Source organism: Ceratotherium simum, chromosome 14, assembly GCF_057802395.1.
Source record: "Ceratotherium simum simum isolate JZ-2026a chromosome 14, ASM5780239v1, whole genome shotgun sequence".
Taxonomy (NCBI): Eukaryota; Metazoa; Chordata; class Mammalia; order Perissodactyla; family Rhinocerotidae; genus Ceratotherium; species Ceratotherium simum.
The window spans coordinates 34928742-35000830 of record NC_141913.1 but is presented as its reverse complement, the minus strand read 5'-3'; the positions used below and the strand labels follow the sequence as shown (position 1 = coordinate 35000830).

At 42.5% G+C, this 72089-nt stretch overlaps 1 long non-coding RNA gene across 1 annotated transcript; it reads left to right on the top strand.

Moving 5' to 3' along the window:
• The first annotated feature begins 48824 nt into the window (after window positions 1-48824).
• LOC147915300 (uncharacterized) lies at window positions 48825-66616 on the top strand. The gene is made up of 3 exons (XR_015554222.1): window positions 48825-48900; window positions 60621-60833; window positions 65355-66616. It is a non-coding gene; the product is annotated as an uncharacterized LOC147915300 (long non-coding RNA).
• Window positions 66617-72089: the final 5473 nt, after the last annotated feature.

The following is a 72089-nucleotide window of genomic DNA, read 5'->3' as shown; positions in this document are numbered from 1 at the left end:
GTCAGGGGAGGAAATGCTGCAGGATGAGACAGACTAGGAGGGGATTAGAGGCAAGAAGTGTGGGGTATGGGGCATTTCAGGGACACAAAGTCAGGCTTTAAGTATCCCGAGAAAATTCTCCCTGAGAGTACATGATACAGGTGGAGGATCTGGCCCTCTAAGGATCAAAGCAATGGGTCTGTAAACATGATGAACATCAGAAAGAAACTCTTCATGCTTTTTAAGCCAAAATCAATAACGGTTTTTCTTTTTCCTCTTGCTTAGCTCACATGGCAATACTCTTGGCTTTGTATCTATAAGAACTTGTTGCTCTGGTAGCTGCCTCTACCCAGGACAAGGAGCCCTGGACCTCCAGGCCTGTGTCCTAATCAGAAAGGGATTAGAAAGCACCTCCTGCTCAGGTTGCCTCAAAAGGGTCCTGACACCATGATAGGAAATCGATTTGTTCCTGGGTTGAGAGGGCTGGGCAAGGTCTGGTGTGTCTTCCCTGTGTATTTGACCAAGAACAAGAAGAGTCAGCCTGTAGAAAGGAATGGAAATCCAGGTGGATCTTGCTTTAAGGACATCCAAAAGAACAAATAAAATTAATGGCCATCATTGAGAGCTTATTATGTGTCAGGCACTGTGCAAAGTGTTTACATAGATTATCTCATTTTTATCCTCATCACGACTCATGAGCGAGGTTCTATTATTATTCCCAGTATACAGATGAGGAAACTGAGTCACAGAAGTTTAAGTAATGTGCCCAAAGTCAACACTAGTCAGTGGTGGATTTGAAATCAGTCTGGCTTCAAAGCCAGACTTAACTATTAAGCTCTTTGGCCTTTCAGGGCTCAGAGAGGTTCTTTTGTAAAAGAACCTGTCACAGGCTTCTTTTCCATAGCAAGAACTCTCCTGTTCCAGTGATGCTGACTGCTCCTTCCAGAGCCTGTGTCAGAGGTGGAGGCAACTTCAGGCAAAGAAAAACAAGAGCATAGCCCAGTGCTTTTAGAGATTCAACTTGATTTGGTTCGTTTCGATGTGATCTGATTCAATTCAACTCAGTTCCCACGTATTCAGCACTACTTGTGTGTCAGGCAGTTTTCTCTGTCTTGGGGATTTTCAAATGAAGCTGAGTCAATCCAAAATAATTTTTGAAAGCCTTAAAAGCTTGGTTAATCTAACTCAGCAATTCCTCTTCTAGGAGCTTATTCTAAGAACATAATCTTAATGTATGGGAATATTAGCTATGAAGATGCTCTTCTTTATTAAATGATAAAAAGCAATATAAATGTCTCAAGGACAGGGGACAGGCATTAGGTGTATCTAATACAGGCGTTATAAACTCAAGTGACATAGTGGCCACGTGGTTTGAGACCACTCAGGCAGGAGTGAAACCAGTCAGTGCAGTATCTCTAGTTCCAAAGGAATATGCAAAGGTCCCCAAACTTTGTTTCAATAAAATTTTTTATAGCACCCCTAGGCCAAATATATGCCTTATAGTTAGGTTTAAGTATGTAGGTCCAAATAAACTAACAAGTCCTAACAACTTAGTGGCTGTCTGAAAAAATATTACAGATAAATTGAAAGAAAAAATAGTATTCATAGTTCATTCTTGAATAATCATAATTATTTACTAATGGGATGTGTGCACGTCTTGAGCATTGTTCAATTAGTCGTATCTTGGAATTAGATTAGACGCTTCCACTCTCACTTCCTGTTTCATGTAGATTTTTATATGGTACTTTCTTTTTAACACAGCAACCAATGAAAACTCAGCTTTGCAAAGATACAACGATGTCATATGTAGTGTGATCTAATGTTGAAACTTGGAACTCCCTTAAGCTGACAGTTTTCACAGTATCTGACAGTATTGAGTTTCACAGTGAGTTTCTTGATAATTAAAAATATCCTGCAGTGCTCTTGTGGGTTCACTGTGGCACCCTGGAGTTCCTTGGCACATAGTTTGGGGACCACAGAAATATGTTCCCTTCCATTTTGTTGAAACAAGCTGACTTCTTTATTTGTCCCTTTTGGTCTAGCTTTTGATAGACATATGACTACAAGAAATATTTCACTTCTCTCCTGACTGTGGCAAAAGAAAATAAGCCCAAGAGCTCAATAAATAGCAGCTGACCCTCAGCCTCAGTTTCAGGGAGGCTGTAGGGCATGGTGGGGATTGAGGCAAACAGACAGCACGAGCTCTATGTAAAGAGGGCAGCTTCCACTCAGCTCCATCCATGTGGCCCAATAGGAATGTGGTGTTACCATTATTTTAAAGCAGAAAATATACACTTTCATGTGAAGTTTCCCAATATTCAGATACTGGCAACAAATTCTAATGTATTATTTATAAATATTGGGTAGGTCAATACTATGTTGCACAAAAAAACGAAACAAAACATGTCTATAGGTAGTATTTTGCTTGAGAGTCACCAGTATGAGACACATAATGAGTTATTATGTAACTATTTAAAATGCCATTATTAGTAAATATGTAATCACATGGACACAAGTTCACAATATATTAAGTAGAAAAAGGTAACTAATAAAAATCACGATACCTTTTTGAGCTAATATCTGTTGCCAATCTTCCTATTTTTGCTTGAGGAAGACTGGCCCTGAGCTAACATCTGTATCCATCGTCCTCTATTTTGTATGTGGGATGCTGTCACAGCACGGCTTGATGAGTGGTGTGTAGGTTCGTGCCCAGGATCTGAACCTCTGAATCCTGGGCCACCTAAGTGGAGTGCAGGAACTTAACCACTACACCACTGGCCTGGCCCCGTGATACCATTTTTATAAAAAGCTATTTACGGATAGTGAGAGAACTAAAAAGGATACGTAGCCAAATGGTTAAAATGGTTATTTCTGGGTAGGGAATCATGGATGATTTTAATTTTCTTCTTTTTTACTTCTCTGTATTTTCTAAGTCATTTTTACAATAACCATTATATATTGCATCCCAAACCTTTTTTTTGTTTTGCTTTGTGTTCTTTTTAAAAAAAGAAACTTAGAACAATTACTGTGAATAAGACATCATTAGGCATAAATACAAACACAAATCAAAGTCATACAAGAAATGGTCCCTGATTTTATAGACGCTCATTAATGAATGGGAGAGAGACACTAGATATTACTGGTGATATATTAATTGACAAAACAAGGGGGAGAGTTGCATAATTACATTTTTGTCTAAGTTACTTAAGGGTTTCAGAATAAGAAGAGAATTGGACGGTGGAATGGTCATGGAAGGAAGCTATATGTGGGGTCCTCAAGGCCACCCCCAGGTTCAGCGGTTCAGGACTCAATTGCACTCATGGCTAAGGTTTATTACAGTGAAAGGATACAAAACAAAATCAGCAAAGGGAAAAGGAGCATGGGGCAAATTCTGGAGGAAACCAGGAGCAAGCTTCCAAGAGTCCTCTCCCAGTGGAGTCAGAGAGGACGTATTTAATTCCTCCAACATTGAATTGTGACAACACACGTGAAGTGTCTTCTATCAGGGAAGCTCACTAGAGATGCAGTGCCCAGGGTTTTTACTGGAGGCTGGTCACATAGACGCTCTCTGCCTAGCACTTACCAAAATTCCATGCTCCCAGAAGGAAGCAGGTGTTCAGCATAAACCACATTGTTTGTACACACAGTTTAGGAGAGCCGTGTTTATCAGTTAGGGAGTGGTGAGAACATTCCTAAAATCCGAGTTCCCAGACACCAGCCAAAGGCCAACCTTGCAAGCAGGCCTTTCTAAAGATGGCAATCACAGGTCTGCTATGTTATTTCTTTTCTGCACAGAAGCCTTCATGGGGAGGTAAGATTTGAGCAGGGCCATGATTTAGGAAGGTGGAGAGAAAAAGGGAAAATGCTCCGGGTATGGCTAATACTCACAAAACCAAACCTCTTTTCAGAAATCAGAGAATCTTAAAACTGGAAGGGGTCATAAAAATCATCTAGTCTAGTACTTTCCAAAGGGCGAGCATATAGCACTATTGGTATTCAAGATGATTTTAGGCCATCTATGGATGAATATATATCATATTTTAATGTTTACATATTCATTTTGATGTGCAGTTATATATATGATATAAAATTAATAATATAATGATATTTCATAATATATTATAGATATTATGTATATATATGCATGTGTATGTATCTACATCTATCTATCTAGCTAGCTATCATCTTTGTAAAACCCTGATACTATAGGTATTATTAGGGCAAGGCTAATTTTTAAGAAAAAACGTGGGTCAATTTAAAGACAAATATTAAATAACAAATAAATATAAAATAGTTAAATATCAAACAACAAATACTAAATAAATAACAGCCAGGGGTTATGGGCCATGTCCAACCCTTAAGGGCAGTACGGTGAGCAAATGGCAGATGCTGGTCAGCCCACCCTCCCTCCCACTGCAGAAACCTCACTATCACGTTTTTACTTTTGTTATAGATGCTCCCAGTTTCATAAGCTTCATCTATAAAGTAAGAGATTTGATCTAACCCTCTGGAGTGCCTTCCAGATCTACTAGACAATACTTCACTGATTCTATGAGATTTAGTAATATAAATCAGTGGGAAGAGGGAATTCAATTTTTACTAAATATTTCAATAATTTTTCTTTCCTTGTATAAAACAAGAATCATCTTTATGCATACTATCATTGTTTATCCATTGCAGGAGGTTCATGGAGAAAAGAAAATACACAAATCACCCAGAATCTTCCTATTGCATATCACCTTCTGTGTCTTAAATCAAACTTCCCCATTCGCCATTCTTTCACCAAATTCCACTCTAATAACTTTTACACTTGGGACACTGGCATTCCTGAGTTAGCCTGATCCTTTCTTTTCCCCTTGCCCATCTTTCAGGAGAGGCAATCTTTGGTGACAATGTATTGACCTTGACCCTCCACTCTGGGTTCTACTGGGACTTCCAAAGCCACTAACTGCAGTTCTCAGCCATGCCCTCTGGGAATTCCGAGCCCAGAGATTAGAAAGTTATTATTAAGCAGGGAAATGTACCTCTGCAATTGTCCTGGAGGCTATTTCAGGCAAGAGAGCTGAAAACCTAAGCCAGGCTTTCAGATTGTTGATGCCTGGAGGACTCAAAAGCAAAAGGCCCTTTTCTCTTTCATCCTACAAGCCCCTAGGATAGACGCACTTCATAATGTCTGTCAAAGAAGTTAGCCTGCTGCAAGGAAGAGGTCTCTGCCTTTCAACATGATTAATTCATTCAACAAATAAGTGCCTATTTTGTGTAGACCCTGTTCTAAGCACTGGGAACACAGCAGTAAATGTGACGTCCATGATTCCTGTCCAGGTGGAGATTATGTTTCATCAAGAAGCCTCAGCCATAGGCAAAGTAAATAGCCCAATGACCTCATACGCTCATCTGCCTCTGTGCCCTCTGCCAATTCTCTCCCTTCTTTCAGATTTGAAAATGTAAATCTTATCCACAAGGCTTGCGTGTCTAATGGCCATTAGACGATGCTAATGCTGGCTCTTAGACGCTTTCAGGTCTAGAATTGCCTCTACCAACTTACCCACTTACATTGGACCAACTTTTAAGGCTCAAATCAAGTTAAACCTCTTCCGTGAACCGTTCTGTATTTGAAGCTCCAAGAAAGCCTGTCCTTCCTCAGCTCCCTGATGGACACAAGTTGGGTCCATTCCTTGACCTGAACAGCTAAACTGGTGTCTGTAAGCCTGTCCCTTACAGATGGATGATTGGACTAGGGTGGGCACCTCATCCAGGGGCAGCCTATCTCTAGGTTGGCCAGGTACCTATGAGGGGTTTGAGAGACTTGACTAAAGGGGCATCATGACTTCAGTGGGCCAATCTGATCTCAGAATTAGGCTCATCAGGTAGTGGGAGCAGATTGGGACACACACATACAGTGGGATCATGGAAGAGGCAAACACTGACAAGAAGACCAAAGACTCCACTACTGAGGGGCACAAAATATACCTGCTTTCAGAATGGCCTTGAATCCTAACAGTTTTCAACTCCCATTTGTATTGTTGCCCTGTGAGGAGGCCCTGCTATGCTTGAGGTATCCTGAGCTCATGCTCCTCCCAATCCAAAGGGCTGAGATGAGGCATTTCTCCTTCTCTTCCAGCCCCATCCCTTCCCTCTCAGCATGCTCTCTCACAGGCTATTTCTTGCCTCTCTGGACTGAAACCCAACTGAATTCCTGATTCTTAGCTTCTTTATTGCAGGAGCAAAGCTTTGTGGAGTTTCTGCTACCTCTAAGCCCTACACCAAGTGCCAAGACAGAAAAGAAAGGAAGGAAGATGCCCAGCCCCAAACCTCAGGGAGCCTCCACTCTGACAGGACAGATAAGGCCTATGAGCATCACTGGGCTTGGTAACTACCCAAGCCAGCATCTGACTGACCCCAAATGTGGTGTGTTTGGGGTAGGTGCTGCGTGAGGTCAGAGGAGGCCTCTGGGCATTGGGGGGAAGGTTGGAGGGAAGTCAGAAAGTGTGGTTGGAAGGAAAGAGTGGGGAGACAATCCCAGTTACAGAGCCCAACATGAGCAAAGGTCTGAGGGAGGGAACGAAGATGATCAAGGGGGCCATAAGGAGAGTCCGAATGGGGAGCTGGGGCTGGGGGTGGCTCCCCCCCGCAGTCCTGACCCGTCACTAAATCTGGGGATGCAAAACGGGTGTGCCAGCCAACCCGCCCTCTCAGTCACCTCATCAGGCATGAATTGCCCAGAATTAAAAAAGAAAAAAAAAAAAAGGAAAGTCCTCATTATGTGGTTGGAAATCCTCATACCAGAGATAAAATTTTACGAGTTGCCTATTGCTCAGCACCCCGTATTTTTGACATTCCCTGTTTCACATACAGTATTTTAAACACATGAGACACAGACATTAGTGTTTTTTTAATTTTTTTACCCTTTCTTTTTTTTTTCTTTCTGTCATGGCTTAGTGGGTAGCTCTGAAGTTTTTAATACTGAAGGGCCCATTTCATGTTATTTATTACCCTGCTTGCGTGAAAGCTGAGGCCTATAAATCGTCAACACAGGCCGTCTAATTCCAGCAACGGCAAGGCTTCGTCACATGTAATTAAAAGATCCCAAAGCCATTGGAATGTAATGGATTTGGAAATGACACCATGGGGGCACGGGGAGCAGGCCCGGGAAGAGGCAGTCATATTTCAAAGGCTCTCTTGCGTGGTCTGGGATCGATGGGGCTGCCTGGCTCGGCTCCAGCAGGGCTGGCTGATGTGGGGATAAAGGCAGGGTCTGGATTTGATCTGATCCTCAGCTCGGAGACCACATCATTGCAATCCCCACCTGCGTGGAGGGGCACCCAACTCTTGGCCTCACAAACTCCTTCAGCTGGGCCTGCCGAGGTGCCACCTCTGATGGCAGTGAGCATCCATGTCCTGGCAGGAGGGTTTCTAGAAGCAGGGAGTAACCCTGCTTCACAGACAGAGCCCAATACCAGGATGGGAGGGAAAGTCTTGGTTTCATCTTCCCTACAAGTACAACGATTCTCTTATTCTTGGTCCCTAGCTTTCTCCCTGAAGCTGTTTCCAGCTGTTCTAGAACCCCATAGTTGCCCTTCAGTGGCTCCATATTCTGCCATGAATTTTCCTTGAATCCCCGCATCCACCTGGAGTTCACTGCTCCTTCCTCTGGGCTCCCAGGGCACCCTGCCCTGGCCAACAGCTCGACTGCCATTTCACTAAGCTGCTCCCAGAATCGTGACCTCGAAAAATGTGTGAGTAAATGAATACTATTTTAGGTTGCTAAGCTAAGCTGTGGAATAATTAATATGTTACACAGCCGTAGATAATGAATGCAAACACCATCTATATGTTGGTGACACCAAATTTTTATTTCCAATTCAGACCTCTCTGCTGAACTCCAGAACTGTATATCCAACTGTGTCCTTTACCTCTCTGCTCTACATTCCAAACTGAACTCCTGATCATTCTCTCAACCTGCTTCCTGTGCAGTTTTCCCCATCTCAATTGGTGGAAACTCTCACCTGGATGGCTACTACAGCCTCCCACCTGCTTCCTGCCTCCTCCCGTGGCCATTCAGTCTATTCTCTACCCAGCAGCCAGTGAGCTCAACCAAATGTAAGTCAGATCATGACGCTCTGAACAAAAATTTGCAGCCCAACCTCCTGAACTCCCAGGCCTCATTGCTCTGCCCTTTCCGGCCCTTTACAAAGAGCTTAAAACCTTGAAAATTATTACCTGATTTATTTGTTATGCTTACTGCTTATTGTCAATCTCTGCTGGTATGTAAGCTGCACGAGAGCAGGGATTTGCTTTTTTGTTGTCTATTTTGTTCATTGTGCTATCTCCAGCACCTAGAACAGAACTATGTGCCTGGCACATAATGGTAATCAATAAATATTTGTTGAAGAAAGGAACAAAGGAAGGATGGAAGGAAGGGAGGGAGGCAGGCAGGGAGGGCTAGATGGCTGGAGGGCAGAATGTAGATAGAGGAGGGAGAGAGGAGGGACTACCCTAGGAGAACCATTTTGTGGTGAATTGTGATCTGAATTGTTGTTGAGCAGATGCAGTTCTTCTCTTTGTAAGGTCTAGACTGCAAGGTCTTTGAAGACACAAGAGGATGTCCCACCCACAGCATCCAGTAACAGGCCCTGCTGAGACCAGGGCTCAGGAAATGTATTTGATTGATCTGCCTTTGGCTGCCCAGGAATCCTTCCATTTCACTGCCCTCGTAATACAGCAAACCTGGATATTTTCACTTCTCTGGTCTTTTGTTGCTATTCACGTCCAGCCTTTCTGCTTTTCTCACTTTGTCCTGGGTTGGATTGTGTTCCGCAAAAAGATATGTTGAAGTCTCAACCTCTCGGTACCTTAGACTGTGACCTTATTTGGAAACAGGACTGTGGCAGATGTAATTAAGATGAGGTCATACTGGAGAAGGGTGGGCCCTTATCCCAATATGACTGATTGTCCCCTTAAGAAGAAGACAGAGACACACAGGAAGAAGCACCGTGTGAGGACAGAGGCAGAAGTTAAAGTGATGCATCTACAAGTCAAGGAATGCCAAGGATTGCTAGCCATTACCAGAAGCCAGGAGAGAGGCATGGAACGGATTATCTCTCAGAATCCTCTGGAAAAACCAACCCTGCCAACACCTTGATTTCAGATGTTTAGCTTCCCAAACTGTGAAAGAATAAATTTCTGTTGTTTTAAGCTACCTATTTTGTGGTGCTTTGTTATGGTAGCCCCAGGAAACGAACAAGCACTTCATGTCTTCTTCTTCAAGACCATCCCACTTTTGCCTCAGAGACTTCTCTTAGCATTAGAAGACTATTAGAACACATTGCCTTTGATTCTCTTCAGAGTGTTCTATCTCTCACACACAATACAATGAATCTTACTTCCTCCAAGAAGCTGTCCTTCTCGGACAGCTTAAGAAGAAGGAAGTCAATGCTCTTAGTATCCCTGTATTTGAAGGTTAAACTCTGGAATATCTGGCTTCTTTACTAACAGTCAATGTGCATTTTATTGGTTCGAGAAAATGGAGACAGTCCATCTTATCCATGTGTTCTTGACTTATTCATTGCCATGTTGTCTCTTTGATTAAGTGTCCTCAGATGACAAGAAACAGATCTATCTCCTTCATTACCTACAGTTCCAAGTCCAACTATGGTAAAGAAAAGACACTCATGGTGGTGGATAAGGACTGTTTAGTAAGTAGGTGCTTGCTTCACTTCTTTCCTATTTTATAAATGAGGAAACTGAGGCCCAGGCAGGAAATGTGACCCCCAAAATATAAAGAACCAACAAATATTTCCATTTTGCCTCCATATAGGATTGTTAACACTGTGGCTTTTGCTTAAAGCCAAACAGAAATATACCCCCAGTCCCTTGCACAGTCATTGCTAATCATGGACTCAGAGCTAGGTTCAAATTCCAGCCCCATCACTATTTGTACAATCTCAAGCAAGTTATTTAACTTCCCCAAGCCTCAGATTCCTCAACTGAAAAACAAGGATGGAAATACTGACCTCACAGAGTGGTGAGGGGGATTCAAAGAGACTGTCACTGACAACCTGAGACTGTGTACTGTGGGAACTCAATGAATCATAATTTCTTACCTTATATTCCCATCACATAAACTCCAGACTAGAAAAAGGTAGAAACAAATTACATTTTCAACAAAGTCTTTGTCTATTTGTCACATTCAGCTCGAGTTGGAAACGTTGTCAGAAATAATGGAAGTACGTAAAATAATCTATCCCAGGCTTGTCATTAATAGCAAGTGTTGTATAGTGCTAGCAAGATCCTTCATCAGCAAACAATGGCCCAGTGATGTTTACTAGACTTGGCTGAGTATAAAAAGAAAATGAGAATCTGACATTTTGGAAAGATTTCCAAAAACCAGAGCAGAAACAGGAAGAGCTTTCTGGTTGCCTCTTCATGAAGGATCAGATATCATAGCAGATGGGAAAGTGGGCAAGAATTACAGACATGGAACAGACCTCAGGTCTCATTAACCAGCTAATTCATTTAACCAGAATGCCTCATTTCCTGAGAATTCCAGTGAACTAAGATTTTACAATACACTAATGTTTGAAGGATGTATTTTTTCTTCCCATCAATGGCTGCAAGGATGCCCCGTGGTGCAGTGAACAGAATAAAGGTCTGAGAATAATGGTTCCAGGATTTAGGAGCCAGCTCCACCATTAACTGACAACGAACTAGCCAGTTCCGCTGTCTAATCTCAGGGTCAGCCTTCATCTAATGTGGGGTAGGACTAATGATCTCTTAGGTTCTTAAATCTGTAATTTTATTTATTTCTGCTCAATTTTCAACCCTTTGCCCAGGTTCCACATCCTCCATGAAGGCCCAACTTATCCCTTGCTTGACCTTGAACAACTATCTGTAAAATGTGAGAGTTGGATCAGATAAACTCTAAAGTTCTTTTGAGAACTCTATTGTTTTAAGGGTGCACTTATTATTATTATTATTAATGCAAGGATTAAATTTACAAGGCCTTCATCTTAGGTATTTGTGGTGAAACAAAATGAAAAATGTCATAAATCTGTACTGCATGGTGTTATAGACCGAATGTTTGTGCCCCACTCCCCAAATTCATATGTTGAAATCCTAACCCCCAATGTTATGGCATTAGGAAGTGGGGCCATTGGGAGGTATTAGGTCATGAGAGTGGAGCCCACATGAACGGGATTAGTGTCCTTATAAGAAGAGACACAAGAAAGATGATATTTCTCTCCATCATGTGAGGACACAATAAGAAGATGGCCATCTGTAAACCAGGAAGAGTGCCTTCACCAAGAACCCGGCCATGCTAGCATCCTAATGTCAGACTTCCAGCCTTCAGAACTATCAGAAATCAATGTTTGCTGTTTAAGCCACTCAGTCTACCGTATTATGTTAGAGCAACCCAAACTGACCAAGACACATGGTATGGTGGAAAAACCACTGTGCTAAAGTTTGAGATCTGACCCAGCCGCTAACCAGCTTTGCTGTTCTAGGTAAGTCAACACATCTCTCCAGACCTTTTTTTCCCATCTATAAATTTAGATGCTTGAACTAGTTAGTCTTTGGGCCCCTTCTAGCTCCCTATTTCTAATATTTGCCACTCTACTGTAGAATTGCTCCTCCAACTGTAGCAAGGTCTCATACAGAAATATTCTGCAGTAATGAGGAGCAGAGAGTGGAATTCGTAGAGGGAATGCACACAACATGAACTCTTCACATCTCTCCTAGATCCAAAGTTGCAGCTTTGCTTCCTCAAACTCTCAGTGCCTCCCTGAGCAAAGTCACAATTTCACCACACCTCTCTCTTCCCTTGATGGGGAACCCAAAAGCCCATGACAGCTCAAGACCCTAAACGAGGGTGTTTCTTTCTTTTCTACTTCTCCCTTATTTGAATTCTTGAGTCTGGCATGTTTGGCTTTATAAAACCGCTGAGCCAGATTTAGTCATTAGAAAAAGTGGGGCTTAAATGCAATCCCAGGGTGAGATTAGCTCACTGCTCCAGCTTACCAGTTGGCATCATTTGACCTCTCCAGAAACCTGTCTCTGATCTTGGCCTCTGGACTCTAAACAAAAGGAGGGTGATTTCTAATGAACCCTTCCTCACCAGGGAGGGGGTGCAACAATCAAATGCATGAATGAACACAGACTTTGAAATTGATCACATAAAATGAACAGAGCCATCAGTTTTCAAAGGACACATCTGAACTTGAAATGGTTCTGGTGTTGTAGAAACTTTCATGTAGCAGAATACTTGGTGCTCCTCTGGCTGCAGTTAACCTGAATGCTTTATCTTATCAAGAATAACACCAAAATGATATTTCAGCACCCTGTTTATTCAGAGGCCAGACTAGTAGTGACTCGAACCTTGGATCCCATGTGCAAGTACAAAACCTTCCAAACAGTTGAAATAGCTTCCCACAGAATTTTTGCAATAAGTGAAGCCCATGTACCTTTCTCTCTCCTTGGGCTCTCATGCAGAACTGTACTGCCTTTTGTCTGACACACAGTTCCAACACTTTTAATCATAGATGGTTGCCAAGGCTTATAGAAGATTAGATATGGAGAATCAGAACTGACGGTGGGTTATGAGAAGCACTGGCATTAGGAAGAAATAAAACTGATAGCATGGGATGAAAAAGAAAAACTGTCTAGACCCAACACAAAAACACAGCAATAGAGGGACATTTTTATATTAGGGTGGGTAGCGTCATGTAACTCAATAACTCATGAGATTTTTGCACTGATTATGGAGAAGAAACTACATTCAATTTCAGCATTTGCTCTATAAGAAAGTAGGGAGGAAATAATCTTTATTAGGAAGACTGCCAACAAAAATTGTCCCCCCCCAAAAAAGGTTATTACTGATGAGATTCATTTGAGCTCAGGAAATTTGATTTGTATCTCTGTGTCCACAGTACTGGAGCACATTGCCCAGTACACAGCAGATGCTCAATAAACACTTGATAAATGAAAAGAAGCTATGTTTTAAAGGGTTGTATTTTTTAATTTCTGGAAAATTCACTTATGTACAATATCATGTTTTCCAATGACTCAGTGAACAAAAATCTGTATGGAACCTACCAACTAGGCAGGGTCTTCCTTCTCAGAGAATGGTGCTGGATCAATGACAGCTCTGTGCAAAAGCAAGTGTGAACCATCTTGATGCCTGGCTCTGAAGGTTGGGTATACCTTGGGACCTGGCAAGGTTTTATGCCTATTTAGAGAAATTGAAGGCCATACAGAAGTCCATTCCAGACACTCTTTTATTTTAAACCCTCAGACACAAGACAGCCCCTCACCAAAGAGCTGTAGAGAGGGAATCCCATGCAGGATTGGTGTGCTGAAGAGGAAATGTGAGGTGTTTATTTTGCCCCGCCCTCCTACACCTTGGGATCTTTTGTTAAATCAAAACTATTTTTCTTTTGCTGGCTGATTAACTCCAATTCAACCTTAAGTGTTGGGCCTCAATGTGACACAGCTAAAGATTTCAGAGGGAGAGGGTGAAATGAGCTAGAGATTTACATTTGGGTTCAACTCTAGAAAATTAACCTATTCATATTTATTGGTGACCTGTTATTTGCCCAGCACAATATGTAGAGGTCTTTACTAGGAAGGGACCAAAGAAATCAAAGATCTAGACTTTTTCTTATGGAAAATCATCTAAGGGCTGAGAAAGTACTAGGCTAGGTTGTAACAATCACAACTTCCGTTTCTTGGATTTGCCCCAACTCCCATGGTTCCTCACAAAGGGTTATATATTCAATACTTGTGTCAGTATATGGCCAAACAACCAGGAGTAGTGGATCATAGTGAGATCTTTGCTTTTTTAAAAAATCCTTTACTGCACAAGGCTGAAGAGCTGTTTTGACTGTGTGTATCTTCCCACTTCTCATTTTGTTTCAGTTATCTATTGAGATCTAACAAAGAACATAAAACAAACACTCATTATTTCTCACGATTCTATGGGTCAGTAATTTGAGCAGGGCTTGGCTGGGCAGCTCTTTTGTTCCCTGATGTCAGCTGCAGTCACTCACTTAGCTGCATTCAGCTGATGGATGAATTGGAAGGTGCAAGAAGGCTTCATTCTCATGTTTGGTATCTTGGTTCTCCTTCATGCGGTCTCTTTTTCTCCAAGAGAGAATAATTAGTGATTAGTGGTACCTAATCATTCAGAAGTCTAGCCTAAAGTTCTATATAGCATGGTGACTGGCTTCCCCAGAAAGCAGAAAAGTGGAAGCTTCCAGTCTAGGTGTGGAATTGATACAAGGTCATGTTCACTTCAGTTTATTGGTCAAAGAAAGTCACCATACCAGCCCCAGAGGAGGTGAAATAGCCTTCACTTCTTGATGGGAGAAGCACATAGGGAAATAAAGAATTGATGGTGGCCATCCTTGGATGCTCTCTAGCACAGATTTGACTCTGTTTGTCTTCCAATTAATTGAATAGATTTGAGGCTCTGAGTAACTTGAGTGCCAGGGCCATGGCTTGGTCATCTTTGTGTCTTCAATATCTCCCATTGTTCTGGTTCAGACTGAACCAATCAGGTTTTGACAGAAACAAATGTGTGTTTGGGGTATGTGTGTATGTGAATTTTAATTGGGAGTGGAGGCATGTGGTTCCTATAGGCTGAATGATGAATTCATTAATGAAGTGACCTGAAATAGAATACAACTGTACGTGATTTATGACCCTGTGGGGTAAGTGTTCCTCGACAGTGTGGATGCTACATGTTCTCAGCTCAGGCGACTGGTATGATCCCAAGATGTCAGGATGCCAATGGGCCTTTTTCAGCAACGTGGATTTTGAAGTCAAATTTGAAACTACAGAGATAATACTGAAAGCTTGATGGCAGCTTCCAGTGACTACCTCCCTGCCTAAATCTAGAACAATCCTGTACTTTCAGATAAAAAATATGCCTTTTTGGAGGAATTCCCAAGATTCTTTTGAGATTAGAATGTCTTGAAATCAGAATGTCTTTGCATATAGACATAGAGACACTGAGGAAGTGTTTCTACATGCACGTGCGCATGCGTGCACACACACATACACACACACACACACACAGAGTTTTCTTCCTTAATTACAGGACAATGTTCCCTGGAGGTACTGTCAAGACTCTATCTCAATAAGCAAACTTTCTTTTCTTGGAAAGAGCTGTTGATATGGCCACAAGAATAGCTTTCTAGGAGAGAAGTTGTGGGTGGTGTAGAAGAGAGTCATGAACTGTAATCATTCACATTTGTACATCAATTCACAGTTTTTCAAAGCACTTTCAAATGTGTTATTGCACTTAATCCTCACAATCGTGTGATTCAGATATTGCTGTCTCCATTTTACAGTTGAAAAAATAGACTTAGAGAGAATAAGTGACTTCTGTGTTAGAACTGAACCTAGAGCTTTGGACTCTAAATGTCATGTCCTTTCCATATCTTGGGTGTGTAGAAAAGACTTAGATTTATATTTTTTCCCTAAATATATAATATAAATAAATGTCTTTCTTCTTGCAAAAAAGTTGAATAAGTTAAGGTATTAATTGGGTAATTTATGTAATTCTATTGCTATTGCTAATTTCAGGGGGAAACCTTGTCTTTTTGTTTTACTCTTACGCTATTTTTTTTGTTTGTTTGTTTTGTTTTTTTTTGTGAGGAAGATCGGCCCTGAGCTAACATCTGCCAATCGTCCTCTTTTTGCTAAGGAAGACTGGCCCTGGGCTAACCTCCATGCCCATCTTCCTCCACTTTATATGGGACGCTGCCACAGGATAGCTTGCCAAGCGGTGCGTCGGTGCGCACCCGGGATCCGAACCGGCGAACCCCGGGCCGCCGCAGCGGAGTGTGCGCACTTAACCGCTTGTGCCACCAGGCTAGCCCCTCTTACGCTATTTTTATACAACATCACCAATGTCAATAAATAAGACATCTAAGGGGGTGTGCTGTTAAGATTTTTGAGATGAAAAATGGGATCATATAGGTGACTTTACTCCTAATCATCTCAAGTCTTGGATATGCCAGTGTTTCATTAGCTGAGAGGTGCCATCCAAGGACTCAGGATCCTATTGCTCAACAAAACCTCGATAAATCTGTCACCCCAGGACAGATAGTCAATCTTTCTTTTCTTGGAAGATTTTTGGGAAAAGATACTGGAAGATCTCAGCTCTGTCATTCATCAGCTGTGTGACCTTGGGTAAGACATGCCCCTCTCTGAGTCTTAGTTTCCTGAGCTATAAAATGAAGGCTGTGGTATATTATCCTTGAGATCCTTGCAGCTCTTATTTTATGTTTATAACTTTCCATTATTATCTATCCAGTGTCTATTATTTTGATTTTGAAGAATCTTTTTCCTGTCCAATTCCTCCTTCTTTAATTACATTTCCTCTATTTGTGTTTAGTATGGGGTTATGGTGAATTTTATAGCAGCTCTCTGCTTGCCTATAAAGTCCCTGCTCCAGATTATCACAAAAGATTGAGAAAGTTAAAATCCATCCCCCTTAATTTGGCCGATAAGGCAGTTGCAATCTTGTTCCATTCTGCCTGTCCATGATGTACTTCTCTTTCTTCTTCTGCATGAACTTTCTCTTGCAGCTAAGTCAGATATTCAACACACCTCCCCCTCTTTATGGCTCAGTTCTCTAATATTATCCCTACTGTGACTCTTCACTTACCTCTCAGGTTCACTCTAATCTCACTTCTCATCTGAAGCTCTAGTTTGGCCCTACTGCTTTCCATTTACTAGATTTTCTTGTTAGTTTCTTTATCTTTCAAGTAGACTACAAACTACTTGACTCAGATATTGTGTGATTCTTTCCTCTGTGTCCCCACGGTGCCAAGCACAGTTAGTCTGGGTCTATTGATTGGTGGGGTTGTCTGACAGCATCAGCCTACTGGTCAGAGAGCCCGCCTCCCAGTTAGGTATCAGAATTAGGAATTAACATTTTGCTGCTGTATCAAAGCATCCTGACAATGACTGCTGGCCACGTCACACACGTTTCTCTCAGATTACACCAGCAAAGAGGATTTTTTATTCTCTTCAGCTGGACAGGGAATCCCAGTGACTATAAACCATGAGGGGTCACTGTTGGCAAGAGAATGGTCGTGCAGGCTAAGATGTGCCACACCAAAGACCCTACCTGCATAACCCAAATACTTATAGCCACAACATTAGTTCATTTTCTCTGACGCTGTCTCTCATATGAGAACATCTTGATAGCTTATGCCTTCTTTCTTCATTTAACCAAGTAAAATTATGTTTTTACTGATTTAGCATTTAGCATTTTTAATTTTCCTTTTTGCTTACAATATACTTTGAACTAGTCTATTGATCTTGATGAGACTTGTTGCAATACTAAAGATCCCCAAGATGCACCTTGAATTCCATCATGTCTCAGCGAACACCCAGAAACAAAATGGCCACCACCAACTATGTAAAAAACGGCACATCTTTCACCAATTTGAATTTGTACAGTTGTAAATTTGGAGTCGCTGTTGCATTTGGTGTGTTCATTGTCCACAGTCCATCTAGGACACTATCAGAAAATATACTCTTGGTCTTAGGAGTCTCATCTAAACTGTGAAATAATTATTGAGCAGATTTACAAAACGCTAATTGGAATGCACAGCAAATAGGTCAGTTAAGTTTGTGAGCATTTTGAAATTATCATGGGTGATATAAGCCTATTTTTATCAGTGGTGTTTAATAAAAGCCTTGGTCTGGGCCAAGAGCTTTGGTACACGTTCAGTGCAAGTCAAAGGAGTTAACAACCAGTAATAAAGGGAAATGGAGTCAAGGAATATCTAAGCTGCATATCCCTAGGGAGCTTGGAAGTGGCAGGAGAAGGGACATTCCTCAAGATACGCAGGGTGGACTGCACCTGTGGCACTATACTCCTTCATTCATTGCAAGCCCAATCCGTCCGACCCTTCCCAGAAGAGGGAGCTGGGGAGATGAGATGCCTCTGCTGATCCCATGAGGTCCTTGTTTTATTTGTTTATTTCTATGATTAACTGCAAGGTATTCTGTTTGCTTCATTACTAAGAGAAACCACATTTAAAGAACTCCTGTGTAGGTGGGAGGGAGAATTTACAGGATAGGAAGGGGCAGGAGGGAGGCTACTTTATATCATTTCACCTAATAATAAGGAAGCTTTTCTCTCTCGCTGTCTCTTTCTCTCTCTCACACACACATACACATACACACACACACACAGTCGTCTGCCTTGGGATTTCCAAATTATTCCATCTGTGGTGACCACATGTGGTCAGAAGATGGGTAGGATGCTGAAAACTCTCCTGAATTAGTCCTACCAGAAATCTCACTGAATTCTGAAGAAAGCTTTCCTTCAACCCCACGTGCCAAGGTCAGATAAAAGGGCAGAGATCTGTCATCTCAAGGTTGGGCTGGCGGGGTGGGGCAAGGCAATGTGTGGGGAAAAGACTTTCAGTTTCAGGAGGAGGAGAAGTGACATTAATCATACTACACAGACTCCTAGTATTTTATATGATTTAAGACATTTTACATATATCTTTTAATTAGATCATTGAAAACATCCTTTATGATAGGACTGGGTTCATTGCTCTCAGTTGAAAAACAGAAAATTCTGAAACTCAGACGAATGAATCAGGTGGTTTGCCTAAATACACTTCGTGAGTGGCAGTGCTTGTACCAGAAACTGCTTCTTTGATGCTGTGCACTGCTCCAAGCCAGACAGCATGACCCCATGGCATGTGCTACAGCTCTGGGAGCTTTTGGGAAACCAGATGGGGTAGCAGACAGAATCTGAGGCCACGTTCTCTTCCTGGTTCTACCACACATTTGGGCAAGACATTCACTGGCTCTCTCAGTTCAGGATTCTCCATCTGTTAATTGGTAGTTGTGATGCAGTGGGGCAATCGTTCCCACCCAGGGACTCCCAGGGAAGGTGTAGGGATCCATGGGCACTCATTTCTGGGACGGGCACTTTATTGCTTTCTCTCATTTGATCCTGACAACAGCCCCTTGAAGTAAATATTATCTCTGTTTTATATATAAAGGATTGGGATGCCAAGAGCTTAAGCAACTTGCTAGAGGTATGAGGTTTGGTAAGTGACAGAAGCTAGGATTCCAATCCAAGTCTTGTGCTATCTTCACTGTACACTGCACCTTCAAATGGGATAACGGCTGTGGTAGCTCTTTGGATGTATGAAAATATGTGGTAATGTAAGAGGAGCTGGTTGGTGTTTTGATATAAGTATGTGAAGTCTGGAGCAGGTGGGGAGGGGACCAGGGTGACACAGAGAGGACCAGAGCTCTCTAATAATTATGGCAAAGCTGGATATAGCACCTAACCTCCTCTGTCATCTGTCCCATCTATTTTGAAGGTTCTGGATTTATTTATTTATTTACTAAACAAATATTTACTGAGTCCCACCAACAGCCAGGCACTATGCTAAAACTGGGGTTGCAGTGGGGAGACAGAGGAGTAGCAGGCCACCACAGTAGATGTGACAGGGGCTCTCAAGGAAGAAAAACAGACTGGAGGGATTTGGTATCTAGAAGAAGCATAGAGTGCGAGGTGGGGGGGCCAGAGCTGCAAGACTAGGCAAGAAGCATCTGAGGAGGTGTCTGAGAGCAGGCAAATGATTGGAGCCAGGCATTTCCCATTGAATCTCAGGAACTAGCCTAGGCATTGCGAGGAACATTTCAGTAGGTGAGATTGAAGACAGACAGAATCCATGGACGTGGAAGCTAAGGGTCACCCAGCCTGTCCTTGAAATGGCCATCTAAGAAAATGAGCCTTCTTGATGACTCTGGGAAGGGAGTGCCATTGCCATCCTGAAGAACCAGCTAGAAAGCCAGTCAGATGGGCACCTTCCAACTTAGGAATGACTGGGAACCAGGCGAATGCCTTCGGAGAGAACCATGGGGAGTTGTTTGCCTCTCTTCGCCTATGAGCCATGCTGCGCTCACGTGTCATAACGCATCTCAAGTCTTAGCAGCCCCTTTGTGTGACCCTGGCTGGAGCCCCATCCTGCATGCCTCTCTCCAGCATCACTGCAGTAAAGGGCTCAGAGGGAGGTACAGCTGGGGGAGTCAGGGATTGCTAAACCTGGAGCCTGCAAATGAGCATTGAGTGCCCCCTGCCTTGCTCTTCCCCAGTGGTTGCAGGAATGTTCTTCTGGTTTCCATACTAGATGTAGATTTTTGAGGACAGGGTCTTTGTATATGGTGACTGACACCTATCTGGGCACAGAGCAGGTGTTATTTGCTAGTTGATGAAATGCTAATTGGTGCTGTTGCTGAGCAACTGTTGTGGAGAGTTGTAAGGAAAGATGCTCTGAGTTTTAAGCTTCACTTAAGAGTCACAGAATCATGGAATGCAGGAGCTAGGAGGGCCATACTGCCTACATCTCACTTTACAGTGAGGCCAGGTTCTCTTCCTGGTTTTGCCACATATTGAGAGACACTGAGACCAGAGAAGGTAGGTGAGTCATTTAAGGGCTTAGCAGAGTTAGGTCTACACCTGTGTGCTTTCATTTCTGGGCCTTTGTTTTCGCAACCAAGACATCACTCACCTACTCTCTAAATGAGCCCTAAATTAAGAAGAAGAGTGACAGGCCAGCATTTCATGTACATCTGCTCCCTGCTACCCTCCCGTGGGCTGGATGAGGAACTGAGGTCTGTGTGCATGCCTACCATGGGTGATCGGGCTGCTCTGAGCTTCCTTGAGGTCTTGTCCACCCTTTCCTCTCACGTCTGTTACAGTTAGGCTGTTCCCACACTGGGTCAAGTGCACGTCATTCTTAATGTCTTTGTCTTCTCTTCATCTCACCCTATTCAAACCCTGCTGGGTCTTCAAGGCCCAGTTAAGCTCAGAGCAATGCAATGTGATTCAACAGGCATTTATTGAGGACTTCATGAATACAAGGCATTGTGTAGCCAGACACTTACCGGGGGTGTGGAGGACACTAAGTGAATAAAACACACTCTCTGTTCAAGGCTCAGGGGAAAGACAGATCTGTAAACAATCAAGACCCACAGCCCAAGGCTGAGAGTACTGGTAATAAGGATCACTTATTGAACACCTATAAACTACCAGACTCCACCCCAGGCATTTGTTACTGCCAATCCTTCCAAGGCCAGGAAAGACACATGTCAGATGCAGCCCAGCGTACTCAAAAGAGCTCCAATTTTGTAATCAGTTCTGAGGCTAAATTCGACTCCGCCCCTTACAAAACGTGGCTTTGGGCAAGTTAATTAACTTCTCTGCATCTCTCATCTGCAAAATGAAGATAATAGAACTTTCTTCATAGGGTGGATGTGAGGATTGAATGGTAAAATGCACACAAAGGGCCTAGTGTTGGATAAGTGCTTGACGAATGTGACCAGAGACCCAGAAGCTCCAGGAAAAGTGGAACAACATCTGCAAGGGAAGCCCTCAGTGGAGGTCCAGGCAACCTGCCATGGCAGGATAGAGGCAGCCATGGGTTGGAGCACGTCTCAGGCAGGATGCATCAATTGAATTAGGTCTCTAAAGACAGGGAGGATTTGGTGGGGGAAGAGAAAAATGGCCACCGAGGGGCTCTGGTGGCTGCTTCCCTAAGTGACCTGCTTGCGTGATGTTTCCTTACACTGCAAGGTGTCTGGGCTGGGTTATCCGGACCCAGTGTACTGTTGGAGGCTAGAGGGACTGTCTGGGCATTTCCTCCCTTTGTTTATTTAATCCCTTCCTTAAACCGAATATCAGCTACAATCCACACCAGCTTGGAAAGTGGAGATCCCTGAGTTCCCATTATTTTAGCGACCTGTGTAGACCACAACCTACAGCAGACCATCTATGGGGTCCTGGTAAGACACTTGGACTGCTCCTGACTTGAACTCTAAATAGACCAGTTTTTTGGCTGCACATGTGCAAAGCCGCGGTACGCTCTGCATTGGAGTTTAGCAGCGATGGGAACCCAAGCAATCCAGATTGTCTAAACCAGGTGTCTTTAAAGATGTCCTCTGACTTCCGTTGCCCAAGGCAATGGGGTATAGCCGTTGGGTTATACAATTTTCCAATGACCCACATGTCAGTGAGAATTGGGAAATCAGATGAGACCCTGAGGAAAGCAAGCAAGGAAACAAAAATCCTCATGCAGCCAACCACAACGACAACAGCAGCAACAACAAGCACACTGAAAAAAATCAATAAATATTTGTGGTCTAGAATGAATGAATAAATACATGAATGGAATTTCCTGAAGAAAGTCCTATTACCAAAACCATCCGTTTCTTTTAGAGGACGATGGAGAACTAGGCTAGTTTCCCGGGAACTGTCAGTGCGAAATTAAGTATACTTGGTGGCATTTCCATTCCGGGTAGTGAGTTATGTAGGACTGTTCCCGCCCCGAGCTCCGGGCCATCTCAAGCAGAATGAGAGACAGGGACTGAGGGATGCTGCCGGGAAGCCGTGTCCCTAAGATGGCAGGGTTAAAACTCAGCCTGGGCTGAAATGCTAAAGGGCAGGCCTGCCAGGGCTACCTTCTCCAGTTTATCACTGCAAGACAGACATTTCCTCATGAGAGCCTGGTGTTTATGCCTCTAGGGTTTAGCTGCTTTGGAGAACAAGATGAATGGTAAGAGATGCTTCCTTTTCACAGCACGTCATACCCATAACACGATGCCAGCGTTCCTATGGCTCATTACATTTCTGAAGGTGCTTTAGCATTCATACTCCCATTTGAAATGCACAGTAACCCAGTGAAGGGAATTGTTATCTCTGGTTATAAGATGTGGAAACTGAGGGTCAGAAAAAGTAAATAACTGCTTTAACATTACTCAGGGGAAAAAGAGTCAAGGCAGGCTCAGAACCCATGTCTCCTGACTCCAGCCCAGCACTCTTTCCTCCATGACACACTGCCCGCCAAGGAGACACGTGCTCAATGAGTGCATGAGAGGCTTATAGCCAGTTCCCCCATAGGGCTCTGGGTGAATGCTCTTGCTGTCTGGTGATGCTCCTCCCCCTCAGTATCAGCATACTGAAACCCCCTCTCCTTCCTCCCTCAGCCTGAGTTCCCAGAATCACCTGGTTGTTTGGTGCAAATGCAGATTTGGGGGCCCAACCTCAGAGATTCTGATTCTGTAGGAATCTATATTTTTGACACACTCACCCACTGATTCTGATGCACATTAAACTTTGCAACTTGCTGGTTTAGGGAATACAATGAATTTTGAAGACCACTTGAGCCAGACATAATCTCACATGTAAATCTGTTCCCTTAAAAGGTAAGTTAAAACAAAAAAAAGAAAAAGGAAATGAAGAAAAGAAACAGGCTTCTTTCCAGTGGTCTTTTCTAAGGTTACTAGTCCTGCCTTAAATGTCCCCTCTCTTCTTTCCTGCTTCTTCCAATCTTCCAAGCTTTTCTGACCCTCTCCCTGTTCTAGTCTCTGGCCCCTGAGCTGTATCATACTTACCTCTCTACATCGTCACTGCAGGTCTGCCTTTATGATGATCTGTCCTAAACTCTGAACACTCTGTGAGGGTAAGTCGTTTGTATCCCCAAGAGCCCTTGGCACAATGCTGGAGACTAAAAAGATGCTTTAGCCATATTCTTGGAGAGAGCCATTTAACTTGGTTGGACTCTGTCTAGCGTTACTCCCTTCATTGGTGTGGATAATCTAAATGTGGTTGCTGCAGAAGCAAAGACCATCATTAAATAGGCATTGAGTCCCTACCAGGTGTAAAGCCCTGACTAAAATCTCAAAAACTCCCTTCAAAAACATGAGGACTTAAAAATAATGAGTGTTGCCAAGGATATGGAGAAAATGCAATCCTTGTGCACTGTTGGTGGGAATGTAAACTGGTAGAGTCACTATGGAAAACAGTCTGGAGGTTCCTTAAAAAATTAAAAATAGAACTACCTTACAATCCAGCAATTCCACTTCTGAATATCTATCCAAAGAAAACAAAACACTAGTTTGAAAAGATACATGCACCCCTATGTTCACTGTAGGCTTATTTATAATAGCTGAGGTATGGAAACAACTCAACCTAAGTGTCCATTGATGGATGAATGGATAAAGAAGATGTGATATATATATCTCTATCACATATGTGATAGAGATATATATATACACACACAATGGCATATTATTCGGCCATAAATAAGAATGAAATCTTGCCGTTTGTGACAACATTGATAGACCTTGGGGGCATTATGCTAAATGAAATAAGTCAGACAGAGAAAGACAAATACTGTATGTCTCATTTATACGTGGAGTCTAAACACACACACACATGCACACACACACACAAACACAAACCAAGCTCATAGATACAGAGAATATATTGGTGGTTGCCAGAGGTAGGGGGAGGGAGAAACAGGTGAAGGGGGTCAAAATGTACAAACTTTCAGTTATAAAATAAATAAGTCATGGGGATGTAATGTACCGCATTGTGACTATAGTTAATAAAACTGTATTGTATATTTGGAAGTTGCTAAGAGTAGATCTTAAAAGTCCTCATCACAAGAAAAAAAAATGTGTAACTATGTATGCAGACAGACAGACGTTAACAAGACTCACTGTGGTGATCAATTCACAATATATACAAATATCGAATTATTATGTTGTATACCTGAAACTAATATGATGTTATATGACAAAAAAATGTGGGGACTCAAAAATACAGGTGTACTAAACATGATTGTTGACTGGTCACATGATCAAGAACTGGGGTGATGGGAGGTGCAGGGTGTAGGTCCAATTCACAGATGGGCCTTTTGGTTGTGGACATCACTCTTGCCTGGGCCAGCTGTTCAGATCCCAGGGGATCTCAGAGGCGAGGAGGGAGAAGGTGTGCACACCATCACTGCTGCTGGAAGAAGCACTCAAACACGTAGGCCCTACACATTCGGAGCAGGAGAAAATCGCCTTTGTTATTCAAAGGAATGGAACAGGCCTCCTGAAATAGTCATAATCGTGATAACAACAGTTTGTATTTGCTGGGGCTTTATCATTTACTAAACATTTTCCCTAATCTTTTCACAATCACCTACAAATTAGAGAAGTTGTTACTTCTAAGTTTAGGGAGGAGGAAATGGATGTTCCCAGGGGTTAAGTGAATTGCCCTGGGTCACACAGCTAGATATGTTAGAATCCAAATTTCCCCGATGCTGAAATTTCATGCTCTCCCCAGGACACCAAGTTGCTTCCTACCAGCTGGGCCACACCTCTTTAGATGTATACTCCCAGAAAAACATTTTTCTATAAAGATCTAACTCATTTTACATGCAGAGTTTTTTTTTTTTTTTTTTTTGAGATATAATTGACATACAACATTATATTAGTTTCAGGTGTACTACATACTGATTTGATATTTGTATATCTTGTGAAATGATAACCACAAGTCTAGTTAACGTGTCACCATAAATAGTCACTGAATTTTTTTTCTTGTAACGAGAACTTTTGAGATCTACTCTCTTAGTAACTTTCAGATATGCAATACAGCATTATTCTAACTCCAGTTGCTATGCTGTACATTACATCCCAATGACATTTATTTTACAGCTGGAAGTTTATACCTTTTGACCTCCTTCACCCATTTCTCCCATGCAGAGTTTATTCCATAAATTTTAATCAAAAAGAAAAGAAAGAAATGCAATTTTAAATACATTTAATCAATCATTCAAAAGGTATTAACATAGTCTTTAGTACTATGTAAAAGCATCGTGCCAGGCACTGTGGGAGATACAGGGGGTATGTTCAAGGCATGCCCACTGACCCACTACCTGCACCCCCATCACTCTAGCTCTTTATCAGGTGATCTGTCAACAATGGCGTGTAGTACGCTCATATTTTTGATGAGAGTTTTTGAGATTTCAGTCGGGGCATTATAGCTGGTAGGGACTCAATGGCTATTTGATGATGGGCTTTGCTTCTACAACCACATCTCAATTATCCACAGTGATGGAGGGAGTAGTGCTAGGCAGAGTCCGGTAGGATTGAACGGCTCATTCCAAGAGTATGGTTAAAGCATCTTTTTAGTCACCATGGACATATCAAATGTAGTTCCCACCCTTTGGGAATTTAAACCAAGCGGTATGTACAGGGCATGCCCATTGGCCCAAAGAGCTCTAAGCAAGCCACAGGTGTGGTTTCCAGTGTGTGAAGGTGGCAGCAGCTGCCAGCTCCTATCCATGTATGCAAAGGTTTGCTAAAGCCCAGAGGAGCTGGGTGAGTAGCTTGATGCCACTGCCAAGTGTTTGGTGGCACCCGTCTGTTAGTTCTTAGCTCAGGATTCCACCTGACTCTGGCTTCATTCAGAGACCTCACCTTACGTAGAATCCAAAGCATTCTCACAGCTGTAGGGCTTCCAGACCACAGGCCACTGAGGGACAGCAGGTCCTGGAGCAAATCCCAGTGCAGTGGGGTTTCTCTGAGTCTTTAGCTTAATTTCTTAGAGTCATTAGCCAGAAGATACTTGGTTTGGCACCTTTTTGATTGCCAATTGCTCAGGTTGTGGTTTATAAGCTCTCTTCTCCTTCGTTGTCTTCATTTCTGCCCCCTTACCCCAATTAGTTCTCTGCCAGGGACTCTTCCCCAGCTAACAACTAACGGTGAATTATGTGTCTTGGATTCCCCCTGGGGGGCTAGCGAGTGAGGTGTGTGTGTGTGCACATGCTCATGTGTGGGCATGGGGTGTGGAAGTGGGAGAGGATGATCCAAGTTCAGAACTAACACTGGGGACTCTGTGAATGGGCAGATAATTTCCCCTGAGTGTCATGCCCAGCCTCGGAACGTTCTATCTCCCACAAGAAGCAACCAAATGGAACTACGCCTGGTTCAGGGGTAGCTAATCTGCAAGGGAGATTTTTTCAGTCTGCACCCCACCTCCCCTTTCCTCGCCTTCGTGGATTTCAGTTCATTTATACATGGATTCAGTTGCTTGTTAGTGTTCTCTGCAGTGCCTCCCTAAGGATATAACTCTGTAGATGGACGACATTTTTTATTTTCTTAATATTATTCTTGGCTTTTTGGAGAAGAGTTTTTAATGATTATTCCTCCTGGTATTATTTTAGTTTCCAATTACAATGTCGGTATACTCTAGCACACTGCTATTTTGTAAATGGATGTATACGCTTATTGTTAATTGATTCCCCAAACAGGCCCCAAACGTTTGCATTTAGATTGTGTATTATATTACTTGCATGCCACTGGGCTGGCCCCCTGCCAGCTGGGGCTCTCAGCTTGCCAGAAGCACGGTGGACGTATCTCGTTTTCCCTGACACCTGTGCAAACCAGCTTGCCTGCCCTTGGCTTTGCTCTCTGGAGAGAAGGAGCTAAGGTGGCACTCTATTGAAGAGGTGTCCAAAAACCTAAGATCCACCCATCTGTTCTTTTTTCTTAAGAAAAGGACTCAAAAAAAAATTGAACTCTAGTTCCCTAGACTGTCCATCTTTTTGTGAAAGCACAAAGGAAAGTGAGCTCTGGTCACAAGGTCTCAATATCTGACCATCAGTGGCTGAGTTCAGACAGCATCAACTTGAACCACTCCTCTGGGAAGCTTTTCCTGGGGCTCTAGGAAGTTAATATGGAGTCCCTTCCTCTGGGTTCTCTCTGTCACTACTCAATCCCAACAGTTATAGGGCTGTTTTACTTACTAATATGTCTATTTCATCTCCACACTACAAACACGGGCTGAGATTTTTTTCTTTCCACCAATAATCCTGGTGTCTAGAACTGTACTTGACAGTTGTTAAATATATTGAATGAATGACAAATTACTGAATACAAATGCCATCATAGAAGAGTTATATTGGAGTTTAACACTGGGTACATGCAAATAACGGATGTATAATTTTTTTAAAGGATTATCATCTTTTTTTTAAATTACAGTATTTAATAAAATATACAAGCTAAAGTTTGTAGCACATGGTGAACAGGGATCCAATCCTTATCAGCTGTGAACTGAGTAGGAGTCTCTCAAAGATGTCTTAGAAATGCTGTAGTCACCCAGAGTGGTGATCTACGCTTTGGTAGGTAACAGCTCTTTTAAAGTATGGCGCTGCAATTGGGAAAATATGTTATACATCTTATTCCTTATTCTATATGATAGAACAGAAAACACATTAAATCTAGATATTGTGTTCATTATTATTATTATTATTATTATTTTAGAATTAAAATATCTAATTGAAGATGTCCAAGTTAAGATACGCTATTAATTTGGATATGCAGTTCAACAATCTTCTACAATGATTACAGTAAAGCACATTACTCTTATAGCAGCTGCCCTGTTGAGCAAGTGGCTTGTTCTCTAACTGTTCTCAGTTACTAGTGAACTTCTATTTTTTGCACCCCTATGAACCTAACTAATAATCCCTTCCAGGGAAAAGAGGGATTAAAGTCTTCAGTAGAATGCCCCATATCCCAAAGGTAGAATTTCCTCCCAAAGCCATCAAAAGATGAGAAAGCTGTGGGAGGGAAAGTCAGGGTATGGAGTTCCTCGAATTCCAGGATTTACAACTCCTAGCCAAGAACTGGTGGCCGCCTTCACCTCTGGGCGAGACTGGTATTGGCCATGATAAAGCCCGTCAAAAGAAGCTAATTTGGCAAGTTGGAGAGCAGCACGAATGTTTATGTAATACTAGCCTGAGGTTTAATGCCACAATTAAAAGAATAACAAACCCTCCTGCTGCGAAGCCTTTTGGCTACTCTAGACCCTTTAATTCCCATCAAAAAACAGCATGTCACTTCCAAGGGTTACCCACAACGGGGCTTGCTTTGGAGACTTAAAGGCGTAATTATCTATTGGGAGAGGCAAGGCTGAGGTCAATCTGGCTGGGGTGAGGGCCTGCCCTTTGTGTTGATATTGGAATGTCTCGGAAACCCAGCCAACCCAAATCAGCCGGGGCCGTGTCTCATGAGAAGTTACTTTGGGAGGTCATTTTGTCTGACCTGCTGCTGACTCAGGCGGCCTTCCCCAAGCTAGCTGGAGTCAGACGAATTCATGGGAAAAGCTCTGCTGTCACAGTCAAGCGCACCAAATGGAGCTGGGCCCCAAGTCTACTGTGTCCTTTGGTGAGTTATCCACATCTCCCCAAATGGTAAGTTCCAGGAGAGTGGGGACCCTGCCTGTGTAGTTCACCTCTCTGTCCCTGGGCCAGCTCATAGATGGCATGCAGTGAGGACCGTAGAGGGAAGAGACAGCCCTCCCTGTCTGCAATGTGCTCTTCCCTCTCTTCTAGACATGCTCATCTTTCAAGATTTGACTCAAGTTCCATCCCTCTGCTCACAACAGCCCTCGCTGATCTCCTTCTCAGAGCACGGTATCCTTTGGCACCCCCAACACTCATTCAACCTTCATGGTTAATCTCAGAGCTGTGTGAGCTCCTCAGAGCCACAGAATCTGCCTTATACTTCCCCTGTTTTTACTTTGCAGCATCGAGCACAAGGTTTTTTACATGACAGAAACTCAATAAACAGTAGAAACCTACAGCCCTGGAGAGTGGGAAAGGACCTTTGAGATCAACTAGCCCAGTAGGTTTCTAATATTTTGTTTTTAAGAAGCAAACAGAACACTTCGTTCTTTTCAAATGAACTATTATAGAGTCTCCTCCCCTGGGTAAAACAGATAGGAAATGAATATAAAGGGTTGGAAACCCCATCTCTTACCTTTCCCTCCCCCACTCTGGTCCCTGAGGCAGTGTCTGAAAAATCTCGGCTGTATTCAGACTCTACTTTTTACAAATGAGAATGCTGAAAGCCAGAGAAATAAAGTGATCTTGCCAGGTTCACACTTATTTTGGGGATAAATTTTGGAGGAGAACCAAGGTCTCCAAAGTATTGCCCAAGTGACCTTTCTGTTTTATGATATTGCCTGACTTTTGGCTGAAAGAAAAAGGAAGGAAGGAAGGAAGGAAGGAAGGAAAGGAGGGAGGGAGGGAGGAAGGAACGGATGGAGGGAGGGAGCAAGAAAGGAAAACAGTGGGGAGAGAAAAAGCAAATAAAGGAAAAAATGGAAATTCAATACATTTTGGATGAGTTTAATTTAATGTTCTTTTCTCTGACCCCAGCATTGACACAGCCTTGTACTTGATGTAGCAGAACCTCTGCACCCTTCAAAAGTCCAGATATTAGGTTTTGTAAAGAGAATCTTCAGAAAGGGGATTTAGGGGAAAATATCAATGATTAACTCAATTACTTATTAATATTAAGATTTCATGCTGTCTGTCGACTTTGAATTTTTACGATGAGGAATTCCTACAGTTACCAGGGTAACTTTGGTGTGCAAGGCTGCTCATCCTTAGATAACTTAAAAGAGGAATGTAGAACTTGCTCTGCTTCATTTCCAAGAACAGTCTGTCTTAAATCCTTCTTTCTCTGGGTCCTGTTTCCTGTGATGTGCAGTTTTCTGAGGCTAATGATCTCACCCACTGCCCTCCCAGGCCTCGTGTGTCCGCCATCAATGGGGGTGAGCTGTGGAGGGCGGCCGAGCATTGGCCGGGATGTTTCTGCTTAGTTTCTTCCTCTACACACCCCTTGACTCTGCTTATTCTCCATTTCCCAGTCTACTTCATGAGGAAACAGAGGGTCAGAAAGATAGAGGACCCTCTCAAGGCCAACCCGGCTAGTTAGTATTAATCAAGCCTCGTACCCAGGTCTTTGTACACCAAATTTACACTCTGTCTACACTCTCCACAATCACTCCTTAAAATTCATTTTAACTCAGTGGTGCTTCATACAGCCAGTATGAAAAGGAAGTTACTTTAAAATCATAATATCCAGAATCCATAGTTGTATTAAGAGTACTTGAAAACTCTTCCATGTTCAATTAATCATTCATTTGTTGAACAAGTATTTATTGACAAATTACTTAGTGCCAGACACAGTTGTGGTACGGGACACACACCACAGGGTACTTTAACACATCTGTGAATGGATTGCTAATCCTATCTGGTCAACATGTCCCCCTCAACCTATCCGGGGGGAAAGCTGTCATGATGCTTAATGGGGCTCTTATTGTTTTCTTATTGGATTTCAAGAGAATCACAGAAACTGGTACTTGTATTTAAATTGGGGAACAGAGGAAAGAAGGTAGCCATGATGGGTAGGATTAAATCCATTGATTAATATATCAATTAACATTTTAATGGATATTAATGGATATATTAGCAGCTTTAGGCCACCTCAGTGGCCTGTAAGCAATAGGGAATTTGTGGTAGTTACCTCATGTGTGTTTTCCCACCTAAATCTTGAGGGCATGGGTTGGGCTTTATTCATCTTTGTGTCCCTCATAGAATCTAGCCTTGCACATCATAGATACTCAATAAAATTTGCTGACTGACCAGTACACTTCCCATTATCACCATTTGCTCAACAAGTCATATAGGTCAGGTCTACCTTAGAACTCGCACCTAAGGCATCTAACGCACCTTTCTAACAGGGCCAAATTTACATTTTATCAGAGTAGATCTTTACTTCCATGGTATCATCCTTGGGGAAAATATTTTTTCCATCTATGGCTGTTGCTATTAGTCTGATAGGACCAACTTTTTAGATGAAACTAGGAGCTGCAAGGTAGAAGGGGTAGGATGCCTACCCAGGGAGGGACACGAAGGGTTACAGTTTCCCACCACTCCAGGCAGATCACCGTGTGTGTTGGGTAGAGAAGGCAGTGGAGATGTTCTCTTAGTCTGTGGGGTCCCCATGGAAATTGAGTCCATCCTCAGTTGGTCAAGGGAGAATCTTCTTCCATCATGAGTTGGAGTAGGTACAGTGAGAATGGCGCAGACAAGATGATTATCTCATTATTTCAGATCACCCCAGAGATATGCCTTTGTGTCTCTACTATCTGTGGGGCCATGGTCCTGACTGTGCCGAAGCAACTCTTACTGAGAATGCTCAGACATCTGGGGTCAGGCAATATAGGTCCAAGTCACTCATCAATTCTTTACCTATATACAGGTGAGATCTAAATTCTCTTCTTCTTCAACCTTTGCATTTAGGGCTAAATTCAAACTATGATAATTAAATGTATGACAGTAAACGTTGTACTTGAGTCCTATAAGCTGTAACTAATTTAGAGGATGGTGTCGTGACTCAAAAAAGGGCAGTATCATTACACAATGGTATTACAAAATGTGCTTTGTCTCTGGTATACATCCTCCCTATGGCCCCCATGCCCCATCTTATCAATGCAATGATGCTGGAAATTTCTTTATCAGAGAGTTAGTGATAAGGCTTAAAGTGAAGGTTCCTCTGGGAAAGAGAACAAAATGATTTGGATTTACGTTGGGGGGTAAATGACAAGTTTGAAAGTTTTTCCTAGAGTAGGTTTTGACCCAGAAATACACAGAGAGATTTAGAAGTAAAGGTCGGGGGTGGTATATAAGATTAGGATGTGCCCCAGATGGTGTTTGCAATAGAGACCATGTGTTTGCTAAAAGTTGGCCCCACTGACTTCTACAGTGGCCCTACGATATCACTCTGTGGAAATTAATAAAAGAAACTGCCACTAAACCGGAGTCGGGAAGGCCTGTAGGGGGAGCTCTCATGCTCTATCATACATACCAACTACTTCAAACAGGAAGAGAGCAAGCTTGCATCTCAGCAGGAAGTACAACTACTTTATTATTGAAGGAAAATCTCTCTCCCCTCCTGGCCAATAGCCCAGCCAATGAGAAGCCATCGCCATCCCCTGAACTGTTACTTTCCTCCAATAGACTTTAATTTAGAACAGCCTCTCTCTACTCCCCTTTTGCTCTATAAAAGCAAGCCCCTTCCTTTGGCTCTCTGGATTTGCCTATGGTTTGCACATCCTGAATTGCAATTCTTTGCTGATCCTGAATAAACCCATTTTTGCTGGGGAAATAACTGGCTGTCTATTTGTTTAAGATCAACCATTCTCAGGATATCACTTCACTGAGGCTGTGGTGCAGCCATACAATAGTGTAGCCATCACTGGTTATCTCTCTGATTGGGCACCACACAGGCCAGTGGAAAGTTTCCAGGGCCTAACCACACTGAAGCTTGGTCAGCAGAGACCTTCAAAGAAGCCCTTGTTCTGATCACAGCCCAGAGCAGACAAACCCTTGGTAATGGATTTACCTAAAAGTTACTGACAGAGAAGTACTTGAAGACATTCTGAACTAGACATGGCCCTCACTGTTGAGAAATGATGTCTGGGAATTCCACTCAGCCTTCCCCACCCTTCCAGCCCACCACCCACTCCAGTAATGGCCTTGTGATCTCATCCTCTGAGATGAACTCTGAAGGCAGAGTGAGCCTGATGTATGTAAATCTTGTGCCTGAGCCAGACTCTCCCAGAGAGGCTGCCCTGAAGAAAATCTATTGCCCTAATCAATTACCAAACTTCCAAATGAAATAGATGGTTCTCTCTTGCTGGAAGACTATCAAGACATCATTTTTCTTGGTAATGAGCAATAGTGCAGAGGGGGAATTGCACTTTCTCCGTGGCACTGGACGAAGGGTTCCAGTAAGCAGGGCTTGGCCAGGAAAACTGGGAGTTACCTGCCAAAATGATGGAAAGGTATCTGGAAACCTCTTTCACTCCTAAATTGCACTCCAACAAATTTCTGTTGACTGTTTGGTATGGATCTGGCAGTTTGCTGGGTGTAGGAGGTGTAAAATTGAGAAACGACCCTTCCCCTTGACCGGGGAACCTCCCCTTCTGGCTTTGCTTCTCTGTTCCCTGCTTCTTCCATGCTAGTCCAGTTCACCCCAATTCCTGAGCTACACCTGATGAGGACAGGAACTTATCTGGGAGCTTCACTTCCATCATCTGATGGGGACTGGAATTAGTCTGTTACCCAGGACACTCCATGGGCACTGGTATATAGTTTCTAAGCATTTCTCTTTCCCCTGAAATGTGTTCCTATACAGGTATCCAGGCTCCTGCCTCAGTTTACCTGTCCAGCCTTCTAAATTCCCTTTAGGCTTAGAACAGCATCTCAAACTTTAGTCTGCAAGGCTGGGCTCTTGCTAGGCTCCACCCCTGAGAGCTGAGAGCCCATTTTTCTACCTCCCTCTTCCTATGAGGCCCTGCCATGAGTAGACTGATGACTCAGTGCTTGATGCCACAGCCTACCTGTCTTCAAATACTGTGCATACCCTGGGTATTTCCCGTGGTGGCGCTTTGTCCACCAAAGTGAACCCCTGATATACAGTTGGAGGCCTGACCCCTGTGTGATATCATCATGCCCCTTGGGATCTGTATTCTTCTTCCAAGGCAGTGCTTTTTATAAGAAATTCTTTCCAGGGGAGAATACTTGACACAAATGATAGAATTTCTACTGGGAAAATATGGGACACTTGGATTAGACTCCGCTTTCTTCTCCATCTTGTTCCAACTTCCTTGTCCTTCAAGCACATCTACCTGAGATCCCAGCTTGAACTGCAAGCTTTTTGTGGTTATGACACCTACCCACCTGTGGCTCACCTCTGGATGGAGAGACATCTAGATATTTAACAGATAAATATGAACCACTGTGACCAGGCAATAATAGAGGTGTGCATAAAGGGCCATGGGAGCAAGCACAGGAAGTGGGTGACTGATTCCACTTGGAGTAGGGTGTGGGACCAGGGACATCCTAAAGAAACATTTGAAGTGAACCTTAAAATAGGGTAGGAGTCGATTTGGTGGACAAGCATCTTCTAGGGAAAAGTTATCCTGAAAGGATCCATCACTATGAGTGATATGAGAGTCCAAAAAAGAATTTTTAAACTGCTATATAAATCCTAGAGTTTCAGAGATCATTGCCCCAAATACAGTTCCTGCCCCCCAGGAGCAGAGAAAAGTTCCTCACACAGCAAATAGTCAAATAAGAATGCAAGCCTATACATAATAAAGGGCCACTTTGGATATAAACGAGTGCCCAGGATGTGTCAAGTGCCAGGCTGGCCCAGGAAATGCTGCCTGCAGAACGCTGGGAAGAAGAGTGAGGCTGCTGGTATGGAGCGACTCAGTGAACAATGAAAGGGGAGTTACCCCACGAGCTAGGAATAGGGACCTTTCTGCTGTCTGAAAAATCATGTGGTGTAAGTGGCTGTCTTCTTGGCCTCTGCCCTGCAGAGGACTCTATTGGATTTCCAGGAGAGAAGGGGAAAAAAAATAAGTCTTATTAAAAATAACAGGCCTTGGTGTGCATGTGTGTGAGTGAGTGTGTGTCCAGAGAAATGTTTAACGGTGCAGCTAGCTCTGAGCACTGGCTGGTGGAGAAGTGTCCTGAATCCAAAGTGGGGGGAATGGCCTTTGCAAATGCCAGCTGGACATGCTGCTGTGCTGTGCAAGGAGGATGAGAACAAGCCAGTGAGCTGTCATCTTTCCAAATAAGTTTCTTTTTTAACTTCAGGGGATCATCGGGCTGTTCTGAGAAGGGCTTTGGGCATCTCGATGTCTCTCTCTTGGTGGGGCAGACATCTGAGTGTGGGGAGCATGGCTGAATGCCTCTTCATTCTGCAGCTGACTGGAACACTTGCCCAGGTCACTTTCTGGAGACAGGAACCTGACCAGCAAGCAAAGTGGAATGTGACGTGATATTCCGTGAAGGAGTGAGCCAGGCTGCTCTCCTGCGGGCCTGGAAGCCTGCCTCGGTACTCCATTGGTGGTGTGGTCTGGGGCATGGGGCATCTCCCTGCCTCCACTGGCAGGAGCAGCATGAAGGGGCCTGGGAGTGTGGGAGAGCTTGGTCATCAGTTCCATACTTCTCGTTTTCCTCTAAGCCTATGGTAAGCACAGTTGAGGGGGGTGGGGGGGACTAGATAAACCATTGGGATTAGGATTCAAATTCCAACTCTACAAGCTGCACGATCTTAAGGAGTTTACTTAATTTCACTGAGACTCATTTTTCTCCCCATAACATGGGAATTTTGAATACTACGGTAAAACACAGGGTTTTAATGGGTTTAATGTAAGGTTTAATAGTAAGAATAATTGTAAACAACATTTGATACTCTACAAGAAGCCCTTGGAAATGCTCTATTCAATGCTCCCTAATTTTACAGATAAGAACCCTGAGGCTCAGACAGGTTAAGTGTCTCACCCAAAGTCACCCATCAAAGATGGGGGTAAGGTGGAAACTTGGGAAATATAGTGAGGAGGTAGGGGAGAAATGCTCTGGGTTCAGCTCTGTTCCCAACTAGCTGTGGGATTTTGGATAACCTTGACTCTCAGGCTTCAGGTTTCTTCTCCATTAAGTGGAGGATGGCTTAGATCCTCTCTAAGGCCCCCTCCATCCTGACATTGAAGAAGCATCACTCATTCCTCTGTGCAGCAGAGGCCCAGCCCATGACCCCTAATGCTGTGCGTTTCAGAAGAAGCAACTGTGTGGGCTCCAGAGTCAGATCTCTCAAAAGAGAATTTATCTCAACGGAACTTCTCAAAAGGCTTTGTTCCCTGACACCTCCTATAAGAACAATCAAAGGGAGGCAGAGGTGAGGGCCCAGAACACAGAGGAGTGGCCATTAGTACAATAGATTGCCGGCCTTCCTCGTCTTAACTTTTCCATTCTGTCTGATTTATTTTTCCTTCGTGTCCCCTCAATCACCTGAAATGCAGTCACAACCTTATCTTGGCTTTCCTGTAAATGTCTTTTTCTCTTTTTTTAAACCTTGATCTCCTCCATGCTAATAAACTAGAACTGAGGCTTACTGTGACAAGGGTAGTGGATTTCCCTGAAAAAATATCATTGCCTGTACGTAACAGAAAGAGATAGAGATTGAGAGACAGAAAGAGAGAGATAATGAGGGAGAAAAAGGCAATAAGGAAATTTGTGGAGAATTCAAGAGAGAGACAGACAAGTAGGTATTGACAGCCAGAAAGACAGAGTGAGAGAGATAGGGAGGAGATGACAGAGATGAATTTAGGCAGAGGCAGGGAGATTGGTCCATCTCCTCTTTGTGTCACTGTCCACAAGAGGGATGCAATGGCAATTGCCAAGTCCATAGATGAGTCAGGTAAGACTGGGGAAGCCATTCTATGCAGAGGCATGTAGAGTCTTCATTTTACTTCTATTTCTTCTATTTCTTGTTCTTGTCAAAGAGATTTCAAGACCACTGGCTATACTGGAAGCTCCAAGATAGAGTCAGGACTATCTATAGTCCCAAGGCCAGAGCCAAGTGTCCTCTGTCTCAGCATTTTGTCTTGGATGGACCTCAAGGCAATGATTTGGAGGATACTGGCATTGTTACCCATGAGATCAACTCAAAGGTCATCTGTGACCCCCAAATATCTTCACATTTTGTGATTCTGTTTACATTTACATGTTTATGTCTCATTTCTACAACCAGATGGTAAACTCCTTGAGGACAGGCATTTTTGTGTGAGCATAATGCCTTGAGCCTAATAGGCCTTAATAAAGTCTTATTGAATTACTGGGCCTGTATCTTCAGACACATTCAATGGTCCATACAAATGGACAGATGCCAGAAGGTTGGAGGTGAACTCGCCAAAGAAACACTGGCTATTTCTAGAGGAAAACTCAATAGATGGTTAGACACCTATGGGTGGGCTTGCAAACAAAGAAAAGATGAAGGCCCTGACTTTTAGGAACTTAGGACCCTCTTCCAAAGCCTGTGAGAGAGAGAGAAAAGTCACACCAGGAACATAGATGAAGACTGGCCAGGTCAATATAGGAAGACTCAGGAGGTCACCCCAGCTAGGAACAGGAGATCTACCCAAATCAGTTTTCCAGAGAGCTGAGATGCCTCTGTTGATCATGTTGGATGATGGCATTTATGGAAAATATTCCAGTCTTACCTTTGAGAAAAGCAGGGTACACTGAACCTATTTTAAGCCTGTCTTGTAAGTTCAGAGAGATACCTAGAAGGCTCTTGTTTGTGTAGTAATATTTGCTCCTGTGCCCGATGGCCCTAGGTTGCCATGTTTTTCTAATAAATTATTCCTTTTGCATTTTCTTGCTGTTCCTATTTGTTCTATTTGTTGTATATTTCTGCTTCTTTATTTTATACATACTCAGATGAGGGAGAGCTAAGGGGAAGCTCATTCTTGTCAACCAGCCAACTTTTATTCATTTCTCAGGTAGCTTACAAGTTATTTCTTCTGGGAAGATTTCCAAGCCTCCCAAACTCAGGCAGGACTCAGTTTGAGGTACCCCTCTGTATACATTCTTGACTAAAATAACTACCATCCTGGACATAGTTACATGCTCAATAGTCTACTTTCACCATCTGATTGCACATTCACTGAGGGCAGAGGCTGTGCTCCGCATTGACTCTTCAGTGCCCAGGACACCGCTGGGTGTACATTGAGTGTTCAATATGTGTTTGTTTAATGCACAAATGCGTGGGAGCTGAGGGGCAGCCCAATCTCTCCCATGGAGCAAAGCACCTCTCTTGGTGCTGGGACCCTGTCTGTGGGGCAGAGGGTACTAAAGGTTGACATCAGGGTGAGTGGGGATGTGGTGCTCTTGTGGTCCTCTCTGCTCCATCCTGGCTCATTTCCTCACTGTTACCCACTCATCCAACCTCTGCTCACTCGCTACTCTGCCCCTTGTCTCCAGTGTTCTATCTGCTCCTCTTCTTTACCAGTCTATCCTAAAGCTCAGAGACTGCCTCCTCTGTGGGGACTTCCCTGACTCTACTGCATTTGAACTTCCCTTTCCTCTGATCTTTGATGGCCTTTTTAGTCTGCTTTTCACAGTGGGCGCTTGGGCTTACAATGTCATCATCCTGTGTAGTTATAACCTCTCTCTCTTATACAAACACACATAATACTAGAGCTAAAAGGGATCGTAGACATATTGTCCTATCTTCCTCCTTCAATGTATAGGCTAAGATATTGAGGCCCCGGGGGGCTTATGTGACCTCCCCAAGGGGACGCAGTGGATCAGGGAGGAAAAGTCAGGTCCCATAGCTTCAAGTTCAGGACTGATTTCAATTCTCCTTCATTCCTAGAATTTTGTACACCACGTCACTCTAGCCCAGGGCTGTTTTAACAAATTACACAAACTTGCTGCCTTAAAACAACAGAAATGTATTCTCTCACAGTTCTGGAGGCTAGAAGTCCAAAATCAAGGTGTTGGCAGGGTCATGTTCCCTCTGGAGGCTCTAGGGAAGAATCTTCTCTTGCCTCTGCTAACATCTGATGGCTCCTGGCATTCTTTGGTTTGTGACAGCCTAACTCCAATCTCTGCCTCTGTCTCCATGTGGTGTTTATCTCTCTCTGTCATCTCCTCTTCTATCTCCTCCATCGTTGGATTTAGGACCTACCCTAGTCCAGATGGTTTCATCTCAGCATCTTTACCTTAATTACATCTGCAAAGACCTTTATTCCAAATAAGTTCACATCCTGAGGTTCTGGGTGGTCACGTCATTGGGGGACCACCGTTCAACCCACTAGAGCTTGAAATACAGCAAAAACACAGTACATGCTGATTACTGACTGATGGTAGCACTGCTGAGTATATGACCACGCCAGTTAGCCAACTATAGGAAGGCTTTGCAGAGGTGCTTGGGGTTTTGATGGAGAGAAGAAGGGCAAGCTTTCTGAGTGAGGGGCAAGGTCTCAGAGCCCAGTGGGAACAAGGCTTGTGGGAGACTTGAGGACAGTGGCCTTAGCTAATGTGTGAGTCTGAGCTGGGAGGAGCACCCAGCTGGGCCCAGTGGTGGGAGAAGTCCCGCCACAGTCCAGGATCCTGCTTCATGTGAGGCTGAAGGACCTTCTTTGTTGGGAGTGGAAAGAGGTAGGCATCTCTCCCCCAAACCTCTATTTCCCCAGGAAGGTGATTTCCTCTTCTCAGTTTTGCCCTCCCCACCCCCTATTCTGCTAAGAGAAACCCAGCAGGGAACAAACTGGGGTGAAGGCAAGTGGCCTGTCACATGTCGCAGTCAGCTACTTGAGAAGAAAACGAAAGAGGAGGCAAAGGTAGGCTCTGCGTCCCGCCTCCTGTGAAACACGTAGGCGGGTCTGTACACAAACAGCGGCTCATACAAATAAACCAAACCTGGCCAAAAATAACAGAAAAGGCAACAGATGCTTCCAATTAAAATGTCAGCATCTCCCGAGAAGCCGTGTTCTCACGTGGTGTGGGTGCTTGGGGGCTGAGGACTACTGGAAGGGACCACATATGGAAATCTGTTTGCATTATACCATGTCCCAGATGCCACGTAAGACACTGGCCTGACCTCGCAATTAACACATTGTCTGTTTCTGGGGTGCAGTATGTGGATGTGGAGAAAAATCAGAAAGTTGTGAAACAGAGCAATTGTGCCTGCTGAATCCTATAGGAAGCGGGCGACCCAGGAGCATTCCCAGGGAATAGTTCCCTGGGAACTTCCTCACCTCCATCACCTTTCCTTTTTGCCTCCATTTCCTCGTGTTCTTCAACAGTGTTATAGAAGGAAAATCAGTTTACAGGAATAAGAGGCAATCTTAGCTGTCCTCCTAAATCTTTAATAAAATTTTTCCTTTCAAATTGGCTTTGCTGTTCACTGGTGGTAAGTCCTCTTCCTCTGTCCTCCCAACGTGGCTTTGTTTTGTTTTGTTTTTCCCCGAACCCTCTAGCCCCAGATGGGTGATGACTAAGGAAACAAATGAAATAGGCAAGGGAACACAATGGCAGAGGAGCGGAAAGGGAACCAACACTGTTCTTTCCAAAATTTCACCTCCTCCTCCAACCAACAGGAGAGTGTATTTGAAAGGGTGCCTTATTCTGATAAACGAATCTCTTTCTTCTCCTAATTATTTTTATTATTATCACTATTATCATAAAATTCACATTTTACAGCCAAAGATCCAACTAGAGTAATGTCCACAGACAGGAAGAACAATGGGGAAATTAATGAACTGAATCCTCATTTGCGTTTCTGTAGGGAAAGATGATAATTTGTTGGTTTTAATAAGCTCCTGGATCGAGTTGCTACCATAGACCAGTGCTGCTAGGCCTGGGTACCCATTGGCTAACGCAAGATGTGAAACGCAAATGTTTTTGCGTGAACTCAAACACATTTTCATTTCTTAATGGTCACTACTACTAACCAGATAAGAGAAAGACCTATCCACATAAAACAAACAAATGATTAGTTTTGACAACAGAAGCTTAAACAGGACGTTAATTAGCGGTCATAGAGATGGGAAGGTCCTGGCTGGGAACAATTATGCAGACAAACCCACAGTATGGCTACAACGTGCCAGGGTCCCATCCCTCACCATATGGCTGTGGTCTGGCGAATGGCTCGTTGGCAATTCATTACCATATCGCTTGGAACTCAGGAGCGAATGGTTTATGATTAGCCAATTCATTATGCTATCCTTGGTTCCTCAAGGGGACCCTGAGGGCTTGCCTCCCCAATTGTGTTATTTTAAGGATGTATGACAGGGAAGGAACTGCCCTTCCTTTCCCAGCTGCCTCAAAGTACTGTTTGCTGTAAAGTTTGCTGGAATGGAGATAGAATCTTTCAAAAGAAAACAAACAAGCAAAAAATCCCCGCAGTCATGAAGTGTAGCCACAGCTGGAACCATTGGAACATTCTAGGAGATAAAAACAAGGATTTCCTCCTCTTTCCCTTCCATCCTACTGAGGACACATCAGCCAACCTTGTGAGTATACTTTAGCTACGGCAAGAGTGTGATCAGAGAGAAAAGAGGACAAAGGCCATTAAACCAGGAGACAGGAAGCAGTGGTTCTCGAAGGGGCTATATTGCTAACTAACTTTGGGTAAGTCAGCTTGATCCTTGATCTTTAGCTTCAGAACCTACAAAATGGACACAATTGTTTCTGTCCTACCCACTTCCCAGTGGTGTGGGGAGCATCTTGGGCAAAGGGTCTTTGATGGAGAAAATTACTCTGAATCCACGAGGCTGATTATGCTGCAGCAGATCAGCAGATGAGCTATCAGAGAGATTTATTCTCGAATCATTAACACAGGTGGGCAAAGAAGAAAGGAGCACAGCCTCTCTCATTGGATTTACCACTGATGGGGTCTGCCCACGTCTGTAATTTAGCGTTTTAACCACAGTTGCCAAGAAAGAGTGTACGGGACTTTGCATAAGGGAAAAAAGTAAAGATGAGGCCTGAGAGCTGACTAAAAGGAATGCATCTAACAGGGAGCCTGATATAGTAGAAGGAATGCCTGAGGAGTCAGAAGAACGTTAAGACAGGAGGGTGATGGTGACAAACAACCAAAATAGAAGGAACAGAAAAGGGAAGGATCACACGTAAGAATCAAACATTGGGTTAGTTACATGAGTGTGATTTGCTAAGCATTTGGCTGGGAAGGAATGTGACACTGAGGAAGGGAAGTCCCCTCAGTGAGCGCAGAGCACAGGTTCCATTCTGTTTAATGTGCATAACAAAGAGACACCCTTTGTAGAGCCTGTTCCATGAAATCCATTGCAGCCTGTCCCCAATCCTATAAAACCTGCCTCTAAGTAATAATCCCAGCACTGAGACAGGGGTCCCAATATCCTAGAAACATACAGAACAGTCACAAACACTATCACCACCTGCATCATAAATCTGACCTAGAAGAAGCATGCTTGCCACAATCAACAGTAATTATATATTTAATTAACTCGAATTTTGTTTCCTTCTTTGAATTCCAAGTGCCGCTGGGGAAGACTTTCCATGGCCTAGGTCCCTGGTAAGAGCTGTCCAGGGAACTTTCAAATGATGCCTTCTTCTTGTGATATATGTTCCTGTAGCAAGCAGCAGAGGCATTTTATTTTTATTTATTTTTTCAGGTGTTTCTATTGTTCCTTTAGAGTTTTTTTTTAAAATTTTTTGTTTATTGCAGCAACATTGGTTTATAACATTGTAAAAATTTCAGATGTACATCATTATACTTCTATTTCTGCATAGATTACATCATGTTCACCACCAAAATACTAATTACAACCCATCACCACACACATGTACCAAATTATCCCTTTCACCCTCCTCCCTCCCCCCTTCCCCTCTGGTACCCACCAATCCAATCTCTGTCTCTATGTGTTTGTTTATTGTTGTTATTATCTACTACTTAATGAAGGAAATCATATGGTATTTGACCTTCTCCCTCTGACTTATTTCACTTGGCATTATACCCTCAATGTCCATCCATGTTGGATGGACTTGATTTCATCGTTTCTTATGGCTGAGTAGTATTCCATTGTGTATATATACCACAGCTTCTTTATCCATTCGTCCCCTGATGGGCACTTAGGGTGCTTCCAAGTCTTGGCTATTGTGAATAACGCTGCAATGAACACAGGGGTGCATGTACCTTTGCAAATTGGTGTTTTCAAGTTCTTTGGATAAATACCCAACAGTGGAATAGCTGGATCATATGGTAGTTCTATCCTTGATTTTTTGAGGAATCTCCATACTGTTTTCCATAGTGGCTGCATCAGTTTGCACTCCCACCAGCAGTGTATGAGAGTTCCCTTTCTCCACATCCTCTCCAACACATGTTTCCTGTCTTGTTAATTATAGCCATTCTGACGGGTGTGAGGTGATATCTCATTGTAGTTTTGATTTGCATTTCCCTGATAGTTAGTGATTTTGAACATCTTTTCATGTGTCTGTTGGCCATCTGTATATCTTCTTTGGAGAAATGTCTGTTCAGGTCTTTTGCCCATTTTTTAATTGCGTTGTTAGTTTTCTTGTTGTTGAGATGCATGAGTTCTTTATATATTTTGGAGATTAAGCCCTTATCAGATATATGGTTTGCAAATATCTTCTCCCAATTGTTAGGTTGTCTTTTCCTTTTGTTGATGGTTTCCTTTGTTGTACAGAGCTTTTTAGTTTGTAGTACCATTTGTTTATTTTTTCTATTGTTTCTCTTGCCTGGTCAGACATGGTGCTTGAAAAGATGTTGCTAAGACCGATGTCGAAGAGCGTACTTCCTATGTTTTCTTCTAGAAGTTTCATAGTTTCAGGTCTTACATTCAAGTCTTTAATCCATTTGGAGTTAATTTTTGTGTATGGTGTAAGGTAAGGGTCTACTTTCATTTTTTTGCATGTGGCTATCCAGTTTTCCCAACACCATTTGTTGAAGAGACTTTCTTTTCCCCATTGTATGTTCTTGGCTCCTTTGTCAAAGATTAGCTGTCCATAGATGTGTGGGTTTATTTCTGGGCTTTCAATTCTATTCCATTGATCTGTGTGTCTGTTTTTGTGCCAGTACCATGCTGTTTTGGTTACTACAGCTTTGTAGTATATTTTGAAATCAGGGAGTGTGATACTTCCAGCTTTGTTATTTTTTCTCAGGATTCCTTTAGCTATTCAGGGTCTTTTGTTGTTCCGTATAAATTTTAGGATTCTTTGTTCTATTTCTGTGAAAAATGTTCTTGGAATTTTGATAGGGATTGCATTGAATCTATAGATGGCTTTAGGAAGTATGGACATCTTAACTATGTTAATTCTTCCAATCCAAGAGCACAGAATATCTTTCCATTTCTTTGTGTCTTCTTCAATTTCTTTCAGAAATGTTTTATAGTTTTCAGTGTACAGATCTTTCATCTCTTTGGTTAAGTTTATTCCTAGATATTTTATTCTTTTTGTTGCAATTGTAAATTGGATGGTATTCTTAATTTCTCTTTCTGCTACTTCGTTGTTAGTGTACAGAAATGCCACTGATTTTTGTATGTTGATTTTGTATCCTGCAATTTTACCATATTTGTTTATTACTTCTAAAAGTTTTCTGGTGGATTCTTTAGGGTTTTCTATATATAAAATCATGTCATCTGCAAATAGTGACAGTTTCACTTCTTCCTTTCCAATTTGGATCCCTTTTATTTTTTTCTCTTGCCTGATTGCTCTGGCTAGGACTTCCAGTACTATGTTAAATAGGAGTGGTGACAGTGGGCATCCTTGTCTGGTTCCTGTTCTTAGAGGGATAGCTTTCAGTTTTTCACCATTGAGGATGATATTAGCTGTGGGTTTGTCATATATGGTCTTTATTATGTTGAAGTACTTTCCTTCTATACCCATTTTATTCAGAGTTTTTATCATAAATGGATGCTGTATCTTGTCAAATGCTTTCTCTGCATGTATTGAGATGATCATGTGATTTTTGTTCTTCATTTTATTAATGTGGTGTATTACGTTGATTGATTTGCGAATGTTAAACCATCCCTGCATACCTGGAATAAATCCCACTTGATCATGGTGTATAATCTTTTTAACATATTGTTGTATGCGATTTGCTAGTATTTTGTTGAGGATTTTTGCATCGATGTTCATCAGTGATATTGGCCTGGAATTTTCTTTTTTTGTATTGTCCTTGTCTGGTTTTGGTATCAGGGTAATGTCGGCTTCATAGAATGAGTTAGGGAGCTTCCCCCCCTCCTCAATTTTTTGGAAGAGTTTGAGAAGGATAGGTATTAAGTCTTCTTTGAATGTTTGGTAGAATTCACCAGGGAAGCCGTCTGGTCCTGGACTTTTATTTTTGGGGAGGTTTGTGATTACTGTTTCGATCTCCTTACTGGTGATTGGTCTATTCAAATTCTCTACTTCTTCTTGATCCAGTTTTGGAAGGTTGTGTGATTCTAAGAATTTATCCATTTCTTCCAGATTGTTGAATTGGTTGGCATATGGCTTTTCATAGTATTCTCTTATAATCTTTTGTATTTCTGAGGTGTCTGTTGTAACCTCTCCTCTTTCATTTCTGATTTTACTTATTTGTGCCTTCTCTCTTTTTTTCTTGGTGAGTCTAGGTAAAGGTTTGTCAATTTTGTTGATCTTTTCAAAGAACCAGCTTTTGGTTTTATTAATTTTTTCTATTGTGTTTTTGGTCTCTATTTCATTTATTTCTGCTCTGATTTTTATTATTTCCCTTCTTCTACTGATTTTGGGCTTTGTTTGTTCTTCTTTTTCCAGTTCCTTTAGGTGCATTGTTAGATTGTTTACTTGAGATTTTTCTTGTTTGTTGAGATAGGCCTGTATTGCTATAAACTTCCCTCTTAGAACCGCTTTTGCTGTATCCCATAAGTTCTGGCATGTCGTATTTTCATTTTCATTTGTCTCCAGGTATTTTTTGATTTCTTCTTTGATTTCTTCGTTAACCCAGTCCTTGTTCAGTAGCATTTTGTTTAATCGCCACGTATTTGTGGGCTTTTCTGATTTTCTTCCTATAGTTGATTTCTAGTTTCATACCGTTTTGTCAGAAAAGATGCTTGGTATTATTTCAATCTTCTTAAATTTATGGAGACTTGTTTTGTGGCCTAATATGTGATCAATCCTGGAGAATGTTCCATGTGCATTTGAAAAGAACGTGTATTCTTCGGTTTTTGGATGGAATGCTCTGTATATATCTACTAGGTCCATCTGTTCTAAGGTGTCGTTTAAGGCCAATGTTTGCTTATTGATCTTCTGTTTGGATGATCTATCCGTTGGTGTAAGTGGAGTGTTAAAGTCCCCTACTATTATTGTGTTACTGTCTATTTCTGTTTTTATGTCTGTTAATAATTGCTTTATATATTTAGGTGCACCTACATTGGGTGCGTAGATATTTACAAGTGTTATATCCTCTTGTTGGATTGTTCCCTTGATCATTATGTAATGCCCTTCTTTGTCTCTTTTTACAGTTTTTGTTTTAAAGTCTATTTTGTCTGATATGAGTACTGCTACTCCAGCTTTCTGTTCATTGCCATTTGCGTGGAGTATCTTTTTCCATCCCTTTACTTTCAGTTTGTGAGTGTCTTTAGGTCCGAAGTGTGTCTCTTGTATGCAGCGTATATATGGGTCTTATTTTTTTATCCAATCAGCCACCCTATGCCTTTTAATTGGAGCATTTAGTCCATTGACAATTAAAGTAGCAATTGATAAGTATGTACTTACTGCCATTTTTTCATTTTTTTTTCTCAGTGTTTTAGTAGTCCTTCTCTGTTCCTTTCTTCTTCTATACAGAATTGATGGTCACTTTAGTTTGACCTCTGTGTGAAAGCTGTACTCTTTAACTCCCCTCCTCCCTCATGTTTTTGATATCATATCTAACCTCTTTTTTGTGCATTTGTATCCATTATGTTCTTATCATGGAAATAGATAATTTTTCCTATTTGTGGTCTTCTCTTTTCCCCTTAAATCAGTCCCTTTAACATTTCTTGTAGCACTGGTTTCTTGGTGAGAAACTCCTTTAATTTTTGCTTGTCTGGGAAATTTTTGATCTCTCCTTCCATTTTGAATGATAACCTTGCTGGGTACAGTATTCTTGGCTGTAAGTTTTTTCCTTTTAGCACTTTAAATATATCGTGCCATTCTCTTCTAGCCTGTAAGGTTTCTGCTGAGAAGTCAGCTGATAGCCTTATGGGGTTTCCTTTGTATGTAACTTGACATTCTCTTGCGGCTTTTAGGATTCTCTCTTTATCTTTAATTCTGGACATTTTGATTATGATGGGTCTTGGTGTGGGCCTCTTTGGGTTTTTCTTGTTTGGGGCTCTCTGTGCTTCCTGTACCTGGATGTCTGTTTCCTTCCTTAGGTTAGGGAAGTTTTCATCTATTATTTCTTGAAATAGATTCTCTGCCCCCTTGTCTCGCTCTACTCCTTCTGGGACACCTATAACACGGATGTTAGTGCGCTTGATGTTGTCTCAGAGTTCCCTTAGACTGTCTTCACTCTTTTTAATTCTTTTCTCTTTTACCTGTTCACCTTGGGTAATTTCTTCTAGTCTTTCGTCCAGCTCAGAGATCCATTCTTCTGTATCCTCTACTCTGCTTTTGAGTCCCTCTAATGAATTTTTCATTTCCAGTATTGTATTCTTCATTTCTGATTGGTTCTTTTTTATATCTTCCATTTCTTTGTTGACATTCTCACTGAGTTCATCTATTCTTCTCCCCAGATCAGTGAGCATCCTTAACACTCTTTGTTTGAACTCTCTGTCGGGTAGATTGCTCATTTCTGTTTCACTTAGTTCCTTTTCTGGGGTTTTGTTCTGTTCCCTTACTTGGAATGTATTCTTTTGCCTCCTCATTTTGCCTCTTTCCCTGTGCTTGCGTCTACATATTAGGTAGGTCAGCTATGTCTCCTGCTCTTGGATAGGTGACCTTATGTAAGTGATGCTTAGGAGGCTTCCAGTGTGCTTCCCTCAGTTCTCAATGTTCCAGGGGTGACCCCTATGTGGGCTACGTGTGTCCTTCTGTTGTGGCTTGTTTGCTCTCACTGTATGCGCCCAGGGAGGCCGAGTTATGCTCCCGGCCAGCTGTTGTAATGCTCAGCTGCTTGTAGTTGTTGTGGGCCCTTCAGTCTCTTTATCAGGTGTGAGGAGCCCCTGCACAGTTGGCTGCAAGTTCTAATACCACATTTGTGTTGCAGTATTTCTTTTAAGTGAGTAGGCCCCCAGCGTGGCAGGTTGTTAGGCTCAGGGCCTTACAATTGCTGTAAGCCTCTAGCCTATTAGGTCTCTTGTCAGCTCTCTGAGGTTTGCAGCTGGGTGGGGCTGGCCTCAGGCACAGGAGCACCCAATTGTTTCAGGCTTTGGAAGGTGGGGCAAACCCCCTATGTGGGTCTTTAAGAAGCACAAGTCTTCTGCAGCTGACAAGCCCTGCCGCCCACAGGTCCACACACACAGTCAACACAGTCTTGCCCCGTGTGCGCTCCCTGACCTCCCGAAGCGGACCCAGTCTCTCCACAGCGGGAGCCCCACACCGCCACCGCCCCACACTCTCCACGCACTCCTTGTGCACACCCTGCCCCGCTAAAGTCGGCTCAGTTGCCAGGCTGCAGAGAATCCAGTCACCAATCTATGCAGGCCCACAAGTTGCCTGAGGGCTTGTTGTTGGGTGGGGCCAGTCTCTAGGGTGGGCTGCCTGCCCTGGCTGAGCTGGATTAAATCAGTGCTCTAGAGGGTGGGGCAGACCTGGGCTAGCAGGCCTCAGGAAGAACTCCAATAGCGTCTGTGTCAGCACGCCCACACCAGGCCACAACAATGGCCGCTGCCAATGTCCGAGTCCCTGGAGAGGTCACACTTCTCACTGAGATGCACTCAGGGCCTATTAGGTGAGTCTCTTTTCACCACAGCACTGTGCACCTTTCTTTCTGGTGATTTTAGGATGCTCTCTGAAACGGGTGAGTTTGCGCGCAGGCCCTTTAAGAGTCGGTTTTAGTTTCTTTGTGAACCAGCTTTTCTGGGGGTACTCCCCAATGTTTTAGTAGTAGGCAAAGTCAGATATTATGCCACTCATCTCGATTGTGCTGGGTCCACAAAATGCCCACAGCGGGGGTGCTCCCCTGCTCAGGGCCCCGCGCCTCCAGGGAGGGCTGCGTACCTGTGAGCTGCTCCCGGGGCCGTGAAGCTGGTGGCTCCTGAAGGTGGTGTTTTTCCTCTCCAGAAGGAAGTCTCTGCCTCTTCCACCTCAAGTAGGATTGTCCGTTGTTACAGGAGGTCCTCTTATCCAGTTTTCAGTTCTGTCTCAGGGGTAATTTTTCCACGAGTAGTTGTAAATTGGCTGTGTCCACCGGAGGAGGTGAGTTCCGAGTCTGCTTACGCCGCCATCTTGAGTTCGCCCCCCAGAGGCATTTTAAAAAGTAAAGATTTATCGATCATTCTCTTTTAGAAAAAAAACCCAAAACACAGGTCCTTCTCAGAATCTTGTGGTTTTAAGGAAGCACTGCCCAGAAAATCCAGAGACCCAGGTCTGAGTTCTGAGACTGACACTGATTCATGGTGCAGCCTTGAGCATGTCAGTTAACTTCTTCAGGCCTCAGTCTCTCAACTACAAAGTGACTATGAGGTACACTGTGGTACATTGATTAGACAATCTTTAATAAAATGTTTGTCAGATCAAAATGATTGCAGAGATCCAGAGTTGTGCCTTTGCTTTATGGATGCTGAAGAATGCATGTGGGTACTTTTCAGCTCTATCACTCTAGCATCCCATGATTCAATATTGTAGCCCATATTTCTGATATATGGGCATTCAGTGACCCCTGTCAACAACACAAATCCTAGATATGAAACTGTTCCTATAGGAATGGGATGTATTTTATGGTTCATCCTCCTGGTCTGGTGAGCCCAACCAAACACCTACGGTGTGCCAGGTGCTCTGCTAGGGTCTGGGGTACAAGGATGAGAAGGCACAGACCCTGCCCTGGAGGAGCTTATGGTCTGGTGGGAGGGAGTTAGACCCATGAACAGGTTATTTCAGTACAAGAAGGTACGTGAAACAACAGACTTTCAGAGAGTTTCTCAAAGTTTTTTCCCCAAAGCAAATTTTTTCACCTGCATGGGAAACAACTGGGGGGTTTGATAAAATGTACATTTTTGTCTCACTTCCACCCTCCAAATCTGAATCTTAGGGTGGAACTTGGGAATCTGCCTGTTTAACAAGCCCTCCAGGATCTTCTGCCTGACACAAAAGTTCATTATGGGAAAAGTTAGCTGTGGGAACTCACAGAAGGATGGCACAGCATCCTGCCTTTAAGGACCGCTGATTTGAGCTCTGTGCTTTTTCAGGTTCTATGGGAAATCCAATAACATTTAAGATAGAATCCATTCCCTGTAGGAATTTACAGCCTATACTTTTCTCTAGAGCCATAAAACCAGGATATTGTATCCACGGATAAGGGGAAAAAAGCAGAGTTGGAGCTCATCCCTCATGATATTCGCCCTCTGGCCAGCTGCAATGACGTGCCAGCTTCCTCCCCCATGACTCTCTTTTCCCTGGAACAGAAACCACTTGACCAACCATCTAACCATAGGGAGGCTTAGCTCTGCCCAAGACTCTGGGACCACTCTGATCTTAGGAAGGTGTTAAGCAGCCCATGTGGGTTCCTTGTCACTGCCAGTCCTGCTCTGACCTTCTACCTCATTATCAGACCTTAGCTGCATTCTGGGCTCCTGCTTCATCCTTATCCAGTGTTCTGGAACCTCTACAGCTCTTGCTTTTCTTTTTCTATGCCAGGGATGTAGCTTTCACCTGCAGCCCTGTGAATGGAGGCAATGCCACCTTCTCTACGTAGTGACGTGGCATGGTGTAGGCAGAAGACAAAGCATTTTCACAAGTATCATTGCATTTGAACTACACAGTAACTTACACATTTTCCAGAGAGATAATGGTATGTTTATTTTATAGATAAGTTTTAGGAACTTGGGAAAGTTCACAGTGCTGGTAAGTGGCAGACCCAAGTCTCAGATTGGAGTCTTCTTACTCAGCTATAGTATATGTCTATCACAGAATAATCAAAGGTCCTTTATTGGGGGAATGACTGTGGACAAGCCACAATTGGAGAGTCACTCTTTGTCTTTTTCTGGGTGTCCACTACTTGGAATGGCCTCTGATGCATTTGGTGAGCCAGTTTGCCAGATTGGAAATAGCCTGGCATTTGGAGTCCCTCTATTCTTTACTCTCTGTATGATCTTGGGCAAGTTTTAACCTTTCTGACTCTTAGGTTCTTTGCTGGTAAATGGGACAATAAACCCATACTAGAGAGTATTATTGAGTGGATTGAATGAAATAATGTAGATAATGTCCTTGGATCAATAAATGTTAATTTCCCTTCTATTTCCTTCTTCTCCTTCCACTGCTCATGGAGCCCAAGATATGCATCACCCCTTACTTCTGCAATGAACGGCCAGTGTCATACTTCCCAAGTCCCAGAGACTGTTGAGGAATGCTTCCTGCTATGTCATCTGACTCCGACGGTGACTTGCCTTGTCCTCATCAGAGGTGATCCCTCCCTTCCCACAGCACCGTGGAAATCCCACCTCTTTCTGAAACCAGATAGAACCTGGTGAAAAGGCAGAGATGGATCCACTTGAGCTTGCTAGTTTGTCTGCATTTTTCCCTGACCCTTACCTCTGAACCTCAGTTAGGCACAGTGGAGCACAGAAGAAAGGGCTGGGAACAAGGAAAGGATAGTCGTTCCAGTGGTCATGTTCTTTCTTGGGGAATTGGAAACCTGGATACACCTACTGGATGCTACGAACACTCGTGCATCAGAGTAAAGCCAGCATTTCAGGTCAGAAAGTATTTTACAGCCACTCAACATACCAAAGAGACACTAGTGCTTCTTGGAGTGGGTTCAAATATAGGCCAAGTGGCCAAGAGGATTGATTATTTCTACAAAGGATAATCTTTCTCACACACTATATTCTTTCTCTCCAAGTCTCCTATTTAAAAATAATAAATAGCCAATTATTATCAATTTATTTGCTGTTTCTTATAATTACATTATCTATGATTAACTCACTGGAGTCTAATTTGACTCTAGAGTTGTTTTGTAGGAACATTCCATCATTGGGCACGGTGGGACTCTTGTGAGCACAGCCTGACTCTGGTGGGCTCACGGAGCTCAATTAATGCACATGGAGAGGGACAAAGAAGAGGATGAGAAATGGCAGGAGGCTGAGTCTTGCTGAGCTGCAAAGTCTCTCCACATTCATTATTTCATTTGATACTCACACTAGCTCTATGAGACAGCTAGAATAGCTATTATCATCTCCAGTTTACAAACTGGGAAATGGACCCAGGTCAAATCATAACATGGTGCTCAAGATAGGAGTGAGACCCATGTTGGTACCCTGCTGGTGTTATCTCTAAGGATATTAATCATTGATTTTACTGGTAATCATTGTGTAATGGTTTGAATTTTGCAAAATGTTTTCAAATTCCTGATCTCATTTGGTCTTTAGAACAATCCTGTGAGGCAAAGAAGAAATGATAATGCCCATTTTTACAGAGGAGGTAACTTTGGTTTAGATAGGTGGTTTTTCATACCTTTAAGGTATGAAAACTGGGATGACAATCCTAGGCTTCTGCCTTCCGATAAAGTGCTTCATTCCATTATAGCACCCCTAGAAGCCAAGAACCTACTAGAAACATGTGGTTTAAAAGCAACATGGAACAGTCACATGAAATCATACTACATTTTGTACAAAAGGCTATTCTCTGGGACAGAGGCTTGTAATTTAGGGAGTCTGTGAGCCTCCCCTGAAATAATGTTTATATATGTGTATGTATACGCATAGCATGTATATGTCCATATAAACCATATTTTGGGGAAATTCATTAAAACTTCCATGAGATTTTCTAAAGAGTGTGTTACCCCGAAACATCCAATGAGTTAGTTGATTCTGGTCTCTTCTCCCCCAGTGGAAGACTAAGGTGGTGGGGTGGGTTCTGGACTGGGAAGGAGGTGAGAAGGCTTCAGAGGAGACCAGGGAAATAGGGTCATCAAGGCCAAAGGAGGTGGTCTTTTTTTTTTTAACTTTTTTTGCCTGTGTGTGTGGGGAAGATTAGCCCTGAGATAACATCCCATGCCAATCCTCCTCTTTGTGCCGAGGAAGATTGGCCCTGGGCTAACATCTGTGCCCATCTGCCTCTACTTTATATGGAATGCTGCCACAGCATAGCTTGACAAGCGGCGCGTCAGTGCGCGCCTGGGATCCGAACCCACGAACCCCAAGCCGCTGAAGTGGAGTGCGCGCACTTAACTGCTACACCACACCGCCGGCCCTGAGGTGAATGTTTTAAGATGTTGGGTTCAGACAATGGATACACGTGACAAATACACAGTGACAAATGCTGCTGAGACCAAAGGCTTGGAGAAATTGGCGTATTTGGCAGTCAGAGAAATTTCTGTGGAATTTTTGGACCAGAAAGCAGACCGTGAGGTATTAAAGAAGGTGAAGATGAGGAAGGGAAGACACTGCATATGGAAGTATTTCTTTAAAATCTGGCAATTAAGGGAGGTGGAGAGATGGAATATTAGCTTGGGGGGAAAGCAGGAACAAGGAAAGTTCTCTCTCTCTCTTTTTTATTCCCCTTAAAAATGGGAGATGATGAGTTTGTCGAGGAAGAATCTAATTTAAAGGGAGAGACCAAGTGAGAACGAAGGAGCCTAATTAGGAGACAGGATGGGGTGAATCCTGAGCTGAGATGGAGGGTTAACTTTAGAATAGATTTGAGACTCTCCTGAGGCAGGAGTGGTGATGGGAGGGAGAGGTGAGGATACAGAGATAGTGTTAGCTTCTCGCACGTTTCCTGCCAATTTCGTCTACAGACTACTTATGGCACTTACAGCAAGCAGCCAGCTACGCCATCCAGTCAGGCTGTTCCTGTCACCTCCAGGCACAAGGCCTCTTGGCGCTGGGTGTCTGGCAGCTTCTCACTGCCCTTCCCAGCCTGTTCTGAGTCTCTCCATCCCCCAGCGTCTGGCACCGACCCTGCCCAGGGGCTTCTCCAGCTGTTCCCTGTGGCCTCTCCTCGAGCCCCCAGCTTCACAGAATTCTCCTGGGAGTGATTTCAGTAGTAAAATACAGAAACATATTTGGGCACCAGTTTTCTTTGTTATTGATTTATTTGATTGCTAAATCTTCTGGAAAACTCACGCTACACAGTATACAGATACATCACTTTATTGTTACAGAATAGATTATCTTTGGCAATTTTTGTATAGAGCTTTGTTTCTGGGCCTTGCACAGGAATGGACTTCCAAATTGTTTCTAAGGTGTAATCAGAGTTTTCTTATTATTTTACTTTTAGTGCCTTTCCCAGAGATACAACCTCCTAAGTCTATGGAGAAACATTTCAATGAGATCCTGAAGCATATCTAAAGGTCTTTTCCACCCACTAAAATTCTCCAAGTATTAAATTCACCTCTAATTTCCCTTTCTGATAGAAGGTATTCAGAGGCTTTTGAAGGCTGGCTATTACCAGACTGTGAGGACATCTCCCTTAAGCTCCTGAGTCACTGGGCCATTTCCTCTGGGAACAGGGCCACATCTAAAAATCCTTTCTGATCCCCGAGATAGGTTGCAGTCGCTGCTCTATGTGTGAGGACTGTCCCATGGCAAGGCTGGCAGTGCTGGGGGTTACTTTTGAATCCTGTTCTTCCTTGGGGACCCCCTGCCTACTGTTCTGTGTGTCTAACCTGCTCATTGTCAGCCCAGTTCCACACCTGGGTACGAAAGCAAGATGTAGGTCAAGTTGGAATGGATTTTGTTGGGGATGCGAAAAGCTTCCCTGACCATCCTTTTAAAAATAATATCCCTCCCTCTTGCCCCACTGATCTCTGCCCCTCTTATCCTGCTTTATCATTCCACATAGGACACATCTCCCTCACCTGACAGATTATTTATGTGTATGTTTGTCTTTTCAGTTGAATGTGAACTCCATGGGAACAGAGGTGTTTTCTGTTTTCAACCTGCTGTATCCCCACGGGATACAGCACAGTGCCTGGCCCTTGGTAAGGGCTCATTACATACTGTTAAATTGTTGAATGAATGTGGGGATCAGGTCAATACTTGCTTGAGTCTGGGAAGCAGTGAGGTGTAGTGAGGAAAGAGCTGAATTAGGAGTCAAGAAATCCAGGTTCACCGTCCACCTCTGTCATCAGCCACCACGTACCTCACTCTTACCATCTGTGAGGCGAGCTAGCCACTGAAGCCCCTTACAACACTGACAATCTCTGGATGTTTGAAAGGAAGGGAAGTGTAGGAGAGGACATGGGCTTTGTTGATATTCAGCGTGGGTTTACCTCCTGGCTCTGCCACTAACTTGACCACCTTGGAAATGTTACTTAACTTCTCTGAGTTTCTATCTTTTTGTATAATAAGGGTAATAACTTCTCCTTTCGTAGAGGACTGTGAGCACTGAATAAGTGATATGTGTGAAGAATTGGGTTTGTTCACATCTGCTGCTACTATTAAGGATCAGGTTGTCCTTGGGGATGGGAATGGCCTCTGCTCATTCATCTTTCCCACTTCAACTGTCTGGTTTGGAAATAGATCACTACATTAATGGGCATGAAGCACGGCCCCACAGGAAACTGGTGTGTCACAGGGAGCCTCACCTGGCCTTTGCTCATATCAGTTGGTAAAGCGCCTTTTGGTGGCCTTTAAGATTTCAGCAAGCGGGTCAGACTTGTGAGCTGGAGCTTCCCCAGATTCTGGGAGGGCTGCACTTGGACTCATGTCGTAGGCATTACATGTCCTTTCCATTCTTTTTTTCTGGACTCTCGGCTGCCACATTGAAAATATTAATTATCCTACCAGTAGAGTTCTGAATTTGATTGGCATCTCTTAAATAATTGATTGAAATCCTTCAGGAGCTGGAGCTAAAGTTATTAATGAGTGTGTCTTTCACAGAGTATTATGGAGAGGACCAGAGAAGAAGTGGAAATGACTCGCTTCAGTAAGACTGCAAGTTGGTTTCTGTCCCCGCAGAAATGCACATGGGCGGAATCCCAAGGCCAGAGCTGAGAGTTGGCCTTGACTTAATCACTGCTCCTCTGACCTGTCCTCAAGGCTTCAACTCCTCACCCTGTTCTGTAGGGTCACCAGGTGGCTGGGTGGTATTTTGAGTTCTATAGTGGTTACTAGGGATCAGTCAAGTCAAGTTTGTACCCTTCAGTTTGGTTTAAAATAGAAATGTGCCACCAGGGTCTTAGAAAAAATGCTTTTAGACCTCTGCCTTTGAATGTTGTTTTTTTTTTTTTTAATTTTTCTACTTTGGCCCAAATTTCTTCCTCCTTCCACACGCCTGGGTTCTCTTTTTGCCACTTTTATCTCTCCTTCCTCTGTCTGTCCTTCATTTCTTGCTGCTCCACCTGCACCCAGACTCACTCATGCATTTGACAAATATTTGAGAGGTGGGGACAAGGAGGGCGTCAGACAGAGGAAGCAGCACATGCAAACGTCCACAACTTAGGGAGCTCACGAAGCATTTTGGGAAACCCAGGATTTGAGCGTGGCTGGAATATGCAATCCAATGGAGGAAAGGTGAAGTTGAGAGGAAAGCAGCAGTCAGATATTGAAGGGCTTGGCTTTCTATTTCAGGAGTTTTGACTTTATCCCCAAATTTACAGAGAACCATTAAGAAAGGGTATGTGTGTGACATGATCCGATTATGTCTTTGAAAGCTGTAGCTCTGTAATGCCAAGACTGGTTGGAGGGTGTCAGCTTGGAAACAAATTAAAGCCAAGACTGAAGGAGGGCAGTGGACAGATTAGAGAAATGCGAAGGGAAGAGGAATAATACAGTTTAATGACTATTTCAACGATGAGAGAGGGAGAAAGAGGAGTCAGAGACGACCTCGAGTTTTGGGTTGGTCAAATGAGAAGATGATGTTGGTAACTGAGAAAGAAGCAAAGAGTAGTTTGTTTTTTGGCAGGGTTGATGATGTATGACTACGGACTCGAGAAAGGACAGCAAACAGAGCTGAGGGCAGGAGCATGAATGCATAGCGGCACTGACTTGGGGAGTGCATAATTTCTCCTGCAGAGTTCAACTGCCCAGTGGAAGAGTGGACATGGCTGACTTTGGCTTTATAAGTGGTCACCCAGCTCTCTCCTTCCTGTTCCCTGGATGGCCCTTCTATATCACCACTCTAGGGAAAGAAGTGAACGACACTGACAAGGTACACCCACTTTCTGCCCTGCCAGGGCTTCACTGAAAAGATGAGAGTACATAGAACATTTGTCTGAGCTGCTCACCATTCCTCTCTTCAGACATAGTTTGGCAGGAGCATGGCTTTCCATTCAGATGATCAAGGAGGCAGCTTGATGTTTCCATTTAGTTCTTAGGCAGTGGCCTTACTCGGCCAAGTCAAATCTCATCAAAGCCTCATGAGAGGGGAAGCTGGTCCCTGCTCACTGAGCTCAGATATTTTATCAAAAGCCTTCATCAAGTGCCTAATGTGTGCATGGAAAAAATAGATATGAGGCACAGAGGAAAGTGAAGTTAAGGAGATCCACCCAGAATCTATAACTAAGAAGCTAGTATAAAGCAATTCAAAGAAGAGAATTTTGGCCAAGAGTAGGAGGACTAGAATTCTTGTTCAAGCTCTCTGGTTTACTGCTTATAGCACAGTGGTTCCAAGCACCATCTCTGGAGTCAGAATGCCTAGTTCAAATCCCGGCTCTGTTCTTGATTAGCTGAGTGAGTTTGGGTTATCACAAGGTTTAGTTAATCTGTGTGTCTCAGAGGAGGCTGCCATAAGCCAAGGAGGGCTCCTTCAGAGAGGTGAGTTGGAAAGTTAAAATCTGGGTGTTTCTAGCAGTTGCTGTACCTAAAAGACAAGTTGCACTTCCTAAAGAGTAGGAAGTGTGAAGCATAAATGCAGAACCAGAACTATGGTGAAAGAAAAAGGTTAACAATTCAGACCTATCCCTGGGGTGGTGGAAGATGAACGGGCAGACAATGGTTTCAAGTATAAGTGTCCCAAGTAGAAGTCTGGCCAAAGTAGGAAGCAACGAACAGCAAAGTGGCTCCACTGAGGAACCATTACCGAATCCATGCTCTTTCTTGCATGGACAGGAAAGCAACGTCCAGAGGAGGTAAGCTCTCATCCATGGGCACACAAGGAGTTCCTACAGGCTGTGGCGGCCACTACTAGCTGTTAACCCACCAGCCATTCCTCCTTCTTCCTTAGCTTCAACTTTTTAGCTGGGCACATTGCTGATTGAATCAAAGAAAACATTTCTTACCCTCCCTTGGTGTTAGGGATGACCAATAAAATGTCCACGCAAGTTAAGGACTTTCAGGTAAGAATATTTAGCGGGATACAGACAGCCTATAGGAACTATTTTGCCCTTCTCACCTTCAATTCTTCCTGCTTCCTTCCTGGATCTCTTGGAGCAGCAATGATCACCTCAGATCATGAAGTGACCTTGGAGATGGAACTCATGTAACTAGGGATGGCACAGCTGAAAGATGGAAAGAGCCTGAGTCCTGGAGACATCTTGCAGCCACCATATTAGCCCCAGATTGCCTACCTCTGAATTCTTTTAAAGTTGGGAGAAACACTCTCCTATTGTATCTAAGCCATTGTCATTCTTGGGTCCTATTCTTAGCCACAGAATGCTGTTCTTAATGCCCTGGCAGAACTGGGACTTCCCGGGGCCTGCTGTGTACCTTAACTATCATGCTTGGCACCTCTTCTTCCATGACCCCACTGCTCCCATGTGTGGAACTGTCCCAGTGTGCATGCACGAGCGGAAATCCAAAGCCAAAATAATTTTCAAAGCTGTCAGCTCTGTTTCCTGCAGACTCATGCTCCCCACTGCCTTCTCATTTCCCCGGGAGGAAAGAGAGGCTGCTGGTGAATAACTTTGCCTTTCCCAAATTGTTTACTATATCAAACACTCCATATCCACAGCACAGAATGTTATGATGTTAACATCTTGCTGAATTTGGTATAGTTTTTTTATTAATTAAAGAAACAAAACATTATAGGTTCAGTTCAACTCTCTTTGTGCTGTCTGTCTTTGATCCTATTATCCTCTCGCTTCCTCCAAGAAGCCATTCTCCTGAACTTGCATGGATCTTTCTCCGTGTTCTAATGCTACACGTATATTTGAATCTATAAATAATAGACAATGTTATTTTGCATATTTTAAATATGGGCGTAAATGATATATTAATGATTTGATTTTTTCATGCAACTTGAGTTTTCCAAAATCATCCCTCTTGCTACATAAGTCCAGCTCGCTGAGGCTCACTCACTGCTACGAAATGTACACTGCTTTTCCATTGCCGTATTGATAAGCATTTAGATTGCTTCCAATTTTTCAATATTACAAATAATGCAATAATAAATTTCTTTTTACACATCATACTATACATGGGGATGAGTTTTTCTAGAGCATATATCTAGATGTAAAACCAGTTGTCATAGAGACGCATCTCTTCCCTTTTATAAGATATTTCCAAATTGCTGTCTAAAGGACTTAAAACAATTTGCACTCTCTCAAGAATGAGGGTGCTCACTTCCCACAAAAACTTGGCATTGTGGAACCATTTAGTTTTTGACAATTGGATAGGTATGAAATGGTATCTTTTTGCTTTAATTGGCATTTCCCTGATTATTAATGAGGTAGGGCCTCTTTTTATATTTTTATAGGCCATTTTGATTTACATTTCTGGGAACTGTCTATTTTTATATTTTGCCTGTTTTTTTATTGAGCTGTTTGTCTTTTACTTACTGTAGCCTTTTCCCCACATGTTTTAGATATTAATCCTTCGTTGGTTAAATACATCACAAACTCTTGCTCTAAATCTCTCACTTGTCTTTTGGTTTTGTTCATGGTGTCTTTGATCATATAGAAGTCTTAAATTTTAATGTAATCCAATTTATTCCCATTTTTCTTTTGAGCTTTTATTTATTTATTTAATTAATTTATTTTTTGTGAGGAAGATCAGACCTGAGCTAACATCCGTGCTAATCCTTCTCTTTTTGCTGAGGAAGACAGGCTTTGAGCTAACATCTATTGCCAATCCTCCTCCTTTTTTCTCCCCAAATTGAGCTTTTTTTTGAATCTTAAGAAATCCTTTCTTTCCTGATTTTATGTAAAAATATCTTCCTGAATTTTCTTCTAATAGTTTAAAAGTTTTAGCCTTAAATCCATCTGGAGTCTACCTGCAATATCTTGTGTATAAAATAGAGCTCTAATGTTAATTTTCCAGTATGAGGAGCTAATTATTGTGACACTGTATATCAAACAGTCCATACTTTGCCTACTTATTCGTAATTCTCCTGTCATGTACCAAATTTCTAAAAATGCATGGATCTCTTTCTGGACTTTCTAGTTTATTCCATTTGTCTCTGTATCTCTCCACCTCTGTCACACTGTTTTATTAAATTTGATGCCTGTGGTATAAGTCCCTCTTCTTTTTGTTCTTTCTCAAAATTCTTCTGGCTACTCTTGGCCCTTTTCATTTTCGTATGAAATTTGATTAATCTTTTAATGAAATACTTTTTTCCTACCTCCTTCAACAGGTACTTCTCTCCTACCCCATCCGCATTCCAAAGATCTGGGTTCCAGCTCCAATTCTGCCACCAAATGGCCATCTGTTCTTGGGTGAATCATCTAACCTCTCCAGGTGTTAGTTTCCTCATCTGTCAGATCTGCTCTGCCTACCTCACAGGGTTGCTGAGCTGATCAAAGGAGATAAAGGCATGAGAATGTTTTGAAGAGTTAAAAACACCAAGGTAAAGTCAAAGAGTTAAGAACAATAGTCTCAGGAGTGGCCTAAGACAAAATGTGCAAGTTAGACTATTTTTTTCTCAACTGTCTTCTTTCTCTATCCTTCCTGGCTGTCTTTTCTTCCAAACTTCCAGGGTTGTGAGACACAAAGGTCTTCTATGGGGATAGATAGATTTATCATGATAGTGTGTTAGAGGCAAATTGAATTCATAAGGCCTGTGTCCAATTTCAGACTCTAGTTTTGTGACTAAAGATAAGTCACTCAAACTCGTTGAATCTCAATTTATTCATCTTTACCAGGGGCATAAAAATTCCCTCCCTAGTATTATGAAATTCAAAAGAAATATCGTAGATGAAAGTGCTTGGTAAAAGTGAACCCTCATAAGAATTGGAAGACATTGTTATTAGTGTTCTTGCTGATATTTATATGTTAAAAAGGACTTACTGGAAGGCAATGATGTTTACTGTGTTGAAAGGCTTTGATTTGCTCTTGCCACTTGAGTCTAGGCATGTAGGAGAATCAAACCCATTTTGTCTACAAGTATGGTTGACCCAGTACAGCGTCTACACAGTCTTCTAGAAGATGCAGCAGGTTCTCTTCTTAAATACCATTTCCTTTAGATTTTGTAGCTTGGATGTGTGGAGAAGTGGAGATGGTTGGGAGTCCATGATGTCTGTCTGGACGAACAGATAGAGCTGTCCTTACGCAGGTGCTGAGCCCAGCACTGACGTGAGGGGGTAAGAGCCTCAGGTGTTAAAGGGTGGGAACAAATCAGTCTTTATACCCTCCTTGCAGATATCATTCAGTTAAAATGAACATAAAGGTCAGCCCTGATGTTCTGTGAAAGGACTTCCTCTGGAGGGAGCATACTGCAGTGCCCCTGCATCTTTCTAACTTTGCTACTCAGACAACGGGTGCATCTCTTGCTCCTGTGCCAGGATCAGACTCAGGCTTGGGCTAAATGACATTCATGGGCCAGATGACATGAGAGTGTAGCTCACTTGCTTAACCTAATGCAGAATGCCCTTTTCCTTGGTAATTAGGCTCTTGCTTTTTCCTCAGTTCTATTGAAACAGGATTTCTTACCTATTCTCTAGCCACCTCCATGGCCTTCACTGGACTCTACTGTTTTGAACACCAGTCTCTGCTGGAAGGTGCTGGAATATTTCTAAGCCAATATCAACATTACCACTTCTGTTCTCAGCCTCTGCCAATGGCCACTTCTCTGGTGTGGTTTTGGTAGATCCATGGATTTTTGACCTGGGTTTATACCTTAATTCTCCAAATTCATCATCTGCCTGTCCTTTCTCTTGGTCTACACCATTTCTGACCCAATCTCCTTCTCCTATCCCGATGTGATCCCTGCTTGCTTTGCTCCCATTTTCAAGCAACATCAAGGGTTTGACTCATCCAGGCCCTGTAGTGTCTAGCTTTACACTGGATGAGGCACATGACTCTTTTCCTTCTGATTCCTAAGTTCTGAGTCTAGGACCACTTTGTGAAACCTGTCATTCAGGTCTCATTCCAAACAGACCACAGCTGACTTTATTATCATTATTTTTCAAATATGGACATGAAACTTAGGAATAGATATTCTAGTAGAAGCTGTGATTGCTTATATCCTCCTTCATGAATGATCACAGGAAAAATGCATCTCAGCTGGTGACCAATGTATGAACCAAAGCTTGATGACTAGTGGATTTTGTCATTTTTCTCTCTACTAGTGGACCTATAGGTACAATTAAAAAAACTCATTTTGGTTATGCTGAAAATAATTCATTAAAACTTGTTAGTACTTAGAGATGGGATCAAAGGTAGCTGTGATGTGGCTGCTGGTGAAAATTAACTCAGACTTTAGGGAAATCCACCATTTTTAGGATTTTTAGAAAATGTCCTTAGCCTGAATTTTGTTAGGAGTAAGTATAATAAAACGCCACTGTAATTAAAATACTTATAAACCCACTAGACAGAGCGATTGTGGAAAAAAAAAAAAACTGGACACAAATGGGATAGAAATAGAGCCTCATTTGGCCTATTCACCCTTCTAGTGGGAAACCAATACAACTGCCACTTCATTAACTGCTCTGTGTTAGGAAAAGCTGAGCTTACCACAAAATAATAATGGTGATAGCACAGCGATAATGATGACTCTCTGCTACATTTATCTAGCATGTTATACTTTTCAAAGTACTTTCTGTCTATTCATGTTTTTGAGCCTGGAGTTCTCAGTATTTCCATAAGAACGTGGAGGAGGTGGAGAAAGTGGGCATCTTCCACCTGATCTAACAAATGAGGGAGTCGTGGCCTACAGAGTCTAAATGACCCTGTGTCATCACAGTGGTCAACAGCAGGACTGAGCCTGGGGGCTGCTCTCCATATGGGGATCCGTGTTTACTGTAGCTCTCTGCTCCTCACACTTGGAGTTACTCAATACAGGGGCAAACGCTGTCTCCAAAGACCTTACACCTTACACCTAAGGCTATGGGAAACAGTTCTTATTTCGCTCTCAAAATAAAGAATAAAATCACTAAAGAATTAGTCATTAAAGTTAGCCGGGAAAAGGCCAAAGAGTTGAATGGTGGAGAAAGAAGACCTTAAGAAACCTAGAAGTGGACACCAATCTGTCACCTGCCCCACTAGAGTTTGTGATGCTGGCCAGTGATGTCTCCAAATGTGCCAGAATGGACACATTTTCCTCCTTCCTGGGGCCCCACTCATGTATCTTGGAGCAATTTCCAGGAGCCCTGTACATTACGGCCTCTAAAATCTCATCACCAATACGAACACTACTTGCCCCTACCCCACCACCAGACCCAGGTGCAATTAGACTCACCTTAAAGGAGACAAGACAACCAGAGGCCAGTGGCACAAAGAGGAACAATCCTCAAAGGCACCCCCAAATCACCTGAACAATGCAGGAGTGAGACTAGAGGTCTTCAATGGTTCTGCTTATTCCAACAAGATCCCATTTTACATTTGGCGTCATAGTACAATTTTGACTTAAAAGACTTGAGTTTGAGAGCCATATGGTAACTCTGACAGGGTTATAATGCGATCCTGGTCATTATCACTTAGGCTTCATGAGGTTCAATTCTCTCATCTATGAAATGGGTGTGATAACCGTGAGTCTCCTTTCCACTTTAGAAGGTTGTAATGAGAGTCAAATACCTAAATGTCAAGCACTGTAGAGAAGAGATGGTTTTGGTTATGGTTTTATTATCGATGGTAGTGCTAATCATCGCAACTATAGCCTAATAGTAACAATGATATTATAAGAATCAGTGACTGTGGTAGTGCTGGTAAGGCATTTCTGAGATTATTCATTGTAGATACTTGCTGAAGAAGTCACTGGTGTTGACATAATGTGTACCGTGCCCTTTCTTGAATTATTTCCTTGAAGCTTTATGACAACTCTAAGAGGTAGATCCTATTATTGTCATTTTACACAACAAGAAACCAAGGCTTAGAGAGAGAGATAGGTAATTTTAAAGTTGATATCTTGAGACCCCATTGGCCTCCATGGACTTCCAGCATTGGTGGGTACAACTAGCACTTCCAGTGTAGAACAACCTTGAGTCATTGATAGGTCAACTAATCCCTGCTCTGTGGTTGACATATGAATGCCCACTAAGAATTTCCTCAGCAAGAACTTTCCAACTCTATGATTTTCCTAATAGAACCTATGATGTGTGCTCCCCTAGCAGAGAGTGGAGTTTTGGGGAAGTGACTGCCAGCCACGGACTAACCCAAGGCCTCTTTCATCAAAGTGAGGCCGATATGACTAGTTCTCACCAATGGGGTGTGATGTGTGTCAATTGTAGGCCAAGGTGGGTAGGAACTGGAGGTGACATCTTTACTTTCTCCTTCCCTGTCAGCCAGGTAGATACAAAAGATCCAGCATAAAACTCAGAGGCCCTAGAAGATGGTGAAGCCACAAGATAGGAGGCACCTGGGTTTCTGAATCACTGTTTTGACAAACACCCATTTGGGCCTTATATGAGGGAAAAAATGATCTATTGTGTTAAACCATCACGATTTGGGTGTTATCTGTTACATCGGCTATTGTACTATAGATCCCAACGAAAAGAGATCCACCAGTATTTCAGACCTGGTTCTAATCCCCTGCCATCTTGGAGACCATTGCCTTCCTTCCCCATGGATACCAGTTTGCCCATCCTAAGCTGCTTTCTTTGTCCTCTATATAGGTGTAGAGCAGTTGGTTTGCTGTCGAACAACCAATAACTCTTATGTTTGATAAAACAGTAGTATTCATCAGTAAGTGACATTAAGATAATATTTACATTGCTGAAGAAGTCATTCCAACCCTGAACCAGCAGCATCCCAACTCAGGCCCTCCTGGTGGCGTGAGGCAGGAAAACTAATGAAGTATGGGGATTATTAATGACTATCTTCTCACTCATCCATCCATTCTTGTTTTTCAAACTTGCAAATATGTTTAGCAGTATCAGATCTGTTCATCTATATTTGACATATAAATAGAACATATCCCTTTGGAATTTTGCAGAGAAGATGGCCACATGGTCATGCGACCTCATGTCTGGAAGAAACTAGAATTGACCTGGCAAGACACTGGTTCAAGGGAAGAAGATCTTCATGGGACCCAGCTCTCTCAGGTCAATCATAGTTCCCATGTGGTCATAGTGACCTCAGAGGGGAAAAATAATTGTAGTTTTCCATGCTAGCATTATTGGTGGTAATAGTTGTTTTAGAAGACACAAACACAGCAACAAGTTCTAGAACATACTCACAATTTCCTTGGACACAGTGGGATCAAAGTGCTCTATAAAGGGTCTGATGAACTTCTATTTAGTTGACTTCAAATCGTAAGCAAGAAACAGTCCTGTAAAGATAGACAGTGGAGGTCAGAAAGACATCTAGAAGATTTAAATTGCTTTGTCTTTTAATTTAATAATATTTACTCTTTTTAAAATGGTAAACAATACATGTTTGTTTTAGAAAAAATAGAAAATACAGATTGGGAAATAGGACATAAGACTCATCTGTCATCCCACCATTGGATATAACCACTGTTAACCCATGGAATCCTTATAGATTGTTTCATGAATATTTGTGTATATACGGATATATATTTTTTCTATTGTTTCTAGTTTACAAAACAAGGATCATACTGCACATACTGTTTTGTGATCTGCTTTTCTTTGATTGAATAAGATGTTATGAATATCTTCTGCCAATAAAGAAACTTCAACTGTGTGGTAGACAGCTTCTAAGATGGTTCCCAATGATCCCCGCCCTCTCGCATACACACCATCGTGTAAACCGCTCCTCCTGGAGTTTGGGCTGGACCTCTGACTTACTTCTCACCAATAGAATATGGCAAGAGTGATGAGATGTCAGTTCTGAGATTAGGTTACAAAAAGAATCTGGCCGCTGTCTTGCTCACCCTCTCCTCCTCTCTGGCTTGCTTACTATGATGAAGCCAACTGCTATGTTGTGAACTGCCCTACAGAAAGGAGGGCAGTGGAACTGAGGGAGACCTCCAGCCAACAGACCTGGAGGAACTGAATCCTGCCAACAACCACTTGATTGAGCTTGAAAGTGGATTCTCTCCAAGTTAAGCCTTGAAATGATTCAAACACCTTGATTGCAGCCCGATGAGAAGCCCTGAGTCAGAGGACCCAGTTCAGCTCTGCCCACAGACTCCTGACCCACAGTAACTGTGAGATAATATATGTTTATTGTTTTAAGCTGCTAAGTTTTGGGGTAATATAGCCATAGATAACTAATACAAACCTCATGGTTGTTGATAGCTGTTTATTATTCTAATGTAAGGTTGTACCATAATTTACACAATCTTTTATTGCCACAGATTTTTGTATTTTATTTGTTTTGCTATTATAAACAGGACTGCAATGAATGTCATTGTAGCTAAATGTTGGTGCATATCCTTCATTCTTTCCTAAGGATAAATTCCTTGAGGTGGCATAGCTGGATTTCAGAGTTTCCATCTTTTAAGGTTTTTGAGATGCCATTTCCCAGTTGCTTTTTGGTGGGATTGTACCCATTTACACCCCTGCTGGCTGGAGTTTGAAGTGGCTGCTGGCCCACACCAAAGGGTTTACGTTTCTGAAGCATTTTTTGGTTAATTTCAACCATTCTGTCTTGAGCTGTGTCTTCATGCAAACCAGTTAGAAACAAAATCAAAACCAAATACAAAAACCCAAGAATGATGACTAAGTTTGAATCTTCAAAAGTGCTAGATAATTTGATGCTAAACAGTTTATTCAAAGTACTATTGTTTTGAAATCAGTCAGATCAATTCAACCACCCTCAAATTGTTATCATTATCTTTCAATGAGCACTGAACTTCTGAAAATATGGTGGTACTCATAGTCCCAAGAACTTTGAGAAGGAAAACAACAATACTGGTTGAAGTCAATATAACAATGGGCTATTTTGAAAATCTTAGTTTATTTCAGTCACACAAAGGATTGTCAATAAATTCAACTTTTTAAATTACGAAACTGGATGGACTGTATTCAAAAGATATATTTTTTTGGAAGCATTTTGCATACATAGATACCACCACCATTTCCAAATTGCAACTTCACTGTTGGGGAAGAATAAATATTTTAATGAATGCTATATATTTTAACAGGCTTTGAACCCTGCGGTTGGTTTAAGCTAAGGGTGCAATTTCAGGCATCTAAATAAGTAAATAAATGAGGAAGAAAATCCATGTTAATTGCAGTAATTTGCAGTACTTTCAAATTCTTAATTAAGAAATAAAATAGGATTCATTATCCATGCCCAATGTAGATGGCATACATAGATCACCATTATGACCAGACACAAGACCTGACGTTATTGCCATAAATGAGGTAACAGAGAGAAACCACTGGTGCACTATTGGCCAAAATGTGCAGGCACAAAGAGGGAGGAAAGAGGGCAGCTCAAAATGCCTGTCCTCCATAAATGCCTTTCTTACTGAGCTGGAGATTGCATTATCCCCAAATATGTCCCCTGAGCCTGGAGTCCCCCCACTCCCTCCTAATCTTTGGGATAGGATCTTCTTTCAGCCTCATGCAAAACTTCTCCGAGCCTATCTGGATACCCTGCAAGTGTCAACTTTTTCTCAATCACCTGCTCCAGGTCATTTGTGTGCCTGGGTTTCAGGTCCCTCCTGCCTCACTCTCTTGGTGACTTCTAATATTCTTCCACAAAGTTGGGAAGAAGAGAAGAACTTTTCTTATAACCTGAGGCATTCTGACTCATGCTGCCTTTTGAAAAATTAAGCATTAAACTAGGGAGAACATATAATTTATCACACAAAAATCACTTTTTGTTTTTTGGTGAGGAAGATTGCCCCTGGGCTAACATCTGTTGCCAATCCTCCTATTTTGCTTGAGGAAGATTGTCACTGAGCTAACATCTGTGCCAGTCTTCCTCTACTTTATATGTGGGACACTGCCACAGCATGGCTTGACAAATGGTGTGTAGGTCCGTGTCTGGGATCCAAACCCGTGAACCCCGGGCAGCCAAAGTGAAGCACACAAACTTAACCACTACGCCACTGGGCCGGCCCCAAAAATCACTTTTGACTGGGACAAATGCTTAACTGGACAGGACACCGGACATAAACTGGGACTGTTCCAGACAAATGAGAATTCTGGAAGCCCCCAATGAAAACTCATCCAAGCCCCCAGGGCAGGAGTAGGGTGGGGGGTGGACATAGGTTTTCAGGTAGGTGAAAGGGAGTTCTGCTTTGGTGATGTGGGCTGTAGGGGTGATATCAATGGGCTTCTGAAGAAAGCATTGATACACCTGGCTGCGAGCAGAGACGGCTGGTCATTGTTCTTTTGCTAGGCATACTAATATGGACAGTAGGTGTGCCTCTCCTGGGCCCTCTCTTTCCTGCTGTCCTATTCATCTTAGTCTTGCAGGCTGGCATGGACACAACATGGAAGTTGACATGTCTGTCACTTCCACGTCTGTTGACATGGGCAAGTGTGGGCAGTGAATCATAGTCAGCTCAGTGGTGAGAAGAGTACAGAGAAGGAGCAATTTGGAGGAGTATGAATGACTCAAAAGGAAGAAAGGAAAGGAAATCATCCACTGAAGATCTCTAAAAGGAATGAAGAATCTTGTCTGGGATTGGACCCTGAAGGATTTTGAGCAAGTAGGACAATTTTGGTTTTACCTGTAGACCCAAGGAAAATCAGAAATTAACACATGTATTTATCAAATGCCTATTATATCCCATACAGAAGTCATAAGAGTAGTCTGAGACATACTTTCTGTTCTCAGGGGACTTAAGAAGTAGATTCTTTGAGTCAAAGGCTCCTTTCTTTTGAAAGGAGATCCAGAGAGAAACCTAGACTCTGGTAGCTCTACCGACTGAGCCAGGCTGAACCTTTCGTGGATCACATCCACACTGAACACTTCTGTGGAATTCACAAGGGCTGAAATGAGTGTCCATATCTTGTAGTGTTCTATTTCTTAAAGGGTCCTTCCTCCCTGGCTGCATATGGATGGAGTCCAGACCATTGTGGGATGTGGGCGCTTGTTGCTGTGGGAAGTGTGAACGATTATCTCCATTCCTTACCCAAATAGGGTGCAGAACAGAATCATTCTGCCTTTAGTGTTCTGATGACTCATGGTAAAGAAAATATGGAGCTTTTCCAATTATAGAAGTAAGCCAAGGAGAAACAAGTTCAGAATGCATCCATAAAAACTGAGGCTAGATACCAGACTAGAAGAAAGAAACACACTATATAAAGTGTTCCTGTAGAATTCACTGTTTTGTGTGTACTAGGTACTCTGCCTTGCCTCAGAGAGAGAGTGAGAGAAGGATGCTAAGAAGATATGATGGAAAATGGGAGAAAAGTGGGCAGGAGACCTGTGAACAATTAGAAATGCCCTGGGAAATATACCTTGTTATGCATTTGCAAGAAGGAACCAGGAGAATTAGTTGCTGAAATTCTTTTGAAGAGAGGCCTTAAAAGTAATTATGTCTCAACTATTACATTTGAGAGTTTTTTGTTCATTCTTTTATTTATTCCTTTCATGTAATAAGTATTTATTGAGCATCTTCTCTTTTCCAGATATAGTATTAGGTGCTGGAGATTCAGGGGAAGCCAGACAGAGGTTTACAGCCTTTTAAAAGGGACTTCTATTTTTAAATGGCAGTGTTAAGACAGCCCTGACCACTTCTTTCTGAGTGTATTCCAAAACAACAAGGAAAATGAAAAACAGAAATAAATGCAAACTTCACGTTTGTTGCAGAAGGGCTGCCAAGTGCCATAAAATTCCAACCAGGGGCAGGTAGATATTGAAAGATGTCTGCTGCCAAAGGCCTCTAACAAGGGTGACAGAGCACAGAGTTCATCAAAGAGGGCAGAACTAACACCATCTATTGGGGAAAACCTGGTCTACGGTGAATGGGCTGTCTGTGAGGGCATCCCTGGACCCTGTTTGGCTCCATCGAGAAGAAGGGGAAGTCATAGAAAGAAACAGTGAGGCATGCCATTTCTGCAGGAAGCAGTCTGTTGGAGAAGATAGGTTCACTACCAATTGATCTTGCAACTTCCAATCTCTTCTTTCTTCTGGGATATAGTAAAGGCTGAATCAACATGTACACATGTACATACACACAACTCTATGTGCCACAAGGTGCATCCTTGTTAATGTGAGAGATTCTGTGCTGGATGGTATCATAGCCTAGCCCTGGCCCCATAAACTTTCTGCAAAATAGCTGGTTAAGAAAGAGCTTATTTTAGTTAAATATGAGTCAGAATAAAAAAGAAGCCATCAGAAGAACTCTACAAAAATACTACAAGAGAGGAAGGCAATGATTAGAGAAAACAAATGGACAAAGAACACACAATCAAATTGTGTTTCCATAGAGCTAAAGGAAACTGTGCCAAGCAAATGAGCATAGACCAACAAACAAAAATATTTTAAAAAACAACAAATCTTAGTGAAAAATATCAATTACATAAAATAAGACCTCAAGGAAGAAAAGTCAAGACAACTGAAACTGACAAAAAATGAGTTAGCAGAGCACAGGAAAGAAGTGGGGGAGAAACATAACGTCATCACAAAAATTAGGGAGCCATCAGAGGCAACAAAAAGGAAAACAGACACTGTCCAAAATACAAAAGTAGCTTAAGAATAGGATTGACGGAATGAATAAAACAAAATGAAAATGAACAGTTAAAAAAGATTAGAAAAAGAACATGCAAGCTATGGAAGATGAACTAGAACAATAGACCTATGTGCAGGCATAAACGCAGTACTTGACGGAGAGTACTGAAAAAAGTAGAATAGAAAATATGTTTGGAGAAATATCATTACAAAATATTTCCCAGAACATTTAAATCTACATGCAAAGCAAACTCAAACCAAACCAAAACAAACTGTCTCAGGAAAAACTGATATCGAAATATCAACCCAAAAGGTAAAGGAAGACTCTTTTACCATCCAAACAAACCAAAAAACGAAACAGACAAAATAAAACAAAACCAAATGCAAAATTTCTTTTCTAAGGGGGAAAAATTAGGTTGGTTTCATAGTTTTCCACAGCAACATATCATGCTAGAAGACAGTGGAACCATGCTACAAAAACCTCATTAAGAATTAAATTTAAAAAATTTTTAAAAATTTATGCTCAAACATCTGTTCAAGTACAAATGCAGCACTAAACATCTAATAACCCAGGAAATTTGGTTACCAGGATTTATTCTTCTCTTGAAGAAACTAGAGGCTGAACTTGAACCAACCAATAGAGAATGGAGAAATTATAGCAGAAAGACTGGTGCTGAGTTTTTCATGATTTAATTTAGGATTAAGGCAAAAAAATACTATAGCAATTATGGTTAAAGAAAATAATGTAAATTTTAGTGAACTATAGCAACATGAAAAACATTGAAACTAACAAAATTCAGGAGGTGAGGGGAGAGAGAAGGTGGGAGGCAGCCAAGAGGCAAAAGTTACCACTTAGGGCTAATGAATCAAGTAGTAGAAAGAAATGTACATTAAAAATTGTAAAGTTAAAATAGGCAGAAATATCATCATCATCATCATCATCACAATCAACTAAAATTGGGCAGAGTAGGAAAATGAGAGGCAGGAGAGGAGGAAGTATGTAAATTTCATCATCTTGCAGAGCTGACAGTCAATAGCTACCAAGGACATAGAGAATTAAGTATATTGTTAGAAGATAACCACTTAAAGAATGAAAAATATTAAAACTTTCTAAACTATTACTATGAACCAA